This window comes from Protopterus annectens, chromosome 4.part1 (genome assembly GCF_019279795.1).
Source record: "Protopterus annectens isolate FY-2018-M chromosome 4.part1, PAN1.0, whole genome shotgun sequence".
Classification (NCBI taxonomy): Eukaryota; Metazoa; Chordata; order Ceratodontiformes; family Protopteridae; genus Protopterus; species Protopterus annectens.
This window is the reverse complement of record NC_056734.1, coordinates 1010760917-1010833005: the sequence shown is the minus strand read 5'-3', so window position 1 is coordinate 1010833005 and position 72089 is coordinate 1010760917.

Below are 72089 nucleotides of genomic sequence, written 5' to 3'. Positions count from 1 at the left end.
ACCAAGAGATCATTCATCAGCAGAGTACCCCAGGGTTCCATGATGGGCCCACTCCCATTTGGCATCTACTTCTCAGAAGTCAAGGCTAATGTCAAAGGCCTCCTGCTCATTAAGTGCACAGATAACTGTATATTGTGAGTTATCATAAAATCCCCCCATAACACCAACATCCTACAAAAGTGTCTAACACAAGCAAATGACTGGTGCAAAAGCCACACATTAAAACTCAGTGCAAAGAAATACATTATAGTGCCTTTGACGACCCACCACTGGACCATTACTCAGGCCTCAAGTCCTCACTACTGACACCAGTGGGGGATGTACACTGGGAAGGATAACAGGTACACACACAGCATTTCCAGATGCAGCTCTCTACATCAAGTACAATTTCCCTTAAGAGCACATAGAGACCACAGTCAGTCTGGGGCTGGTTTCTCCCTCTTTCTCAAGATCCACAATAAGACTCCCCATTGGTACAGCTATAGAGTTGAGATCTCAGCTAAATGACCAAGCCAAGACCTCTGGCACTCTCTCTGTCAAACCAATGCTTCGTGTCCCTGTCCAGGTAGCTAACACACACACTGTTTGAGGTTTGATTTGCACACACCTGGGAAAGGCTGGCACAGGTTTACTAGCTATGCCACCTTTCACCCAGACTATAAAGTAGTTATTGCTGCCACCAGTCAACTCCTTATCAGCTACTTTACGACCCTTAACAAAGGGTGTCCAATCTTACTGTGTAATATCAATATTAATACAAAAGGTAGTTTGACCAAGAGCAAGGCTATTAGGAGTGGCTTACACAGTGTCACCAAATAAATATGCAAGAACTCTCAAAACTTAAATATCTCTAGACAGATCAGCCACAATGAAAGGTTTAAATATATGTAATAATAAATTAACAAAAAATACTCAGTATATATTTACAGTGATATCAGAGTTCAAAATCACAGGAAATATTTAAAACATTGCAGGACAGTCTGAAATAAATAAAGAAAAATAGCTAAACTAAGCTTTGCTATATTCCTGACTATATTTAAGAGAATTATACTGTTCCATAGAAACTTACTTCATCAGATCAAGGCAGATGTGTGGTGAATGGTTCTTGTCAGGTCCCAGGCAGAATACAGAATGCTCTGTCTCTCTAAGAGACTTTTCAAATTAATATATTGAATATAACTGCTGGGATAGCTTGCAGAATGACATTATTTCTTGTCATCTGACTCTAACCCAGGTGAAACCCCCACTCCTGGAATCTGGCAGCATTTAGCATCTACCTGTGAAAATACATAGACCTCAGATCTTTGGTAGATGCTGGAACTCATAAAACAATTGCATTCTTTCACATTTCAAAATTAATAATTAGTTCACTCCAAAGACAGTACAGGAAATTTCTCAGCACAGACTGTGTGTCTAGCTGCATTGAAAACTGAAAGATACCATCTTTTATTGCGTAGCCATACAGTAATTTAATTTCAGCTAGTTTTCTGAAGTTAACCTCCTGTATTCCAATTTCCACTGTTCAAATATATATAGTTAAACAGCTACAATAATGTATATACATTTCTGTTCTCTTCCAACAGGGCACACTGTGGTTACATCTTAAGCACAAGCACTTAATAAAATACCTTTTTTAGCACACATACCAGTTTGATATACACATGACATACAGTTCTAATACAGTTGTAACACAAGCATACTATATAAATCATGTTGACATTCACAAATGACATATAATTATTTACAAAATTCCAGCTAGCTGTGCTGGCAGTATCTCCATTCATCATGGTGCCCTTTAGGAAATCGACCACCCAAGCTAATTACTTCATTGATACAACACCCCTAAGAGTTTGACCTGATAGGGATCTGGGAACATATGTAGACAGTAATCTGGCATTCGACCAACAAGTAGCCAAGACAGTAAGAAAATCATTCTATTTCGCCAATCTCACAAGCAAGGGTATGCCATCCAGGTCCAAGGAGGTAACAGAACCACTCTAGTCAGCCCTTATCAGACCCATCATTAAACACAATGCTCTCTTTAGCGTGTGTCTAACCAGGCACTTGCAACAGTCAGAACACCCTAAAGGTTCCTCATCAGGAGAATCCAGGATATGAATACTCTGTCCTACACAGATGGCCTTAAGGTCCTACCTCTGTACTCAATCTCCTACAGGTTACTGAGAGGTGATCTATGCCTAGGATATAAGGCATCCTCAGATCCAGCTCTGATGGATCTCTTGCACATTCACAAGACAAACAGCACCAGAAACATTAGATCTAAGGACCTGAACTTTGTATGAAGCATAAATAGAATCTGCTGGAGGGACTGATATGTATCTCAAAGGGTCCCTAGCTATGCAAAGCAGAGTTCATCCCTGACCTATTCAAAAGAAACTTTGATCACTGGATGGGAAATCACAAATTTACCCCTGGTCTGGCTTTCATGTCTCTGATGGACAGAGATTAACATTAAGTAAATAAATCCCCAACTAACATACCCTTCTCCTGTGGTAACCCTTAGCTATCTATTTACTAACATACCCCTCCATATAGATGTCCAAGGAACTCTGGGACAAAACTGGGTTGAGATGCACAGCTAGGCTTGTAAAGACCCTGGTTGTCATAAGAACCTTCTTAACTCAAGCCAGATATCCTGGAGGATGAAGTTAAATAGGCCCTAGAAAGCCTTGCTGACACCAAAGCTTCAGGAATTGATGGAATTCCAGCTGGATTGTTTAAAATCCTGCAAAATAATGATGTCACAGTGTTAACTGTAATTTGTCAGCAGATTTAGAAAACACAACAGTGGTTACTAGATTAGAAAAGGTCACCTTATTTTCCAGTCGCTAAAATGGGCAATGCTAAACCATGCTGACATTGTTGAACATCTTCATCTGCTTTGCATGCCAGCATGGAAATGCCCAAGGTCCTGCAAACTAGCCTCTATTAATACATGGACCAAGAACTGCTAGCAGTAGAAACTGGTTTTGGAAGGGGCAAAGGCACCACAGATCAAATGGACATCTGCTGGATAACTGAGCAAGCAAGAGAGTTCCATAAATATTTACTTCTACTTTAATGACTACTGTAAATCTTTTGACTATGTGGATCATAACAAACTAACGATTTCTTAGAGGAAATGGGAGTACCAGGACACCTCATTTGCAGATTATGGAATTTGTATGTAGACCAAGAAGCAACAGGTAAGAACTGGATGTGGAATAAGTGACTGGTTCAAGACTGGGAAAGGTGTTCGACAAGCATGTATATTGTTATCCTGCTTACTTAATTTATACATTACTGATATCGTGAAATGCTGGTTTAGAAGAATACATGCAGATCCTGTATCTCTGAAGGGTGAAACTGAAGATATTAAAGAGCAAAGGCCATCACATTGTCAACAAAGCCTGATGTAGACAACTTTTGTCCAGTAATAACATACGCATGTCAGAGATGGACTGTAAGTAGAGCTTTGTGCCAGTAATCAACATAGTTGAACTGTAGTATTGGTGAAGATGCTTGAGACTTCATGGACTGCAAGAAGATCAGATCAATTAATACTTAAGGAAATAAGGCCATGTTTGGTAGAAGGTATGATAGTAAAATTAACACTCCAATACTTTTGTCACATAATATGAAGACAGAAGTCACTAGAGAATACACTAGTGTTGGGGAAGATTGAAGGCAAAATAATGTGGTATTTTGTGGTTATTTATTTACTTATTTTTGTCACACTGTTAATTTAATAAGTTTTACAATTACCTAATTGCTTTACAATTCTTAATATACATTAGTGCTTGCCCCAAGAGTGGTGTAATTGCATTCTGCTGGAGATTAAGGACATAGGGAGCTGGATTCAGTAGACCTCCGCATTCAGTATGCCCTTTAAAAGGAGCTTTCTACAACACTTTGCTTGTGATCTTTAAGTTTTCCAGAGCTACTGAAAGTCCTGTCAATAAACTATGTCTCTAACAGACTCCTGTATAACAACTTATGCTTAACTTGCAACCAATCCTGCCAGGCCTCTTACATGTTCAAAAGTACAATAATACCACAATAGCTGCTAGAAAGAGTGGAGTCTACATCACAGTATGGGGGGGCTACATAACTCTCCTAAAATACCCTAACTGCAAAATCAGCTCCCACTCTCTAACTATCTTTAAAGCCATCCTAGTCAAGTAGATAATAATACATAAATTCACATCCGAGCTATCCACTCAGACCCTTAGAAATAGGAGAAGCAAAGAGTGGGAACTGCAGTAGATAGGCTTCTAACAGTTTGCTGGAGTGATTGACTAATACAAACCAATGAGCCTGTTAAAATAACAGGGTTTATTCTGCTCCATGTTGCAGAAATCTTCTTATGATATCAAGTGTCTTAGTGAATAATGTCAATATGAAAAAAGTATTTGTGATTTTAACCCTTTGTCTCTGCTTATTTTAGGCTGTTTCCCTGACATGACAGATAAGAGGTTAATAATGCTGCTTGAGAACTACAATACGTATCATTGTGGAGGGAAAGGAACATACAAATGTAAAACACTTGTCCTTGGTCTAAACCTGAAACCTTGCAACATGCTGGTTTTTATGCATACATTTGTTTCCTGCTGTATTATAATTCTCAATTATATACATTTGATTTCTATATTTGCTTAAAAATTGTAACTCTTAAAATGTATGTAACCCTTATGGTAACTGGACTGATGGCTCTAAATTGTCCCTAGGTGTGTCCAAATGTGTGTGTGTGTGTGTGTGTGTGTGTGTGTGTGTGTGTGTGTGTGTGTGTGTGTGTGTGAGTGTGTTTATTGATAAGATAAATTTTGTGACACAAATGAGTTGTTTTTCAAAACTCACAGAGATCTGAGATGAATGGATTGCAATAAACAATAAGAATGCATTAAACATGTATTACATAGGCTTGCGATGGTACATTTTCAGAGCCTGTCAGAATATTAGGTAAAAAAATACAGATTGAATCATTCTTACAATTTACTTTCCATTGTGCTACATAACTCTCAAGCCTTAACCTCCAGAATAAGGGATACAAATGGCAATAATTGCAAAAAAAGTCCCAAACTAGAAATGCTTTTTAAATACTAGTACTATTAACTTTGAAAAATGGTAGAAAAATATGTGAATTAAAATGTATTTCTGAGAGAAGTCTGTATTTGCCGAGTGAAATTCATCACTTTTTCTCAAGAAAATTTTCAATTTTAGGAGGAACAGAAAAAAATTTTGAGACAAAGTTAGGGATGTTCCTAAAAAGGTTCGGTTGCCCCTAATTTTTAGGAATGTCCCTAAATTTGGCTTAAAACTTTTCTCCATCTCTCCCAAAACTGGAAATTATTTTGAGAAAAGGTGGTGGAGTACAGTTAGTAAACACTAATACTCATCAGTAAATACTAATAATCATTGCAGTTCCATACTTTGTTTACTCCAAAAAGTATAAGCTAAACCATGCTGGCATTGTTGAACATCTTCATCTGCTTTGCATGCCAGTATAGAAATGCCTAAGATCCTGTAAGCTAGCATCTTTTAATACATGGACCAAGAGCTGCTAGCAGTAGAAACTAGTTTTAGAAGGGGCAAAGGCACCACAGATCAAATGGACATCTGCTGGATAACTAAGTACGCAAGCAAGAGAGCTCCATGGAGGAATAAAACCCTGACAGTGACCCATGAGAGGTGAGTTTGAGTAGCGACTTAAGGCAGGGTGCTCTCTTAGAAGTACCCATGCACCAGTTGATGTCCTAGGTGAACAGCCTGAAAACAACCATGCAGTTGGTTCTTATGGATGGACAAGGGTTCAGGTGCCTAGGCAGTGGGACATTTCCCTGGGGTATAGTAGGCTGGGGACACATGGCTGAAGTGACATTCAGCTTCAGGGAAATATGGCTGTTGCACATTTATTAGTGGCAAAGAGAAGAATGTAGCGCCATGCCCACAACTTCAAAAAACAAATGCACAGGGGGAAATAATGTCCATGGCCCCCAAGGCAACATGAGACACAGGCAGTATGGCAGGCTGGCCAGTGGGCATGTCAATGGCAGTAAAAATACAGTGGACAATGGGCAGTGCCTTTATAACTGGTGTGTGTGAACTATTATCCCTTCACAGTGTCTAGAAAATATTACCTCCAATGCATAGTGGAGCATAAATGTGACTATAGCAGCATGCAAAATTTTCACCATGCTGTAACACACCTCTACATGTTGTAGTTACATAAGCATATACTGTACAGAGAGCACAACGCTCATTGCTTCTTCTCCCTCCATGAACTTGGTTATTAAAGCTGTAGGCATGGCAATTTGTGCTTCTCTTTGCCCACAGGGAGTTTGCAACAGCTATATTTCTCTGCAGCTTAATGTCACTTCAGCCATGTGTCCCCAACCAAATGTAGAACAGGCAAATGTTTTACTGCCTAGATGCCTGTACCTGGTAGGCAGGGGTATCCTGCTGACATCAGCCTCTTGTGGAAGTGAGAAGTTTTTCAGCTCTGATCCCCATTGCATGTTCCATCCCTGGGCTGTTGCTGGGTAGATATATGGGAGTATAGCGTAACAAAAAGTCCCAAACCATCCCTGATAGCTACCTAAATGAAAGCCGACCCTCACCCATGTGATGGAAGAATGAATGAGCTCATTGGGCTGACTGGCTGGAAGAGGGGATGATGATCGGCAGGTAGCAAGGATTAAAGTGGAACAAAAGAGAGTGAAAAAGGAAATAAAAAGGAAATATGTGTTAATTCACATTCTTTTTTTATTTCAATATTCTAAATCATGAGTGCAAGTGTTTAACACTCAAGCGTACCTGTATTTCACTTCTAACAGTCAAACCCCCCACCACCACCACGGTAATCTCACTTTTGTCACAAGTATTAGAACCATAAGAAATAAAACTGCTAAACTACATACCTGGATTATCCAACAAAAGCCTAATATTCTTGCTTTAACTGAAACCTGGCTTAAACCCAATATAAACGACTCCGAAATAACATCCACCAACTACAGTATCACCCATAGTGGTCACATAAAGGGGAAAGGTGGTGGTATTGCTCTAATATTTCCCAACAGCTACTACATTTCCCCTCACAACAAACCAATACCAAAATTCAATTCTGCAGAGCATATTATTACTTTCCTTAAAATAAACAAGTATCTATTACTGTCCTTACATCCCTCCTGGTGACAATATAGCTACACTGGAAGATATCCTGCATTGGATAGCCATAAAAATTCCACAAGAAAAAGTACTATTGGCTGATGTCAATATCAGTTGGTTGGACATAAACTCTAACTACCCTATATCCAGCATGAACTCATATAGTTTCACACAGCTAATTAATAGCCCCACATGTTATAGCAAGACATCAAACTCCTTATTAGACTGGATTCTAGTATCCACAGATACAATGTCAGACACTCTCTCAGTGACCATCTCCCAATCAATACAACCAGACATCTCACATATGCATTTAAACATGTTTGTGAAACAACATGCAACCTGTCCAAATGTACCCTAGAAATATTCATCTATTAACTGGAACATCCTAAAAATCTTCTCCTTAGACAATGTTTGTCTTTCGGCTTTTCCCGGTTAGGGGTTGCCACAGTGGAACTCCGGTCCGCTAATGATTGGTAGTGGATTTTTACATACCGGGTTACCAGCCCTGACACACAACCTTCAACGAAGGCACGCCGCATTCACGTATGCCTCCACACAGAAGACGGTCTAGCTGAGAATTGAACGGGACAACGTCTTGCTATGAGGCGACAATGCTACTGCAGCACCACCACCGCAGTCTTCTCCTTAGACAATACTGTAACTGAATTCAGTACAACTATTGTAAATATCCTAAATAGCCTTGCGCATCCTAGAAAGAAGAGACTAAAACAAATAATGCAATAGGGCTATTCAAAATGAGTCAAATGCTAATGCAGGATAGAGAAATAACATGGAAAGAATGGCACAAATGTAAAACACAATATCTGGAAAACTTTAGAATAGTAAATAGAACCCTAAAAAAGTCTGATCAGCCATTAAAGAATCTTACATCCTGGCTAAAATTCAACCATAACATCTCTCCCAGTAACTCACCACTCAAAACTGCAATAGAGTTCAACTCTTACAGATAGCATAGCATCACTAACCAAGGATACCCCAGAATCTAAACCCTACCCTGCCCAGCAGCCACATCACCAAAGCCACTTTCACCTTCAAACCTGGGCCCACATCCTATATAAAACTACTCTTAAACCATGCCCTACTGCAGCTGATGACCTTCCAAGTGGGTACCTTAAAAAAGCAACCAGTATGATTGCCTATCCTGTCTCAAGCCTTATAAATAAGGTCAATCCAGGAATGTGACATTCCTGTCTCTGGAAAAAAATCACACATTATCCCTTGACATAAAGGGAGAAATTCAACAGACATCATTAACTTTAAACAACACTAGAACGATGCTGATGAGCTGAGACAGGATAAATAACTGCTCGTCCAACAAGGATATAAAAAGATGTAACCACAATTTATTGAGTACAATACCAACTCCAGGTTTAGCGCTTTCAACTGAATACCAGTCTTCCTCAGAACTCATCCTGTCTCAGCTCATCAGCATCATTAACTTTAAGCCTATAGCAATCCTATCCCTCCTCTCAAAAATACTTGAAAAATGTATTCAAAACCAACTGCAAAGCTATCTCCTGCAGGAAAAACTCCTATCACCCATTCAGCATGGCTTTCATTCCTCCCATAGTACTAACATTGCACTTGCAAACTTTATATATATTGTCAATAAAGCTGGAGACAATGGCAAACTAGTCTCCTCCTTATTTCTAGACTTATCTAAAGGCTTCAATACGGTTTGCCACAGCAAACTTCTATTTAAATGTCCTTACTAGGTCTATCTCAGCCCACCCTTCTATGGTTCAAAAGCTACTTACCCAATAGATATCAGTCAGCAAAATCCAAAAAGAATAATATGATAATGCAGGATAGAAAAAAAGCATGGAAAAGTGGCAAAATATAAAACACCACAATATTTGGAAACAGAATGCTCCACCCATACTAAAAAGCAAGTAAATGAAGACACAAAATCTGTACTAGAATAAAACTTTCTCCCCCAAATCCCTCTTTCCATAACTCACAGTCACCACCAGTGCACCACAAGGCTCTATCCTTGGTCCTCTCCTCTTTAACATTCCCACCAACACCCTCCACACATCCATACAACAGGCCTCCATAATACAATATGTAAATGACTCAACACTCATGCAGATCAGACAACCTGGCACATCTAAAAAAATACTCAGAAAGCTTTAACAGCAATTGATATATGGCTTTTTATACAAAATTCAAGCTCAACCCCCCCCCAAAAAAATGCTTTGTTTTCCCTGTCTTGAAAAAACTAAATTTAAAATCCTCTCTCTTAGTAATACAACCATTGAAGTAACTTCTTATATCAAATTATGAGGGATGATAGTGGATGATAATCTTAAATTCAACCTGCATATACAACATTGCATTAAAAAACTCACCAAAAACTAGGGATGCTTTATAGAGTCAAAAACTTCCTCACCATCACAACTAAAACTACACCTGCCACTACTTACTTTCTTTCCTCACTACTTTATGTCACTCCCATTGTTAACAGGTGTCAGAAAAAGCAAAACCTGAACAATGCTATAATGAAGTGGATCACACCATGTTGCTAAGACCTGGAACTCCTTATCTATATTCAACAGGTCAGTACGCCTCCTTCAATCCTTTAAAACCACTCTAAAAGACTTCCTAGCCAAAACGTAGCTCTGTTCTTGCTCAACCCTAGGATAAACTATATCCTGCAATCCTTAAATATGAACAAGTGCCTATTTATACTGTATACCTCATTACTTCCCCTTTTTCACTCACTTCCTAACTTCAATGATTTTCTGTCTCATGACTCTCTATCTAAATATGCCATAACCCTGTTTCAGCCCTCCTCTGAAAATGAGCACCTACCCAGCTGGACTTTCCAAGTAATCAAATGTCAAACAATAAATAAATCTAAAATGTGCCCTCATTTGTCATCTTTTTATCCTATTCTTTTTTTCTTTGTCCTTAGTTCTGATGGTAAGAGCTTGACAGCTATGGTCAATGTATGCATACTTCTTGATTTTTAGCAAAATAATCTGGGACAAAGCCAAAAATAATGTGGGAACAATTAGTCAAATTAGGGACATATTTTAAATATTGCTCTTATGTACTTAGCAAGTTGACAGAATAACAGGCTTTGCTTTACCATGCATTTTCTTAAGGATATTAAACCTGAACCTCAAATGTCTGTCTATTTTCTGACTGCAGCTCATAAAATTTTGCCAGAAAAATGCAGATTTTTATGAAAGAAACCAGAAATATAAGGCAAACTCAGGGACAGCTGATTGCTGCATTGCATACAAGCCATCACAAAACAGAAAAACAGTAGATGCTCAAATAGTTCACTGTTGCAGCAGGTGTAACTATATGGGATGAATCATGCAAAGGATTAGATGTTTCACTAGTCTTCAAAGCTTTGGGCTTCTTCCTTGTGCCCTTGACATGAGAATATGTGTTGGTATAGGAGGAATGTATAGAGAGCCGAAAAAAACAGAGCTTTCATGCCCAAAGAAGAGGTTGATGTCTGAAACTCTACAACAATTTAGTCAAACCAGTAACAATGTTCATGTTACAACAGTACAGCAAAGATAAAGTAGGACATGCTATCCTGGCCTGGAAAGAGTAAGAAAGAAAGAAAAGCTGAAAACTGAGAGGGTGGTAATATTGCAACTCTGATCTATACGGATATCTACTGTTATGGTAAGTTTACTTACTCAACTGTACTATGTTCTTCATTAGATCACTGTTGCAATAGCCATAACTATATGGGATAATTACCATGTCTTAGAGATAATGGGTGGATAGAGGGGTCCAGAGTCCAAATGTCCTTGCTTTTAGAAAATGTTGCTCAGGCTCTGGAGGTTGAATCTAGCTTGTAGTATCTAGTAAAGTTATGCAAAGACGACCAAGTAGCCACCTCTGTGATATACCTAGAGTCTACCCCTTTCCAAAATGCCTCAGAAGTAGCCGCAGCTATGGAAGACTAAGCTTTTGCTTTCTGAGGTGGGCTTATATCACAGTGAAAATAAAAAAACTGGACTGCTTGTGACACACATCTAGAAATGGCTTGTTTAGATACTAACTGTACTTTTTTCCCATCACAGGAAACAAAAAGTTGGTCACATTTCCTAAAATCTCAGTTCCTGTCAAAGTAAAATTGCAACTGTTTATGGAAAGTATGCAGGGCTCTCTCTCTCTTTGTTTTGTTTTTTGTTGGGGGGGGGTCAGTATAAAACACAGGGGCATGAATGGATTTGTTTAAAATAAACTTAAAAGCAACCTTTGGCAAAAAGGAAGAGCTGGTTCTGAGAGTCAACCTGTTATTGCAGAAAATCAGAAAAAATGTATGTAGGTATTAGGATCTGTGATTTGATACCCATATAGCTGGTAGTCAGAGCAATAAGCAAAGCAGTCTTCCAAGCGAGAAATTTCAAAGAGTTAGGTACAGGCTCAAAAGGAAAGAGAATTGGCATCCCCAAAACAAAATTAAGATCCCAAGGAGATACCACTTATTTTCTTGGTAACCTAATATGTAAACCCCACGCTTACAAAAATTGTTTAATTTGGAATATAGAAGAAATAGGCTCTGAAGACAGGCAAGCTTAAACACCTGAGAGCTGTACCTTTATAGAACTGTATGCTAGGCCTGAGTTGAGCAATTCACACAGGTATTGAAGAACCAGATAAGCCTCTGCTTGGGGATAATTTTGTTCACTTTTATGGTATAAAACAGAATATATTTTCCATGTTGGTTAAGTATGATATTTTAGTAGTAGGCTTTTTCTCTTACTTTAATAACTGCTGTAGATCCAGAGGAACAAAAAGTGACTGAATGGGGTCAAAAAGGTGACTAAATGGGTTAAACAAATCTATCATCCATACTGTTAGGAAGATATGTTGAATGTTGAGGTGGATTAGAGATCCCTTGTCCTGTATGAGCAAAGCCACTATGTAAAGTTTTTTTCTAATTGCCCTGGTCACATGCATGAGATGGGAGAATTGATGTTGTATGGGCCAAAAGCAAGTCACCAGAAGCATCTTTGGTATGTCTGTCTTAATCTTCAGAAGGCCTTTGGATAACAGAGGAGGGGGGGGGTAGAGAAACTGCATCTACGTTCCTGGCCTTTTTGTGAGGTGTCCTGAAACAGAACTGTTTTAGTTGCCTATTGATATAGAAGGCAAACAAATCTACTTAGGAGATCCCATAGGTGGAAAATCTCCCAGAATACCTCTGGGTGTAGCATTCACTTGTGATCTAGCCTGTCTAGATCTGCTCAACGTGTCTGTTGTTGTGTTCTGCTCTAATTGGTGGTGGCCTGCGGAGTGAGATTATTCTCAGGCAATCATGTCTAGCCTGCACAAGGGCTATGACTTTCATCCCCCTTGCTTTTTTTATTTTTATGCATCACATCACTGAGTGATGCTGTCTGTTATCATTAACAGGGGTTCAGGGATCAACTGATTTAGAGCTGTGATTGCTTTTATTAAAACCATCATCTCCTTAAGATTTATATGTATGCTCTTGCAGTAAGGCTTCCACATGCCCTGAACCTTAATACCATGCAAAACTACCCCCATGCAAAGTTTAAAGCATCTCTTATACTGACCTAGTAGAGGGGCAGAAAATGAGAGACATGGATATAGCGAGACCTGATTAGCCCAGCAAAGGAGTTACTTTTTGATGAAACTGAGCACTGGAATTTGAAAAGATAAGGGATAAAGATTAGTCAACATGGGGACAAATCAACAAAGTTACTTTATGCAGACAATGTGACATTACAGGCAGACTCCGAAGAAGAACTTTAGCAAAGGATAGAGGAATGGAATGCAAAATTGAAAGCATATGGGAGGAAACTGAGGACAGATAAGTCAGTTATAATGGCAGCAAATGGGGAAAAAAGAACATGCTGAGAACTGAGAAAGAAAGGAAACTAGTGGAACAGATTAACAGCTTCAAGAATCTGGGAGGGGCGGTTGACGAGAAGGAAAGTCTGAATGAGGAAGTTATAGCTAGAATCAGAGAGGCTGCGGCCAACTGGAATGGAGGGTCAGAGATAGTGAATGACAGAAGAATGCCAAAGGAGCTGAGAAGTAAGTTGTACAAAACAGTGGTGTGACCAGTACTACTGTATGGTACAAAAACTTGGGCAGTAAAGTCAGAGAAGTTGAGGAAGCTTGAGGTGATGGAGATGAAGTGTCGGAGATGGGTGGTAGGATGCACACTGTGGGACAGATGAAGAAATGAGGACATAAGAGCAGAATCCAAAGATGGCAACAGTTGACTCGACACACAGAAAATGGGAAAAAGGGGGGTGATGATGTTGACAATAATGATGATGATGATCATGATCATGATGATGAAGGGATGAAGGTGATGGACACAGATTAAAAGAAGGTACCACTGGATTTTCCTCATGTGTAGTCCACTGAATACCATTAGGATGATCAAAGCAATGTAAAAGAAGTTTGAGGAATTGTCTTGACATGGACTTGTTTTGATGGGCCAGATTCAAGAAGTAAAGCTGGAAAGGTGATACTTTGTCTGGAGGGAGGTTAAGTAGTAGATACAGAGGTATCTAGGAGACACCCTATGAACACTTACCTGTGAGAGGGGTTTAAACAAGACTTTTCTATATTTATTTATTCCTTAATTATTTATTATTTATTTGTTAACCAGGAAAGTCTGACTGGGCCATGACAAACCCCTTTTCTGTGGAATCCTGGGGAGAAAAGTTCCACAGTTTACAACTCTTACAAGATGTCATATAAAACAATGCAATATAATCTAAGGCAAGGCAAAACAGCAAATGTTAAATATCATATACAAGATACAAAAATTATTTTATAAAGAAAGAAAGCAAAAAAAAAAGGAGAGCTAGATCCTTAAAATCATTATATTCCACAACGTTTTACATTTTGGTTTTACTATAGCAATGATTAACTATTGGGTTTTCATATGAAAGCCCATAAGCTTAGATTATTTAAGAAGACCAAGAAATGGATAGTGTTATTGCAACATTTAGCCAAGAGAAAACTGGCAGGAGCATATTTTGGAATCCAAGCAGTGGGACCTAAGGTTTGCATTGAAGTGTTCTGGATTTATGATTTGTCTTAGCTCTTGTGGGAGAGTATTTCAATATTTGGATATATATGAGGAGTACATTGGTTTAACAAGTTAATTGTTCGGTCTATGGACTTGGGAAAGATGTGTCCTTAAACCTGAGAAATTCAGATGTGGAGTACCACAGCATTATTGAGTTCAGTGCTGGGTATGTGTTCGGGTAATGAAGTACACGTTGAGTCAGTTTAATTTGATTGAATTTTTGGTACAAGTGGAATTCCAACCAGCTTAGTTGAGTGCTGGGCAATAATGGGTTTTACTAGGAAGGTAAGTTGCAATTTTTTCTATTTGATTATAGCACTGTTCTAGTTTTGTTAAAATGGAGGAGATGACATTTGTTAGTAAGGAAGGAGCTTAGGAGAGAGCTGGGAACAGATATGAGAGGGCAGCTGTCTTTCTAGATTGCAAGGTGAGGTAGAGAGATTATTTGTAGAGGAGACCTAATTTCACATTGTGTTTTAGTATTTTGGATATGTAGGCCATATTTTACATCATCATCAATGAGGACTCCAAATAATTTAGCATGTGTGACAACCCCAAATTTAGTCTTTTATACAGACATTAGAGTAAAGATATTTTTCTGATCATAATTTTGCTGTAGGATGAAAAGTAGATTTTTTTTTGTTTTATTTGGGTTCAGCTGAAGATTTGATTGGTTCAAATATAATTTGATGGTGGAGTGGGAGTGTTATATAATAGACTGTAGTGATGGCATGCTTATAGCTGAATAGATTGATGTGGAGTTGTCTGCATATGGACCAGATAGCCTTATCCCACTGTAGTTTTAAGGTTGTTTATAAAAGTACTGAAGAGGAGAGAACATAGGACTGAGCCCTGAAGAACAACAATGGTTATGGGTAGGTAGGATGAATAGCATGGTTGCCATACAATACATTGTGTCCTATCCAAGAGAGAGTTTCTAAACCAACTTAGAGTAGAGATGGTGAGACCAAGGAAGAGTAATGTTTGTAACAGTTTAGTATGGAAGACTGTATCAAATATTTTAATAGATCCCGTAATGGGGACGGGACTAGTTTGCCTTAGACTGTAAGTTGATGTATTTTGTTGTAGAAGGAGAGAAGAGCTGTAGTGATGCTATGCAAAGGGTGAAAGCCATGTTGGGTGGGACCAAACAGATCATATCTAGGAGATATTTTAGCAGCTATGAATGTACACATCTTCCTAGGATTTTTGACAAGGGAGAAAGTATGGATACTGGTTGATAGGTGGATAATTTTTCTGATTCTCCTCTTTTATGTAGTAGGATAATATATGAGTTTTTTCCATAGTTTGGCTACATGTGATTCTAATATGTGCCTGTTGATTAGTATTGATATGGGGTGCGCTATGGCATCCATGGCAGATTTTATGTATTCATCAGGAATTTGTTCAACTGCTAATGTTGTAGGTAGAATATTAAAGTATTATTCTGAATAAACTGAAGGGTATCTAAGGGATCATCTGACAGATTATTTAGTGATGCAGATATTACCTGAATGAAGTGGGTGGTGAATTTCTGAACAATGCTTTGGTTCACTTCATTTGGGAGGGGATTTGATTGTGTAGTTTTTCCAAGTTTCAAAATTTTGTTTATGGCTGCCCAATAAACTTTTGGGTTAGAAGGATTTTTATTTGGAGGTGGGTAAAGAAAGTTTTTTTTTTTGTCAATTTGGACAGATCTTGTAGGAGGTTTCAGTTTTGACTTTATACCATTGGTCCCATGCTTCATCTGCTTATTTGGTGTTTATACTAAGCCAAGGGATTGGATTACATCTGACACTTTTTTTCTTAATGGAGCCTGACTATTGAGAACTGATAAAAAGTAAAAATTAAATTTTAACTGCTTCATCTAAATGCAAGGTTTGTGGTGAGGACCAATTGATTTGCCTAAAAGTGGAGGTAAAGGAGATTAAATTGAAGTTTGTGAGGTCTCATACTAGGTTGTAGAAGATGATTTTATAGCTTTTGGTGTGTTGATAGGTGTGTTGTTGGATAGCATATGTGGGATTATGATTACTTAGGGAGTCTGGAAGTAAGCATGTAGCTGATATTTTGTCAAGGGCATTGCTTAATATCCAATCAAGACCTATGTTCTTTTTAATCTTTTTACCAGATCTGGTGGAAGACTTAATCAATGGAGTAAACTTAGATGGTGTTATGGCCTTTATTTTGAGTAGTCCAATCACTGTAAAAATCACTGAAGTAGGTGACATTATCTGTGGTCCATGATAATATATCTTCAATTATGGAGGAGATGATATTTGATGGAATGTAAATTGCAATTACATACAGTAACTTCTTTGCATTTAGTTTTAGTAGGGTAAACAAAATTGCTGCTTTGTCAAATTTGGGCACTGTATGTGAGTAGATATTTAGTTCTAAGGTAGCATGTTAATAATACCTAATCTATACCAGCTCTGTTGTTTAATCTCTTAGACCAGATAATATCTCAGCCCTGTGAGAGAAATTCTTCATCTTTAATGGAGGGTTTTAGCAAGGTTTTGGTAAGGGATAAAATATCTGGTTTATACCCATGCTTGTAATTCTACTGTTTTATTGGAGACATCATGAATACTTAGATTAAAAAAGCTTGAGACCTGAGACCATAGTGGTTGAGATGACTGTTTTTTATTTATTTGGTCATAGAGGGATATGATGATGGAATGGTCTGAGGTATGGATGTACATCTCCACAGGTATAGGGGTCTGAATGGAAAGATGATAGGGGTCTGAATGCCGAGATGATAAAATCAGCAAGCAAAGTAGACTAGTATTGCTGGAATTGAATTCACCCTCAAGTCTTGGTGAGTACCTTCATGAGGTGGACCCAGTTTTAACAAAATCTCACCAAGATTACACAGATATGTAGACTGTACTTTACATAGCAAATGTCATGGACAAAAGTAGGTTAACAAATAAAAAAGATAACCGCGTGTGCAACACCCAGGATAAAAAGGGCTCAATCCTGGTAGGTGCACTGGTGCCAGGCCTGGAAAAATGACTGTGTAGAATCCGCAAAATACGGAAACATTCCTACAATGGGGCCAGGCCATGCCCAGGGGGAAAATGCTCCCCCCCCCCATTGTAGAAGGAAGTAGTAGTCCACAAAAATCACAAAAAGTGGCAAGCCAAAAAAGAGCCATAAAGATGATAGAGTGGACTACTGAGCATAAGAAAGAAATTATGTATTATTGTTATTATGCAAGATGCCTAGAATTTCTGGACAGAAGATATGCAAAAAGATTAACACAGAGAGAAATTAAAGGAAAGAAAACTACTTGCACAAGAAAAACTGTCAAACACTTCAAATGCAGATTTGTATTCATTAATACAACAGATTCATGAAAAGCTTTATATAGACCAAGCAGCATTGGGCTGTTTGGGAAAAGAAATGACTGAGGAGCTGCAAAATATAAAGAAGAAAATGTATAGATTTTTGAAAGGTATAAAAAAAGACATATGGACATGTGAAAGTAAGAAAGATCTGATACGGTGTAACATTTTTGCAAAGGAGAAAGCCAAATTAATACAAAAAAATTGCTCCAAAACTTTTGAAGAGAAATATAACCAAAGGCACCCAAATATGGTGCAATATTTATGCAAAGGAGAAAGCAAAACTAATCAATACAAAAAAGCAGCACCAAAGATATTTGTCAAGAAATACAGGCAGTGGCATCCAGATATGAAAATCTTTACAATACAAAAAATAAGAAAACAAGGGGGGAAAGTAGAAAAGAGGATTAGTAATGGAGAAGTTAAAGAAATAGAAACTAAAATTATTGATTACCTGTGAAGTGAAGACTTTGTGTAGAAAATCTAACTCTGATAACATTACAGTATGATAGAAAAATGAATCCCCAAATTAAGGAGAAACCAGTGGAGGGGGAAGCATTTGATCAGTTGCCATATAAGGATACTTTGGAGCCTTCAGTAGGAAACTAGTGCAAAAGTTCAGTTGGAGTTGCACAGCAAGGGAAGGAACAAGAAACTGTGGCAACTCTGACATGGTCAATGTTGTGGAATGAGTTCCCATATGAAAGAATAATGGATGATACAGGGTAAAGCTGAAAAGAATATGGCACAGCACAGGAAAATTTTCTGGAACTTTCTGTAGCATGCCTGCAGGAAATGGAGAGCAAAAAATGTGTCCTTAGTTTAGACTAAAATGATCTGAGGGAAGAATTCCTTGATTTAATAGAGATGGATAGACATATTAACATCAATGAAAGACATGAACTACAGAAAGTCAATGACATCCAAAATGTTAGAAGTTTGATAAAACAAATGAACACAGTAATCAAGACTATTAACAAAAATCCATGTGATATAACAGAAGTAAATAGGACATATTACTGTGCAATTAAATTAATAACAGATAAAGTCTTACCACAAAAAGACAGAGCAGTAAGGGAAAGGAAGAGGAGAAATCAAATGCCATCATGGAAGTATTGAATAGAGAAAACTATAAAGCAATTAGGACAAGAAGTGTTGCTGTTAGAAGAGTACAAAAGAGAGAACAGATCAACAAAATACTCAGAAAGAAAGATAGATGTGATAAAAGCAATGCATGGTATCAGAACAGACCAGGATCTGTAGTACACTATTACAAATAATAAAATAAAGACACCAGCACAGGCAGAAAAACTAAGATATGCAGATAAATATAAAGAAAAAATACAAAATAAGCAATTTGCTGATAACCCAAAAAGAAAACATTTTACAGAGAATTGGGAAACAAGGCAAAAGGAATAAAAACACCACCAAAAAAGAAGAAATAGACACATTTTGGAGAAATACCTATTAAAATCCTGTGAAACATAACAAAGATGCTGAATGGATGGAAAAAGTAAAACAAAGAATAAGAAGTTCAAATGTACAGGATATGAAATGGGATCAGGTAATGGCCAGAAAAAATGAAACAAAATTAAGAAAAGCTCCTAAATGGAAAACCCCAGGCCCATATGCAGTACCAGTACATCTTACGTGAAGATAAAAAAGTATCTTTACATGAAGATCTAGCCATGAGTAACAACTATTTATATGCACACCCGAACAGATGTCAACCTTGTTAACAAAAGGAAAAACAGTACTCCTCTTTAAGAGAGAACCTGCAAGATATCCTAAAAATGATAGATCAATAACTGGCTTTACAACAATGCATAAACTGTGTACTGGAATTGTTGCTGACAGAGTTTATAGTCATTTAGACAAAAACTCAATCATGGCAATAGAACGAAAGGGTAAAAAAATAAAGTCATATAAAACAAATGATCATTTGCTGTTAAAGTCATAATGAAGAATTGTAAAACGGGGAAGAATCTATGTAGGGCATGTATAGAGTACACAAAAGCATTTGACAGCATCTCACATACATGGATAAAAGATATGCACCCTACATTGATGGGTCACATTACAGTGACCATAAAACAGTGGTAAGCTACTTTGTAGTTAAGCCATGATAAAGGACAAATTATTATCCCAGGGATAAAAATTCAAAGGGGGATAATCCAGGGTGACTCTGTCACTGCTGTTCTTTTGTTCTGCCTTAACCCATTAAGTTGTCTACTTAATAGATTAGGTCGTGACTTTAATTTGAATCTTAGAAAACAACAACATATAAAGACTTCTCATCTTCTTTTTTGTGGATGATTTAAAACTGTATAGTTTATCAGATGAGGAACTGAAAGTACAACTGCAAGTGGTCAAAACGTTCTCATAGGATATAAGAATGTCATTTGATGTTGATAAATGTACAAAAGCAACCTTTAAAGCAAGAAAGCTGCAGCACCAGGAAAACAGTTTGGGACAAGAATGTGATTTAAAAGAACTTGAGCAAGAGGTAGTGTATAAATATTTGGGAACTGATGAAGGATCAACAATAAAACATGAACAAATGTGAATAAAACCTAGTAAGGAATATTTTAGAAGACTAAAATTAATACTGAAAACAGCTTTGACATCTAGAAACAAAGTCCAAGCTATAAACACATTTGCTCTTCCTATTCTAACTTACAGTTTTGGGGTGACTGACTGACCCCAAAAGGTATTGGATCAAGTTGAACAGAAAAACAAGAAAACTGCTTCACGCTTATCAAATGATATATAAAAATCAGTGTATACCAAGATTAATATATCCCCCATTCTGAAGGAGGTATGGACCTTTTGGAAATTAATTACTTATACAGATCTGCAATCATAAGACTGCATACATATCTGCTGAGCTCACCAGATCCAAGCATAGTGAAAGTTTTAAAATGTGAGGAGAAGTCGTCTAGCATGACTTCCCTGATTAGTTTAGCAGAACCATATCAGTGTCAAGTGGGAAAGGAAATCAAACCAGAAGTAGATAAAAATCAGGAAGCAACTGAATCTGAACCTGACTGATAGAATGCTATCAGACTTGTATTCAAGTAATTGATTTTCTCATGACAAACACCATGATCAAACAAAAGGATGCTTCTATGGTCCAAAGGTTAATAACTGAATTTTTGCTTTTGTCGTTAGAAATGAGGCCATATTGTGTGGGCCCTCAGGTGAAGAATGGTACTGAGCTGTGAAGTAATTATCATTTCAGGCTGAGTTGGGTCATCTGTCAGGGGTAACTGATGGACAGACCTAGGAAACCTCAGCATGCAGAAAGGGAATGCTAGGAATGTTTAGCAGATGCAACTATGCAAAATGAATTACTCTCTCAACTTTAGACTCCATAGTACATGCAGAGGTGGGGATTAGGAGTCTGAATTGATAGTGTTCAACACTTTAAAAGCTGGGTACTGGCAAGCAGTGTTGGCCTAAAATGGTCATTAATTATCATGACAGTAACCTTAAATTATGCTGGTGGCCACCTGTGTATGTGCGATTATGAAACAGTCACAAAAATAGCCTCATTAGCATAAGGACAGTGTTTCAGATTCTATATTAGCAGTGGTGGCCACATAATAGGAAACAAAGGGCATGCTTAGTAGATGCTTTTACTGACAGTCCAAATTACAGTGTGAGTGTGTGTGTGTGTGTGTGTGTGTGTGTGTGTGTGTGTGTGTGTGTGTGTGTGTATATGTTCGCGTGTGCGAGTGTGTCATGTGCATGTATATCAGTTGTTTGAAGGTGGTTTAAAGATTAAGGAAGTGTAATAGTGGAAGGGGGGAAGAATAGGATCACATCTCTGTTCTTGAATGCCCCAAGTCCACCTGTGGAAATTACTTGGAAATCTATATGTCCAGGTTTGGTGGAGTGACCACATTGGCTGGCAACACAGGCTTGGAGGATGTGTGGAAACATAGTATATATCTTAGGTCAAGCTTATATCTACAGTTGATTAGAGAATGATACAGATATATGGGTCAAGACGGACATCTATACAGGGAAACACAATGCAGAACTACCTGTGACCACAAGTCTGTATGTATACACAGCACAAGCTGAAGGTACATCATAGGCGGTATCCAGATTGCCATTGCAGAGCATGTATTTGGATTGTGGGCTCTACCATCCCTGGATGGTAGTGTTGACACTTTGCAGGAAAAGCTGCTGCATAGATGATGGACAAGTATAGGAGATGGGTGGTCCTTTGTGTCCATTCACAGAGCAAAGGTGTATATTCATGTGTAAAGGAAGTCCAATGACTCCCAAATGCCCCCTTTGGTATGTACATAGCCAGGCATATCCAACAATTGGAATGTCCACAGAGATTCCTCACTAAAAGGGCACAGGGTATAAGTAAAATGTCCTATGCAGACTGCCTCAAGGCCCTATCCCTGTATTCTGTCTCCTACAAGCTTTTGAGGAGAGATGTATGCCTGGCATACAGGGCATTGTCAGATCCCACTCTGATGTAAAAAGCGATGTGCAGTATTATAACAGGTCAGGATCCATCACGCACTACTGCAAGTAATACACTAAAAATAGCAGCACAGGCAGAAAAACGCACAAGATATGTAGATAAATATAAAGGAAAAGTGCAAAATAAGCAATTTGTTGTTGACCCAAAAAAGTTTTTTAGAGAATTAGGAAACAAGGTAAAAGGATACATTTTGGAGAAGTATCTATGAAGATCCTGTGGAACCTAAAGATAAAATGGGCAGAAAAAGTAAAAGAAAGAATAAGAATTTCAAATGTACAGGATATGAAATGGGATGAATTAACGGCCACAGAGCGTGAAACAAAGTTAAGGAATGTCTCTAACTGGAAAACTCCGGGCCCGAATGCAGTATTTAACTTCTGGCTAAAAGTATTAACATCTTTACCAGAAGATTTAGCCATGAGTAAGAACTATTTATATGTGTACCCCAAACAGACACCAGTCTTGCTAATAACAGGAAAATCAATGCTCCTACTTAAGAATGAACCTGCAAGCTACCCTAAAAGCTATAGACAAATAATTTGCCTTCTGATGTATAAACTATGCACCAGAATTGATGCTGACAGAGTTTATAGTCCTTTAGAAGAAAACTTAATTATGGCAGTAGAACAAAAGGGTAATAAAAGAAAGTCATATGGAACAAAGGCTCATTTGTTGTTAAATAAAGTCATAGTGGAGAACTCCAGAAAGGGAAGACTCTAAGTATGGCATGGATAGACTACAAAAAAAAATTGACAGTATCCCACATTTGTGGATAAAAGAGTGCTTAAAATGTATAACATACACCCTACACTAATAAACTACATCACAGCAACCATGAAACAGTGGCAAACCACTTTGCAGTTAAGCCATGATAAAGGACAAATTATTATTCCAGGGATAAAAATTCAAAGGGGGATATTTCAGGGTGACTGTCACCACTGCCCTTTTGCCTTGCCCTTGACCCATTAAGCTGTTTGCTTAAAAGATTAGGTCATGGCTATAATTTGGCTCCCAGAAAGCAACAAAGTGTAAAGACTTCTCATCTTCTCTTTGTAGATGATTTAAAACTGTATAGCTCATCAGATGAGGAACTGAAAGCACAATTGCAAGTAGTCAAAACTTTTTCAGATGAAATAAGAATGTCATTTCGTCTTGATAAATGTACAAATGCAATTTTAAAGCAGGAAAGCTGCAGCACCAAGAAAACATCAGCTGGGACAAGAATACTATATAAAAGAACTTTCGCAAGAGGGGGTGTATAAATATTTTGGAAGTGATGAAGGATCAACAATAAAACATGAACATGTGAATAAAACTTAGTAAGGAATGTTTTAGAATACTTAATCCTGAAAACAACATTGACATCTAAGAACAAAGTTCAAACTATAAACCAATTTGCTATTCCTGTCCTAACATACAGTTTTGGAGTGATTGACTGGCCCCAAATGGTGTTGGATAGATTAGACAAGAAAACAAAAAGGATGCTTCTTGCTCATCAAATGATTTATAAAAATATACCAAGATTATATATTCCTCATTCCAAAGGAGGTATGGGCCTCCTTGAAATGTATTACATGTATAGATCTGCAATCGTGGAACTGCATACGTATCTGCTGACCTTAGAAGATCCAAACATAGTGAACGTTTTGAAACATGAGGACAATAAAGCTAAGATAACTTCTCTGCTTAGTCTAGTAGAAGCATATCGGCATCAAGCGGGAATGGAAATCAAACCAGAAGTAGATAAAAATCAGGCAGCAACTGAATGTGCCAAAAAACAAAAGAAAGAATATAAGGTGAAGGATCAGAAGAAAAGGCAAGAAATGTGAAAATGCATAAATATAGTTGCAAGTATAGAAAACTCCTGGAACAACCCCATGTTGATCAGGGTTGAATGCAGGAATGGTTAAGGAGAGGCGAATTCAAACCAAAACAAGAAATCTTAATACTGGCGGCCCAAGATAGTGGACTACATACATGTTGGTTTACAAAGTCCATTGAACATGTGGGAGAAACAGACAAATGTAGGTTTGTAAAACATTATTGGAAACAGTTGTATATCCTGTTGCTGGTTGTGACATACTAATGTCAGAAGGTCAGTATATTGAAAGGCATAATAATGTGGCAAGACTATTGCACTGGGGATTGTGCAAATATTATAATATTGAAGTAGCTGCAAAACACTGAAAATATGAGCCACAAAGCATCATAGAAAATGATGAAGCCTACATCACATGGGATCACCCGTTACTGACAGTTTAAAATATTGATGCAAAAAACACAGATATAGTGACCCATGCAAAGAAGACAAAAGTAGCAATGATCATTGAAACTGCTACACCCTGTACTACAGTGTCTTGCATACAAAGTCATAAAATATCAGGATTTGGAGGCAGAAATGAGAGCAATGTGGAAGAAAGATACCCATGCAATTCCAGTGGTACTAGGAGCAACAGATCTAATAAAAAAGAATCTACAATCATATTTAGATATGATACTGATATGTGTAACTCCATACGAATTGCAGAAGGAGTCATTACTGAGCACATTGCAGGTGCTGCAAAGCGCACTTCTGGCTAACATCAAAGATTGAAACAATACTAATTTTTTAATCGTACTTTGAATTAGGAATGGGGTCCATTCTAGTCATGGTATTAGAAACCAAAAAGACTTGGAGAAATTAAAAAATAGACATTCCATGTATGCTGCATGATTCCAAATGAGGAATGAATGTGTCTATAAGCTCTCCTCCAGTGTTTCAGTTGACATTGTAGCAGCTGACTGCCCTTTCATGGAGATGATAGTAGGTTAGCCATGGAAGAATTGCTCTGTGATAAAGTAGATAACTAGGCAAAATTCTGTGGTCACTGCCTGCAGGTGAGGCCACTAATATATACTGTTCACTTATAGTTGATGCTACTTCCTAGCCCTGAAGCATTGTCAGTATGTGTGGTCACTCTGAAATGACAGCATACAGAATCATTGATCTCTGTGGTTCAACCAAGACGTATACATTTCTGAAACACTCTGCTATGTTAGTGTCCCATATTTGCATTTGCGGGTGGGCTCATTTTCATAATAGCTTTCATTTGCATGAATGTTGTAAGACCATTAGCATATGCTGCTGACCAAACAAATTTTCATGTTACTGTGAGTGCCCTGTGGGCGTCTCAGTATCACCTATGCCTTCTCTGTCACTTATTACTGTACACTTAAGAATTAGACAGTGTGCTTTGTTTCTGAACACCCACTCTGTTCTTTATGCCATATAAGAGTACTAATATAATATATATATATATATATATATATATATATATATATATATATATATATATATATATATATATATAAAAACATGCAGGGCTTTTTGGGGGATGGTACACTCCAGTACAGCACACTGGCACCTCTGCTGCCCTGTTTCTTTAAAAAAAATAAACAAAAATGTTTTTTAAGGGCATTCTTCTTTAAGAATAAGAACTAATACATTAGGTTCAACATTTCATAGGTTGTTACTAGGCTAACAACTCTTAGGGTCCTTACAAGCCTAGCCGCACACACCAGTTAATTTGGGTCTTGAGTATCACGCAAGGGAGCATGTTAGTAGGGGGGGGTAACTAAGGATTTGTGGAGGGGTGTTAGTTAGGATAATACTTTTCTTATTGATGGTCTCTGTCCATAAGGAACATGGGTGCCAAATCAGGGGTAAATTTACAATTTCCCATCCAATTGTCAAGGTTTCATTTGACTAAAGTCAGGGATGATTTTTGTTTTACCTGGATGGGGAGCCTATTTCATAGTGTGGGGATCCTTTGGGACACATATCTGTCTCTTCAGCATGTTCTGTTTATATCAGAGGCAACGTTCAGATCCCTGGATCTAGTTTTTCTGGTGCCATTTGTTTTGCACGTTTACAACATATGCATTAGAGCTAGGTCTGAGGAAGCTCTGTAAACCAGCCAAAGTCCCCTCTCAGCAGTCTGTAGGAGAATGAATATGAGACAGAGCCTTTATACTAATTTATCACGAGTGGTCTAAACAATTTTTCTATTTTTCAGCAACGCAATAGTTAAAAGACAACTTTCCTCACAGTTAGGCCTCAGAGATGGGCATAATAGCTTGTGTTGGGCGAGTGCACTGTCCAGGAGCAACAAGATGGAACATATTACTGTGCTCATTTCGTTTTCACTTTCTTTGCAATCGAACATCACATGTGTATGTAACTGGATATCTTTGGGAGATGTAAGAAGGCAAACTGCATACACATATGACAGCAAAAGGTTAAAATACATTACCAACTTCTATTTGTCCTTTCAATTTTTGTCAGAGTCTGACATTAGAAGGATGCAGAGAGGGTGTCTGTCATTTGGCTGTAGAGTTGATGAAGCACACTGTGTAGATGTAAACGATACAGAAAAAGCTGTCATTCTAAATTCTTATGTATGTATAGTATCAGCTTCTATTCATCAATGCAATTTTTTGTACTAATTTATAATGTATAATGTTATAAACTATACATCAGTCTACAGTGCTAACACAAGGTGTTCATCTTTTTGCGCCAGTTTTGTTTTTAATCTTTGTTCAATACTGTTGAAAGGTGTAACATTTCTCTGTAAATGTAATTTCTTGTCTATTTGGGCCAGGTCTTGCCTGAAAAGTATCAATGGAACAGAGTACTTACCCAGCTAACGGATGTAAAATACAAACAAAACTTTAAATATATGACTGTGGCCATTTTTTTTTTATTTTCTTCCAAATCTAACACAAGCAGGGTACAAAGAAGAAGGCTATATTTTCTTTTTGGAGTGCATGGATGGAGGAAGTATTCCCAGATATGATTTATGTGTCCTTAAAAGCATTTCTTTTTCGGTCTATTTATAACTACTACTCTGATAGCTTTGAACATTGAACATTAGACAGACCATATTTCTTCTTTGAATGAAAAATGAAGAATTAATTTTATTACTAATGATTTTTTCAGGCTATCATTGGATCAAAAGGTTTGAAAAACTCTAAAAATGCACTTCAGAGTATCTAGAATCCCATAGATTTGGCTTTCTTTCCACCATGGTTATTAAAGTTTAGTTTTGCCAGTTAGGGTAAGCTGAAAGGATGCATATAAAAAAGATGAAAATTAAGACAAATGTGAGAAAGCGAGAAACAAGTAATCTGGATGTTGTGGTTAGACCATGACAGGGAAAAGAGGGCTGCATCGGGCTCGATTTCACCTACATCCAGCCCAGGTGGAGCGTTTGCAGTGCAGGACCTGTACAAGTTGTTGTTGTTGTTGTATCTTTCGGCTTTTCCCAGTTAGGGGTCGCCACAGCGGAACTTCGGTCCGCTAATGATTGCAGGAGCTGTACAAGTACAAACCCGAAAATCCTGTCTACACCCCTAAATTGTACTCTTCCCTCATTTGCATTTTCAGAATTACTGTTCAAACCTTCCATTCAGAAGTGAAACAGTGTGTTAATCATTGCAACCCAACAACTACATCCTTCTCACAGTGAAAATGTACTATGACTGCATGTTCATTTACTCGGATAACATAAGTTGCTAGACTGATTTCCTTTTAATGGTTTTGATTTTTGATCCACAAGCCCATTTGGAGTATCTTAAATTTAAATGGAGCTACCCTTCAATAGCTACCTATTCAATAGTATTGCTGCATTCTGTAGCTTCAATGTATATACATTGTTTCTACTATTCAAAATTTTACCATGCTTTAAAGTCTGTACCATATGTCTGTTTACTCTGTATAATTATTATTTATTTAACATTTGTTTACCAGGATGGTCCAGCTGGACAGCTAGTGTCCGTTTTCAGCGGAGTCTTTGGGAAAAAAGCTCCAAAAACAGTTACAGAGTATGAACAACTTATAACAAACAATCAAGTTACACATGTAGAAAGGTTAACAAGCTAATAATGCAGAGATAAAGTACAGTCATGTGTTAACACACATTGTCGACATGTAGAGTTTTAGTATAGTCTAGGCATGCAAACGATATTTACAATATGTACAAAGAGAAAGAGGAAGAGTGTAATACAGTGTCCTGTGTTTGACTAAAGCATAGGGCATACCTTCTTTCAGCAGGATGGGAGTTCAGGGAGGTCCATTGCAGATGCATAAATGGTTAGTATATGGATAGGATTTTAGTTGGATTTTGAAGGTGGATGTACATTTTTGTAGTCTGAGGTCTGGGGCAGGGTATTCCATATTTTTGCAACTCCATGAGTGAAGAGACATTTGCCAGAGCTGTTTTTACACTAGATATTTTCTATTAGATTATGTTTGTTGGAGCTTTACTCCATAAGTCTCTGTTGAAAATGGGGTTTTGTTCAGCTGGACTTTCTTTCCAAACAAATGCCAATAAATAAATAAGTAAAGAAATACAATTTTTATGAGCCCAATGATTAATATGCACTTCCCAATCCTTAAAACATTATCTAGTTTGCATTTTTTTATCAAAATTAACAAATATATCATGCACTAATCAAACAATAATATCGTTGTTATAAAGCTATTTGCTTTTATCAGTTGAAATTATTTAGGCATTTAGCTTGAGGCCATGATTTTGACACCAGGTATCCGTCTCAGTGAGACCCTTTTGGAGGATGTCTGTGTCAGCTGGAGAGTCAATTATAGCCCCTATTTTTCAGTCTGTGAACTTGGTCAGCCATAGTCCTCCTGTGCTTGCCTGTACCTCTGAGAAGTATATGCCGAACAGGAGGGATCCTAGGACTGAGCCCTGGGGAATGCCACTTGTAACCAGTTTAGAGTTGGACCTAGCTCCCACAACTCTCACCATGTGGGTTCTGTTTGTGAGCCAGTTGGCAGCCCATCTTGTGATGTAGGGGTTTAAGTTCAGGATTATGAGCTGTGCCACGCAACCAATCAATGCCTCTACTGCTCTTCCATTGCTATTTCCGCCTGAAATAGCCTCGGGCGAAACAAGTAGCTCCTCCATAGTAATAAAATATCAAAGTGAAGCACAAACTACGGACCAAGTGCCAAACAGTCACAATTCAAAGGTAAAAAGCACCTGCTGCTGCTCATCCACAAACTTCTTTAATAACACAGCACAGCACACCCAGTAGAAAATAATGCTGAACACAATTCTCAGTACGTTTTCATCCAAGACTTCATCAGAATGGTTACAAACACAACTCCTTCCCATTTTATACCAAAACCACTTCATCAGTTAGACAATTAGAATAATTAAAACAATTCATTACGCTTTTTAACCTAATTAACATAACCAAGAACTTGCTTGTGAATATAGTGCTTAAACTGCAAAAAGTTACAATAAAAACATTCCTGTATATTATTTCATACCTTTAAAATCTAATAATCCCTATTTATATAACAATCATTACAACATAAACATTTAATAAAATATCTATATTAAAATGTGAATATATATTAAAACATATTGAATTAAAACATATTAAAGTGAATGCATATAAAAAACAATGCTTTGCTACCATCTAGTGACCTAAAAGTTCATTACATTAACCAATTTATAACATCAAAAATCAATGACAAACTGTCTAAAACCATGGAATAGCCAATACCTGTGTATTAAAAATCTGACTTATAAAAACATTAAAAACTATCTGAGCGATATGTAGGGTTTACATACTTGTGTACAAAAATGAATAAATAAATAAATAAGGTGCTTGGTCACCCCATAATTTGGCCGCTCTTAATTTCAATACAGGTACAAGGGAGACAATCTCATTAAGCCCTGGCCATTTATTCACCTCAAGGACTAAGAGCTCTTGGAGCCAATTTGTCATTCGATGAAGCCCGTGCCCCCAATGTGATATCATCGGGTCGGCTGGAGACAGGAGCAGCTAAGGAAGGCTGCAATGGTGGAAATAATGGTCAGCATTCGGATGAGGAGACTGGAACTATTACTATTAGCAGTTTTGACGAAAGAAGGACACCAGAGCTTCTGAAAATGAACGGAACTGGTTCCAGTAAAGACTGTGGCCATGGGAAGGAGCAGCAAGCTAATTCTAAAGTATGAGGTGACTGTTTACCATTTAACAGTAGTTTCAATAATGCAGAGCAGCAGGACATTAATTTGGAAACATGGCTTAAACAAAATGTTAAATTTGATAAGTATGTACATACTGTGGTTGCTGATGATGCTGATACCTATGCTAATTACTCAAGTAAACTAAATGATTTATTGTTAAAGTTTAAAACTTTAAATGTGGATAATTTATATTTAAGAGAATGCATTAATTCTAGAGTTGTACCAAAAGGTTTAAAGGTGCATAGATTCCCTAACAATGTAGAAGAAGGGTCAGACTTTCACGTGGAACTGTTGGATATTTTTGACAACTGTGGTTTTGAAATTCTTAGAGCTATAATAAAACAAAATGAAAAAGTGATGGAGGTTTTAAATGAAAGGATTATTAAAGTGAACAATTGTTTGGTCAATGACATTATTTAGTGTTGAGGAAGAGAAAAGAAAATATTTTGAACTGAGGAAACAGGTGGATGATAAGATTAATAATATAGTTTATAGGAAAAAAAGAATGTTGGCTAGAGATATCAATGAATATGCACAGAGGATCTGCTGCCCTAAACCCAGGAGCTTCAATAACATGTCTAGAATAGAGAAAGGGACTTACAGGACAGGGGGGGGGGTTAATAATGGAAGAACAGAAGACAGATACAGTGCTAATAATGAAATGTATAATGAAAGTGTGGATGGCCCAGGAGATATGAATGACCCTTTAGGATATTCTCCCCCTCTGAAGGTCCAAAAGATTGAAAAACAAAGGAAATGTGGACTACTATCACAGCAATTGGAGGGGGTGGCACAACAAGGGCATGAACCATGGTTACTGAATCAGATGTCTGATATAGGGACTGAAGGGATGGATCTGACTACAGACCAGATAACTAGTAACAGCAATATTTTAACCTTTCAGGGGTATAAAATCTTTAATTATAGTAATTTGGAAGTGAATGAAGATTTTTTTTAGGTTATTTGCGAAAGGATTTAAGTTTGTTCCTAAGAAGAAGAGTGAGATCAGTGGTTTGCTTATTGATTTAAAAATGTTCTTAAGAAAGAAAAATTTAGAATTATTGCTGGTGCAAACAAAAAGAAAAAGTAGAAACTTTGAAGAGAAAAACTGTATGGAACCCACCCCTTCACCCACAATTTAAAAATTTTGAGAAAATGGTTGAAAGCAGCCTAAGGGAAAACGTTGTGAAGAATAGGGTTTGGTCAAATTAAACTAAAGAAGAAAGGGAGATTTTAAACACACTTTGTAATAACAAATATGTTAGGGTCATGAAACCGGACAAGGGTGGGAGTACAGTCCTTATGGACTCAGTTATATACGAAAGTAAAATGATGAAGCTTTTAAATGATGGTATTAAATATTCGAAGGTCTCACTTAATGAAATTAACATTGCCTATAGAAAGATTTATGCAGCTTTGAATGACTTAGTGATGAAGGGGTGACGGACACTGAGACTTTTAAATTTCTGCATAATAAAGAGCCCAGGCAACCCACAATATTCGGTATCCCAAAAGTTCACAAGGATTCATTTTTCCCACCCATGAGATAAGTGGTAGCAGCTAGCCAGTCTGTCACAGCCCCTATTGCAAAGTTCATGGATGTTAAATTGAAAAATATTTCTATAAACGCAACTAATGTTATCAAAGATTCCTGGGATTTACTCAGAAATGTGAAAAATAATTTATTTAGGAACAGTATGTTATTTATTACAATTGATGTTGTTGACCTCTTCACTTCCATCCCACATAAAGAAGGCTTGGAATTTTTAGAAGAAATTTTATGGGACAACAAAGGTTTTAGTGAGCATGATATTTATTTGATTTTAACCTTAATGGAACTGGTTTTACAACATAATTGTATTTATTTTGAGGGAGAATTCTTTCTCCAGTTGATTGGAGTGTCAATGGGTGCCATGTGTGCCCCAACCTTAGCAAATTTGGTGCTAGCCTGGTGGGAGAAGAAATTTATCTTTAATTCTGTGTATAAGGACTGTTGGGTCCTTTATCAATGATTTTTGGATGACATCTGCCTTTTCTAGATAGATAGTGAGGAAAAATGTGGTGAATTCTTGAACTATATTACAAACAGTACAGAATTTTTAAGGTTCACCTATAAAGTAGGACAGGGTTCAATAGATTACCTGGATGTGAATATAGGGATGGACTATGACAGTAATAGGTTCACTTCAACGGTGCACAGAAAAGCTACCTACTGCAATTCCTTTCTACATTTCCAGAGCTCCCACCCATTGACACAAAAAGGAGCTTTGTGAAAGGTCAATGTGTCAGGGGTAGTAGAATGACATCAGAAGATGAGGATTTTATACAAGAAGGTGAACTGTTGAAGAGTATCTTCCTTGATAGGGGATACCCAGAAAAATTATTAATGGAATTTTTACTGAAGTCCTAGAAAATAGAAGTCATAGGTTTGCACCTATTTTAGGAACGGAGAATAATGGGATAGGTGGCAACCAACAGGTGAATGATAGTAATGACAGGGTGGAAAATATTTTTGTAATGGATTATAGTGGAGATGCAGGAACCATTACTATGATTTTGAAGGAGGAGTGGGATAAGTTTAGTAAGTTATCGGAATTGAATATTGAACTGAACTACCCCCTAAAATTTGTTTTCAGGAAGGGTAAAAGTATGAAAAATATTTTGGAGAATGGCATAGAAAAAAGATCTAGAAGAGTAGGGATATATAAATGTGGTGCTTGTCCACAATGCCCCTTTATTATTAACAAATCAGATGTTTATATCCTTAGAAGGAACAGATGTATTTGTGCAAAATGCTATTCTAACTGTGACTCTAAAGGGCTAGTGTATTTGGTCCTATGTGGAAAATGTGGAGGTTTTTATGTAGGAAAGACCAAACGGTGTTAAAAAGAAGAATATATGAGCATAGTTATGATATTAAAAAGGGCAATAATAGGAATGCCGTATATAAACATACTTTGACATGCAAAGAGGCTACTTTTGCATTTTTTGTGCTAGAAGAAGTCCAGATGGATATTCGTGGGGGACCATGGGAGACACAAACTGAATATCGAGAAGTGTACTGGCAGCTAGTCCTTAAGGCGAATAAATGGCCAGGGCTTAATGAAATGGTCTCCCTTGCACCTGTATTGAAATTAAGAACAGCTAAACTATAGGGTAACCAAGCACCTTATTTATTTATTTATTTATTCAGTTTTGTACACAAGTATTTAAACCCTACATAACCCTCAGATAGTTTTCAATGTTTTTATAAGTCAAATTTTAATACACGGGTATTGACTATTCCATGGTTTTAGACAGTTTGACACTGATTTTTGATGTTATAAATTGGTTAATGTAATGAACGTTTAGGTCACTAAATGGCAGCAGAGCATTGTTTTTATATGCATTCACTTTAATATGTTTTAGTTCAATATGTTTTAATGGATTCACTACAGAAGCTCGAAATACTGAAATCTCGAATTTCAGTATCTCGAGCCTAAGAAGTTGAATCCACACAACAAAGAAAACACACACACACACACACACACACACACACACACACACCATTCTCCACACAAACACGCACAATCTGTCTACTACATTAAAGCAGGGGGGCAAGCACCCCTGCATCCCGCCACCCCCCTACTTAAATATTCTCACTCTGAGGTCGCACTACATACAAACACACACAAAACACCACCACACAAGCTACATTCTCCTCGCACACACACACACATCACAGCAACAAAACACACTGACACACCACAGCCCCTACTCAAACCCCTTAACACACACACACATACTTACCTGAAGACATGACCGCAGCGGAAGTTTAGTAGTGCGAAATTCAAAACCTCCGGTATTCCACGTTTTGAATTTCGCACTTCTGAACTTTCGTTGTTCTGTGGATTTGGCTTCTTAGGCTCGAGATACTGAAATTCAAGATTTCAGTATTTCGAGCTTCTGAATGGAACCCGTTTTAATATATACTCACATTTTAACATAGATATTTTATTAAATGTTTGAAATTCAAGCGTGGAAATTCATTTCGATTGAATCTAAAACTAATTGGTCATGTCTTCAGGTGAAGGTATGTGTGTGTGTTAAGGTGGTTTGAGTAGAGTAGGTGTGGTGTATTGTTGTTAGTTGGTGTGATGTTGTAATGATTGTTGTATAAATAGGGATTATTAGATTATAAAGGTATGAAATAATATACAGGAATGTTTTTATAGTAACTTTATGCAGTTTAAGTACTATATTCACAAGCAAGTTCTTGGTTATGTTAATTAGGTTAAAAAGATTAATGAATTGTTTTAATTGTTCTAATTGCCTAATTGATGAAGTGGTTTTTCTATAAAATGGGAGGGAGTTGTGTTTGTAACCATTCTGATGAACTCTTTGACGAAAACGTACAGAGAACTTTGTTCAGCGTTATTTTCTACTGGGTGTGCTGTGCTGTGTTAGTAAAGAAGTTTGTGGGCGAGCAGCAGCTGTGTGAGTGCTATTTACCTTTGAATTTTCATAAAATAGTGTTTCTAGCATAACAGTTGTGGAGCAGATTGAAAACATTAGACATTCAAATACTTCTCACAGCAGTTGCAAGGAACGGCAATTGTTACAATATTTTAAAACCCGTGAAAGGTATTACTGCAGCTAACAGTTACTAAATGGCAGGATACATACACATTCTTAATGCTCCTCTCACTACAAGTATTTTGGGCAAAAAAAAAGACAGTATAAAGAGCAGCAAAGGTCCGCAACTAACAGTTGTTATTTAGTTTATATTAAATACCTCCTTGTTACAGACAAGCAATTCACTATGCCGAAAGCACGCTTCAAAGAGGGCATAGTCATTTGGTTAGTTCTGATATTTGTATGTAGTACGCTATCAGGCAAAGGATCAAAATGCGAATTATCTAGGCTATGTTTTTAGGAATATATAAAAAAAAACACAATTCAGATATATCAATTTACATTAGTCCATATATCTAGTTGCAGCTTGACATTCAGTAAATGCAGTAATGGCAACAGTATCAATTACTTACAAGCAAGTACGCTTCAAACAGAGATGCACAGCAGCAGGAAATAATGCCAAGATTCAAAGATGGCGCTCTGATAGACAAGGGGCCAAAAACACCTCCAATCTGGAAGTCAGGTAAGGGGAGGAGAGACAGGACAGGAATCTAGCAGGTACAGAAATGTATAACACCAGTCCCAGGTCTTGATCTGCTATGGAACGTGAATCAGTTTGTTTCAGTACAAAAAAGACAGAGTGAGAGCAGGGTAGAAGCTGCAGTTAATAAAGAGTAGGAGTGACACAGGGAAGAAAAAAAGAGTAGAGAAACCCTCAGGACTATTACAGAGAGTAAAGTAATAATACAGAGGTTCATAGGTTCATAGTTAGGTAGGTACTAGGCTATTGGTCCTAGGGACTATATAAGCCTAACCAAACGGTACTCTGGTTTTGCCACCCAAGAAAATTATTTTCCTGTGCCCCTGTCAAGCAGAGCCCCAGAGGTGATCCCCGGGGTGAATTTCCTATCTCCCATCCAATCATCAAGATTTTTCTTGAAGAGTGCTAATGAGGAGCTTTGTTTTATATAGATAGGCAGTTTGTTCCAGAGTATGGGAAGTCTCTGGGACAGGAATCTATCCCTCCAGCATGTTCTGTTTATTGTGGTGACAAGGTTTAGGTCCCTAGAGCATGTAGCTCAGAGGGATTCGGATTTCTTTATGTGGAGCATGTCCAACAGCTCTGGGTTTGACATAGCTTTGTATGTTAGGCAGAGATCACCTCTGAGATATGCGACGGAGTAAAGCTCGAGTTTTTTGAGACAGTCTGCATAGGGTATCTGTTTGAGGCCAGTAATCCTCTTTGTGAGGTATTTCTGTGGCCTTTCCAGTTGTTGTAGATGTCTTGTGAGGTACATACCAAAAGAGGCATTGTACTCTATAATGGGTCTAATGAGTGATGAGTAGAGGGGAACAATGACCTCTTTTTTTCCTGGATGAAAAACCTTTTGTGATGAGGTGTGCCACTTAGAAGGATTTCCTGACTACTGTGGCGATATGATTATCAAAGGAGAGACTACTGTCCACCTGTGTCCCAAGGTCTCATCACACGTTTGGTGTTAAGTAGACTACCACCTATGTGGTAGTTCATGGGTACAGAGTTTTTACCAAAAGGGATGACAATGCACTTTTTGGCATTGAGCTTGAGGCCGTGGCTTTGACACCAGGCATCTGTCTCCGCAAGGCCCTTTTGTAGATGTCCACATCTTTAGGAGTTTTGATTATGGCTCCTAGTTTGCAGTCATCTGTGAACTTTGTTAGCCAAAGACCTTCTGTGTTAGCCTGTACTTCAAAGAAGTAGATACTAAACAGGAGAGGACTTAGGACTGAACCCTGTGGTACTCCACTTGTCACTGGTCTGAAGTTGGATTTAGAGTCTGCTACTTTCACAGTGTGGGTTCTGTCAGTGAGCCAGTTGGCAACCCATCTTGTGACATAGGGATTTATAATTCCAGAGTGGGGGATGGTGTCAAAAGCCTTGGCGAGATCTAGATAGGCTGTGTGAACCACCTTACCCTCATCTACGGCTTTGGTGACCACTTAAAAGAAGTCTATCAGGTTTAGGAGACATGATCTGCCTTTTACAAACCTGAACTGGGTAAGGTCCAGAGTTTGGAGATTACCAATGTCATTGTTTATAAGTACCATGATGATACGTTCAATATCCTTGCAGATCAGGCTCGTCAGGCTAATGGGGCGGTAGTTCACGGGGTCTGTGGTGGCTCCCCCTTTGTGGAGTGGGATAACCATTGCTGTGCGCCATTCAGTGGGCACAAAGCCTGATGTGAGGCTATGATTGAACATGGTACTTAGGTGGGGTGCCAGTTCGTTCTGTAGTTCATGTAGAACTCAGCCTGGGATGTTGTCAGGTCCCATGGATGCTGTGTTCTTGGCTTTGGAGAATGTGTTTTTTACCTGTGCAGCCGTGATTACAGGAACTTTGCGTTCTTCCGGTATAGTGATGGGCCCTTTAGGGGATGAGAGAGGGGTAAAGTTAGCACTGAACCTATCTGCCAGGATGTTGGCAATATCAGTTGGTTCTGTATATTTAGTGCCATTGCACTGTAACTCAGAGCAGATCTGAGTGTTGCCATTGAGATTCTTGACATAGCTATAGAATGCTTTGTGGTTGTCTTTATAATCAGTGGCAATTTTGTTTTCATAACTAGCTTTGGAGGATTTTATGAGGGATCTCAGATTCCTACTGTAGCTGACCAATCATGGGATTTTAATCTTTTTTGCAGCAGTTTCTTTCTTCTGTTGTAGAGTTTGTTTATAGCAGGGGACCACCAGATTGGCTTCCTATTTTTGGAGGATAGCATCTTGGTTCTGTTAGGGATTGCATGATCCACGCACTCTTGTAAGTGCTTATAAAGTGCAACTGTATAGGATTCAGCAGTCATACCTCTATTGTCCGTCAGCATAGGTGTTGTGAAGTTTGCCACTTGTGTCGTAAGAAGCATAATGTTGGCTTGGGAGAATTTTTTTACGGTGGTGGGATGTGGATGTCTAAGGTGATTTGCTTGTGGTCGGATCTGACCAACGAGGAATTGACCTCTGGTGTGGAACACTGGTTGACCATGTTGGTAATGACCAGGTCTAGGATATTGCTGCTCCTGATGGGGGTGTGGATAAGTTGATCCAAGGCGTTGAAATTTATGAATTCCAGAAAACGTTGAGCACAAGAGTTGGTACATGAGTAGTTTTCCCAGTTAATGGTGGGGTAGCTGAAATCACCCATTATTAGGGTGTTTGGTTGTACCCTAATATTTTCCAGTGTATCAAGAAATGAGGAGTGGGAATCCTGGGACATGGTGGGGGATCTGTAGCAAGCTACAATTTCGATTGCGGTCTTGCCCAGAGTTAGTTGCACTTGGTTAATCTAGGATGCATTATGATGAGCAGCTAGCCTGGAGATGTGAATATCCTTAATGAATATGGACACACCTCCACCTTTAGTGCTTTGGTCCAGCTTAGGTGGCTGAAAGGTGTGGTATGAATTACAGCCTAGTAATGCAGGGGTGCTCTCTGGAGCATTGAACCAGGTCTCTGTCACTGCACAGATGTCGATGTTCTCCATTTTAAGGAGTGCCTCGAGTAAGTGCATTTTGAGGTTTAGCCTTCTAGCATTAAGTAGCATTACCCTCAGATTTTGCTTGCTTGTACCTGTTACGGTGGTGAATTTGGAAGGGAGGGAGGAAAGAAGTTCTGTGGCACGTCCCCAAAAAGCTTGGGAAGGTCAGACAAAAGACCTTATAACTAAGTAGTGGTAGAGAAGGGGATAGATATGGGGGTTCGAGAAAGAACAAAAAGTAGGGGTTTTGCTGCTGGCGACCCTGGTTAGGGAGCGAACTTGAACTAATTTAACTAGGATAAGGCACAGTACTCTGTTATAGGGCTCAGCATCAGATGTACATACTTTGTTTCCTTCCTTATTTTTTAAATAAGTAAGCGCAATAGGTTTTTATCCAGGTCTGTGCTGGAGCTGAGGTACAGGATTTATTTAAACGTCCAGCAGGGTTGATAAAATATATATGTACATTATAGCAGAACTGCATGCTTACATTGAATTAAACTGTAGAAATTGCCAAAGAACAACTTCTTCCTATACAGTGATGCAATGAAAATATGACTTTTTGTATTTTATTTTTTTCTAATTGCATTAAAAACTATGCCAACAGGAATAATTAGTACACTTTGGATGTCCACATAAATCTTTGACTGTGTTAACATAAAACATAAATTCCCATATCCCAGTACCCTGAAATTTCCTTTTCATGAGCACACAGCAACACAAACAAAATATCTGAGCCATGCTTCCACTAAACAAACAAAAAGAAAAAATATATACCTCCGTTTAATATTAGAACTGAAACAAAAGCAGTTCACAGACTCCACTGGCAGCAAACTAGGTTAAAGAACAAACCTAGAAGGTTGAATTGTCACATAAAATCCTTTATTTACTGAAAACAGAAAAGCAGGTTAGCACTTTCATTTAAACCATATGTTAAACCACATCAGACAGTTGGTAATTTTGAAATCACTTCCTATATAGTTCCTTCCTATACTTCCAGGACTCTTTGTAAGCTTCTGAGCCCCCCAAGTTTTTTGTGTTGTGGGGAATCCTCCTAGCTTATCAGTGGGAGTGGTAAGCATTAGGTAGCCTATCTACCACAAGAGGAGTGGTTCCTGGCCCAGAAATTGTAGCTATTGGCTGTTTGGGTAGTTTTTTTTTTCCCATCTCTTTCAACGTTCTGATTTAAAAGCCACACTTGCACTTGTTTCTCACCTTTCCTGTAACTAGCCTAGTCCAGATACAGAGTTGCTGTATCCAGGACTATTGGTAGCTTCTGAGCCCCACAAGCCTTTCTGTGTTGGAGGAAAGCCTTCTAGCTTATCAGTGGGGGTGGTAAGCACTAAGTAGCCAGTCTACCACGAGAGGAGAGGTTCTTTGCCCAGAAATTGTAGTTTATTGACCATTTGGACAGTTTGTCCATCTCTTTCAACATTCTGGTTTAAAAGACCACATCTGCACTTGTTTCCCATCTTTCCTGTAACTAACCTACTGGGTAGCACCAGAAAGCCGTAAACTGATACAAGCCTTCTAGCTTAGGAGAGAGATTTTGGAGTGATTAAGTATCAGTTTTCTGTAATTTCCTGCTGTACTTAACTGTGTTCCACCTAAACACAGATTTCCCAGCATTTATTGTGATTTAAAAGCTTGTTTTTTTCACATATTGTACTTATTTGACTGCCTGCACTTTTAAAAAGTTGTTTTTTGTTTAAATAATTTGTTTAACTGTTGTAGGCTACACACTAAAGTGTGATAGCCTTTTCTGATCGTTTGTAGTCGTTTAAAGCTGTTTTAAGTGTATTTTTTACTGTTTTTGCCTTATCTTTTCAAAAAAACAAAAAAAAACAAAAAAAATTCCTTGTTTCCCACCTTTTTAAGCTAGTATAGTCCAGTTTTCAGGCCAGTGCTGAATTCAGGACTGTGATACTAGTTTCTGAGTTGCCCATACCTTACTTGGATAGAAGGAAGTTTCTCTGTTCACCTGTGAGAGAGAGGAGATTTGAGCAACCTATCTGTCCCTGGAGGAGTGGTTCCAGCCAGGAAGTTAGGAGTTTATTGGCCATTTTGGGCTAATTTCTATCTCTTTCATTTCCCTACTATAAAAACCACGTTTGCACGGTTTTGCGCACCGGGCAGTGCCGGTTAGCTACGGTTAAATTATTCCCGGCTCCACTAAGTCTCCTCTTCAGTTTTTCCCTTGAAACTAGTCTAACGCTCAACCTAAGCACTCAAAAAGCATCTTACAGCCCAGCATGTGCTCAGACCTAATAGCAAGCACTAATATACCCTGACATTGATTGCCCAGCAGGGAAAGGCTCTTTATTCACCCCTCACCAACAAAGCAACTAAGCAGCTCACCCTACTATTCAGGCATGACCAAAGGGCAACTACAGGTGCACTCTCCAGTCCAGCTGGTGAATCTGGGTATCATGAGGCAATGTTTCAACTGCTTCATGTACACAGATAACCCTCTCCTCCTACCACAAAACACTAACATATGCGAGAGATGCAATTATACAGCCAAACTGGAAGCTAAGCTGTCTCCACCCAAGACTGAAACAGACAGTCAAGAGGAGAAGGTTAGCACTTGCACCACAACTTCAGCCACACACAGACATACTAAAACAGCACTGGCAAAAAATACACATAAATACACAAAATCATACTCGGAGGCTCTAAATAAAAACCTGCAAAAGCATCAGAGACCTCCAAAGCAAACACCCAAACAACCTGCACTTCCCATCACAAACCAGACAACACATGAAAGACAAAATCAGTGTGCCGCACAATCACAGCCCTTAAGGTGAAATGACATGCCTAACACACTAGTAATAGGTGACTCTATAGTCAGGCACACTGACGTCCCACTCACTAGGCTGGACAAGCAGGTTACTGTTAGCTGCCTGTCAGGAGCCAGAATCCTCCACATAACACAAGCACTCAGGTCACTCCAGAACAAGTACAAATATGACTCTGTCATTGTTCGTGTTGGTGTGAATGACCTGAGACGTACCTCCCTGGACTACATGAAAAGAGACATGGAAGAGCTCTCTGATCATGTAGCCCAGGCTGGTATGACCCTGACCCTGAGTAACATCCTGCCCTCACCAAGAATGATACCTCAGTATAAAGAAAAAGTTATCAATTTCAACAACTGGCTATGCTTCTGGAGTCATTCAAAGGGGATCCAGTGTCTGTCAGCCTGGGACGACATGCTCGACAAGCTGCATTGCTTCACAAGAGATGGCTTGCACCTGTCATCACTAGGCTTTCGAATACTGGCCAAGGCTCTTGCTGCCCCCATAGTGCCTTTTTAGGCAAGGCTCAAAAGTCAAACCCACCTCCATAAAAAGCACAATTAACAAAAAACTGAGGGTTATGCTACTCAGCGCCAGGAGTTTAAATCTCAAAATGCATGCGCTCTAAGCACTCCTCAGTATGGAGAACGTCGACATCTGTGCAGTAACTGAAACCTGGTTCAAGGCTCCAGAGAGCACCCCAGCACTACCAGGCTACAATTCATACCACAAGTTTCTGCCACAGAACACGGACCGAAACACAAAAGTGGGGGTGTATCCATATTCACCAAGGATACCTACACCTCCAGGTTAGTGGCGCAGCATGATACCTCTGAGATCATCCATGTGCAACTAACATCGGGCAAATCTGCAGTGCAAATTGTGGCCTACTACAGATCACCCTCCATGACCCAGGACCACCACTCCACCTTTCTGGAGACACTGGAAAACATTAAGATCCTACTAAACATCCTGATATTGGGCAATTTCAATTACCCTACCATTCACTGGGAAAACAGCTTGAGTACAAATTCTCAGGCCCAGCGCTTCCTGGAATTCATCAACTCAAACGTCCTGGATCAGCTGGTAAACTTCCCTACCAGAGGTGAAAACATATTGGACCTGGTCATCACCAACATGGGCGACAGGTGTTCCACACCGGAGGTCAACCCATCACTGGTTAGATCAGACCATAAACTAATCACTCTGGATGTCCACACCCCACCACCACCCCCAACTAAGGAAACCACAGTAAAAAACTTATCTAAAGCAAACTTCACCTTACTTAAGACAGAGGTGGTAAGTTTCACAGCCCCCACGCTAAAGGATAATGCTGCCCAAGATGCAGAAACCTTTACAAATGCACTCTATGAGCACCTACAAGGATGCATGGATAGTGCCATCCCTAGCAAAACCAAGACTCACTCCTCTAAGAGAAGGAAACCAGTTTGGTGGACCCCTGCAATAAACAGGCTATACAATAGAGGGAGGAAACTAGTTCAGGAAAAAAAGCAAATCCAAAGAAGGAAAGACATCCCTGATCAGTATCAGTAAGAAACTGAGGTGTCTCATGAAATTATCCAAGGCTAACTTCAAAAGAAAAATAGCCAAGGATTCAAAAGATAACCACAAAGCCTTCTTTAGCTATGTTAAGAATCTAAGTGGCGACTCACAGATATGCACTGAACTAGTGCAAAATAGCACAAAAATATACTGAACCTGCTGATATTGTCAACATCCTGGCAGATAGATTCAGTGCAAATGTCACCCCCTCTCTCCTCCAAAAGGGCCCACAACAATACTGGAAAAGTGTAGTGTCCCAAAAATCACAGACGCACAGGTGAAAACAGCCCTTTCAAAAGCCAAAAACACAGCATCAATGGGACCTCATGGCGTCCCAGGCTGCGTCTTGCACGAACTACAGAATGAACTAACCCCCCACCTAAATACACTGTTCAACCTCAGCCTCTCCACAGGCTACATGCCCATAGAATGGCGCACAGCAATGGTTATTCCTCTCCACAAAGGAGGGGCCACAACTGACCATTGTAACTATCGCCCCATAAGCCTGACTAGCCTGGTCTGCAAGGCTATGGAGAGCATCATCATGGAACTCATTAACAAAGACATTGGGATCCTCCAAACACTTGACCCGACCCAGTTCGGCTTTGTTAAGGGTAGATCATGCCTACTAAACCTGGTTGACTTCTTCGAGACAGTCACCAAGGCCATAGATGAGAGAAAGGTGGTTCACACAGCCTACCTTGACCTTGCCAAGGCTTTTGACACCATTCCCCACTCGGGTATTATAGAAAAACTCACCAGCCTGAACATAAACCTCTACATCATGTAATGGGTTGCCAACTGGCTTACAGACAGAACTCTCACGGTAAGAATAGCGGGTTCCAGGTCCGACTCTAAACAGTCACAAGTAGTGTCCTGCAAGGCTCAGTCCTGGGACCCCCTTCTGTTCAGCATATACTTCTCAGAAGTACAGACAAACACAGGAGGACTATGGCTAACCAAGTTCACCGATGACTACAAACTGGGAGCCATAATTGACTCTCCGGCTGACATGGACATCCTCCAAAAGGGCCTTACCGAGACGGACACCTGGTGTCAAAGTCATGGCCTCAAGCTAAATGCCAAATAATGTATAGTCATCCCATTTGGGAAAAACAAAACACCCTTAATACAGAAGCCCCCTTAATACAGAAGAGGTAATAAGAGATCTGGGGACCCGGGTAGATAGTAATCTCTCCTTTGACAATCATATTGCCAAAGTAGTTAGGAAATTCTTCTATATGGCCCATCAAATTACTAAAGGGTTCGCATCTAGAAATAAAGAGGTTATAGTGCCCCTCTACTCATCACTCATTAGACCCATCAGAGAGTACAATGCCGCATTTGGGATGTACCTCACAAGACACTTCCAACAGCTGGAAAGATCACAAAAGTACCTCACCAAGAGGATTACTGGTCTCAAACATATGTCCTATGCAACCCAATTGAAAAAACTCCGGCTGTACTCAGTGGCATATCACTTACTCAGAGGTGATCTCTGCCTGACTTACAAAGCCATGTCCAACTCAGAATTGATGGACATGCTCCACCTAAAGAAATCCAAGTCACTGTGAGCCACACGCTCTAGTGAGCTAAACCTTGCCACAACAATAACTAGAACATGCTGGTGGGATAAATTCCTGTCACGGAGACTCCCCATGCTTTGGAACAAAATTCCAAATTACATCAGGCAGAGCCCCTCACTAACACTCTTCAAGAGAAACCTTGATGAGTGGATGGGTAACAGAAAATACACCCCTGGGATCACTTCATTGGCTTTGCTTGACAGAGGATCAGTTAATTAATCAATGGGGCGGCGAAAGCTGACATACTCTGGCTAGGCTTATAAATGCCCTCAGGCAGATAGCCTAGTACCTACCTATGAACCTATATAGACTTCCTGTAACATTGACTGGTGAATCAACTCATGAATATTAATAACATTTAAATACTTCATCTCATGAATATAAAGCACACATTCTAAAAAGCACCTGCCTGCCACTCTAATGCTATCAAGCTAATAGTGAACTGTAAATAGAATTCTTAACTTATTATATATATGCACAGTAAAAGACCACTACTAGAACATTTTTATATAATAACATACTTCTAAAAAGTATATGTTCTATACTCAATAAAAACAAACTATACATAGTTCTGAACGACTTCATGTCTGATTAAAGAAGTGTTGCTTAGGTCACACCACCAATATCAAACGTACACTCTTTTTTATATGTAAAAAATAAATGCATATAAATATATATTAAATAAGCTAAATATTGAATAAATATGTAAAAGTGTAAAAAATAAATATATGTATAAAACATATCATATATATGTAAAATATAGGCGCAGTGGTGCAGTGGTAGCATTGTTGCCTCACAACAAGAGGTTCTCCGGTTAGATTCTTGGCTGGGGTGCCTTCTGTGTGGAGTCTGCATGTCCACCCTGTGTTTGTGTGAGTTTCCTCTGGGTGCTCCGGTTTCCTCCCACATCACAAAGATGTGCATCTGGAGTGTTTCTCCCCAGGCCTGCGCTGAAAATTGGCTTCATTCTAAGTCGGAATTTCCTGGTTAACAAATGTTAAATAAAACTATGTAGGTGAAAAATGTGTTTGTTATAATATATATATCAAAATGTGGATAAAAGGCAATACATTTTATTTATTTAGATGTTGCTATCTTAACTTTTTTCCTTTCAAGAGCTTTCAACTTTAACATTGGGGCAGTGGAGCTCCGCTCATTCAATCCTGGCCAACTATCCGCCTGTAGGCGGATTTGCCAATTTAGTTATTTGATTTCTAAAAGGAGTCCCCATGAAAGTTGCAAATAAGCCAGCAGGGAGACTAAATACTAACCACAATGCCGGAGGGGTTGGTTTTACTTCCAGGAAAGAAGTTCCTGGGCTTAATGACTGGTTGGATGCTTCTTTTCATTTTCGGCAGACCGCAGGCAAGCTGCAACTACAATTGATGGTAAGCTAAACGAATATGATCAAACATTAATGAAATGTAAAAATCTCCAACAAGAAAATGCATATCTTAGAGAATGTATCAAACTGAAAATTATTCCAAAAGGCTTAAGGCTATGAAAGTATCCAACAGGCTTAGTCCCCGACTCGCCTTTACATACTGACTTACTCAAATTGTTTGATAGATTTGGGTTTCAGTTGCTGGAGTTGATGAAATATAATGATCAAGAAATCAATAGTCTGAGCAATGCTTTGAGACTTTACTGGATAAAAGCATATGAGATGATGTTTCATATGAGAATTTAAATATGAATATCTAGGTATTTTAACAGTACTGACCACTACGTAGACAACCTTAAGAAAGGAAAGACTAAAACTAAATAGAGATCTGAATGATTATGCTAATGAGTTGGCATACTCAAAACCACCTAGTTCTCAGTTCAAAAGGAAAAATTTCAAATTTGTTCAAAAATAAAACATCCCTTTGACAATTTAAGACAAGACACTGAGTGTGCACTGAATATTGACTGATGGTGGTGGTGAGCCTCCAAATTTTGACTCAGAATATGCTGGTCCAAGATAGTCTGAGAGACTTAGAAATAAATATGACTCTCAATCAAGACAGGGTACACAAGGTGGTTACCAAGAGATGGTTTTTCAGGGGGCCAGGCCCAAGAGGAAGAACTGGAGGACATAAGTGGGTTATTGGACTTGCACTCCAGTGAGATTTGTCTCCCTTATTTTCACCAAGAGGGAGAAACTCTGTTTCAAGAACTTACAAATAATGACTACACCACTGTTTGTAACAATGAGAAAGATTTTAAAGTGTATAACTACTCAGATATGAATATTGATATGGAAATTGCAAATGTATTAGCTAGAGGCATGACTTTCGTGCCGAGTAGATCTTTTGATTTCACTACTACTCTCATAGATATGAAATTGTTTTTGAGGAAGTTGAATTTTTCTCTTTTATACCATGACAACTTGCATAGAGTCAGTGATAATCTATGGAATATAAGATCAATCCATAATCCCCCCCCTCCACCCCAAACTTGTCTTGTATGAGAAACCATGTGAATTAGACCTTAAGAGCTTGCAGAAACACAGAAATGGACATCTCACGAATAATTTGAAAGAAAGTGAGTTAGCCATTCTAGAATCACTGCAAAGAGAGAGAATAAGGGTCATGAAGCCTGACAAGGGGGTGGGCTGGTAATTATGGATGTAGACATGTACCAGAAAAAGATGTAGAAGATCTTGAATGCTGACACATACAAAAACTTCTCATTAAATGAATTGAATGGTGCATATAGGAAGATTCACTCACAATTGAACGACATTTTCATGAAAAGAAGAATTGACATTCACCTTTATAATTATTTAAATATTATTACACCTAGAGTACCTGTGTTCTTCGGCATCCCAAAAATCCACAAGGGCCTCTCTAACCCTCCCATGAGACCTCTTGTTGATGGTAGGGATTCCATCACTTCATCCTGTGCACAATATTTAGATTACAAACTAAAGAAAATTATAGAGAAGGAACAACAGATATGCAAGGATTCATGGAGCTTTTTAGCACACGTTAATGAAATTCCCTATGATGCCAATGACACTCTAGTAACTACTGATGTTAAAGATCTTTATACCGTCATCCCACAAGACATTGGCTTGGAGTAGGTGAACGAGATGCTTAGAGCACAAGGCAGCTCATGACACTATCACTTTAATTTTAGAACTCATAGAATTGGTTCTCATTAACAACTTTATCTCTTTTGATGCAACTACTACCTGCAGAGTAGAGAGGTGGCCATGGGATTGCCATGTGGTGGAGCTTTCGCCAATATTGTAATGGCGTATTGGGAGAAAAAGTTTGTGTTCCAGTCTAGGTATTACCCAAACATCAGATTATATCTCCGATTCCAAGATGATATATGTGTAATTTGGAAAGGTACAAACAGTGAATTGGAGAATTTTTTGAAACACATTAATGAAACCACCACCTTCCTACAATTTACATGGAAATATAGCACTCAATCTATTGATTATCTGGATGTTTCTTTATGTAAAGATCATGTTAACAACAGGTACAGGGCTAGAATATTTAGGAAGGAAACCTATTCTAATTCCTTCCTTCATTTCAGTAGCTCACATCCTTTTCACCAAAAGAGGTCAGTCGTCAAGGGGCAACTGGTTCGAGTAGCCCGGATGACCACCACTTTTAAGGATTTTTTTAGATGAGTGCGATTTCTTAAGTTCCATGATTCTTAGAAGGGCTACACAGGCCAACTTGTTGATGAATTAGCAGAAGTTAAAACAAAGAGACAGAATGGCCATTTCAAACCAATATTGGACAAGCAGCATACAATTTTAGAACTGACTGATTCCCAGAGAGAGGTAGGTGTTGGTGAGACTAACCTCCAGAACATCTGTCCGAGTGGAACAAAAGAGGTTTCATCGGACTTCTCTAAGGCACTTGTTATTACTTATAGCAAGGAAGCTCATGCCTTAAGATCCATCTTTGAGAAAAATTGGCCTATATTGCTAGAAGATTCTTACATGAGACAACACGTGGGAGATAAACCAATGATTATATATAGGGAAGGACTTAACCTTAAAGATTTACTTGAAATAAGTAACCGAAATACAAAATAGACAGGGAATGACTAAGTTGTGGGGCATGTTCATGGTGTCATAAAGTCCACGTAGCCAACAGCTTTACAGTGAGAAATACCACATATTATGTGAACAGTAAATATTCTTGTTCTTCTAAAGCAGTGGTTTACATGGCATTTTGCACTTCCTGCCCATGCTTCTACATTGGTAAAACGAAGAGAAAATTCTGGCAGAGGATTTATGAACACGATTATGCTGTAAAGAAACAAAACTTAAATAATGATTTGGCTAGGCACATTAATTGAAATACTAATCACAAATTCAGTTTTATGGCCATAGATTCAGTGTGTGTACAAGACAACAAGCCATAAGAGCTCCTTTTAGAAATAAATGAACTAAAAAAAAAAATAATTCTAAGCTTGTTTCCTGCCTTTCCTGTGGGTAGTCTAGTCTGGATACAGACTTGCTGTGTCCAGGACTGTTTGTGGGCTTCTAAGCCCCCAAGCCTTTCTGTGTTGGAGGGAAGCCTTCTAGCTTATTTTGTTTCTTAGAACTAGCCAGTTTTTTTGTTTCAGCACTCAAGTCTGTTTCTTTGAGCTCAGCACTTGTTCAGAACTTATTGTAAGCGCTAAATAATCTACAAATTACTACAGCACTCAACTTTCCTCACTGTCTAGAGGAAAACAGTTTCTAGTACTTAACAAATAAGCACCTATCCAGGCATGTCTAAGGGTCAGCTCCCGGTGTTTTCTCCTGTCTACCTGATGAATCTAGGCATCTTGGGGCAATGCAGTAATTGCCTCATGTACACAGACAACCCTCTCCTCCTACCACCCAACACTACAACCTGTGAGAGATGCAGTTATAGAGCCAAACTGGAAAAAAAGCTCTCTTCACCTAAGACTGGACTAGACAGTCAACAGGAGAGGGTAAATACTTGCACCACACCACACTCATCATATAGTCCCTCAAAACCTACCCCACCAAAACACATGACTAGAAACACAAAACACACACCTACATTCGCGGAGGATCTCAGTAAAAACCTGCCCAAGCAACAGTGACCTCCAAAGCAGAAACAGAAGCAACCTCCACCCCCCCCCCAACACAACCCAAATGACACATAGCCCACAAAATCAGTGTGCCACTCAACCACAGCCCATAAGGCATAACAACGTACCCAACACTCTAGTCATAGGTGACTCTATAGTCAGGCACACTGATGTTCCACTCACCAGGCTAAACAAGGAGAAAGTTATTATCAGCTGCCTGTTGGGTGCCAGGATCTTCCACATAACACATGCACTCAGGTCACTCCACAACAAGTACAAATATGACTCTGTCATTGTCCATGTTGGTGTGAATAACCTGAGACATACCTCCCTGGACTACATGAAAAGAGACTTGGAAGAGCTCTCCGATCTTGTAGCCCAGGCAGGTATGACCCTAGCCCTGAGTAGCATCCTGCCATCACCCAGAATGATACCACAGTACAAGGACAAAATGATTGACTTCAACAATTGGCTAAGCTTCTGGAATCATTCTAAGGGGATCCAGTATCTGTCTGCCTAGAATGACATGATCGACAAACCACGATGTTTTGCCAGAGATGGCCTGCACCTGTCGCCCCTGGGATTCCGGATACTGGCTAAGGCTCTAACCACCCTATATTGACTTTTTTAGGCAAGGTTCAAATGACAAATTCACCACTGTAACAGGTACAGGCAAGAAGAATCTGAGGATATTGCTACTCAATGCTAGAAGTCTAAACCTCAAAATGCACTCACTCGAGGCACTCCTTAAAATGGAGAACATCAACATCTGTGCAGTGACAGAGACCTGGTTCAAGGCTCCAGAGAGCACCCCTACATTACCAGGCTATAATTCATACAACTCCTTTCAGCCACCTAACCTGGACCGAAACACTAAAGGCGGAGGTGTGTCCATATTCATTAAGGATATCCACACCTCTAGGCTAGTTGCTCAGCATAATGCAGTCGAGATTATCCAAGTGCAACTAGGTCTGGGCAAGACCGCAATCCAAATTGTAGCTTGCTACAGATCCCCCACCATGCCCCAGGATTCCCACTCCTCATTACTTGATACACTGGAAAATATTAGGGTACAACCTAACACGCTAATAATGGGCAATTTCAACTACCCTAACATTAACTGGGAAAACTACTCGTACCAACTCTTGTGCTCAGTGTTTTCTAGAATTCATAAATTCCAATGCCTTGGATCAACTTATCCACATCCCCACCAGGGGCAGCAATATCCTAGACCTGGTTATTACCAACATGGGCAACCGGTGCTCCCCACCAGAGGTCAATTCCTCATTGGTCAGATCTGACCACAAGCTAATCACCCTAGACATCCACATTCCTCCCCACCCCCCATTAGGGAAACCACAGTAAAAAATTTCTCTAAAGCCAACTTCATGCTTCTTAAGACAGAACTTGCAAACTTCACGATACCCATGCTGACGGACAATAGAGGTATGACTGCTGAATCCTACACAAATGCACTTTATAAGCACTTACACGAGTGCATGGATTGTTCAATCCTTAACAAAGCCAAGATGCTATCCTCCAAAAAAAGGAAGCCAATCTGGCGGTCCCTTGCCATAAACAAACTCTACAACAGAAGAAAGAAACTGTTGCAAAATAGAGTAAAATCCCATGATTGGAGAAACTCCCTGGTCAGCCTCAGTAAGAAGCTGAGATCCCTCATAAAATCCTCCAAAGCTAGTTATGAAAACAAAATTGCCACTGACTCTAAAGACAACCACAAAGCATTTTAAGCTATGTCAAGAATCTCAATGGCAAAACTCAGATCTGCTCTGAGTTACAGCACAATGGCACTAAATACACAGAACCAACTGATATTGCCAACATCCTGGCAGATAGGTTCAATGCTAACTTTACCACCCTGTCATCCCCTAAAGGGCCCATCTCTATACCAGAAGAATGCAAAGTTCCTGTAATCATGGCTGCACAGGTAAAAAACACACTATCCAAAGCCAAGAACACAGCATCCATGGGACCTGACAACATCCCAGGCTGTGTTCTACATGAACTACAGAACGAACTGGCACCCCACCAAAGTACCATGCTCAATCATAGCCTCACCTCAGGCTATGTACCCACTGAATGGTGCACAGCGATGGTTATCCCACTCCACAAAGGGGAAGCCACCACAGACCCCGGAAACTACCGCCCCATTAGCCTAACGAGCCTGGTCTGCAAGGCTATGGAATGTATCATCATGGAATTTATAAACAATGACATTGGTAATTTCCAAACTCAGGACCCCACCCAGTTCAGGTTTGTAAAAGGCAGATCATGTCTCCTAAACCTGATAGTCTTCTTTGAAGCAGTCACCAAAGCCGTAGATGAGGGTAAGGTGGTTCACACAGCCTATCTGGATCTTGCCAAGGCTTTTGACACCATCCCCCACTCTGGAATTATAGATAAATTTACTAAACTAGGTATAAATCCCTATGTCACAGGATGGGTTGCCAAATGGCTCACTGACAGAACCCACACTGTGAATGTAGCAGACTCCAAATCCAACTTCAGACCAGTGACAAGTGGAGTACCACAGGGTCCAGTCCTGGGTCCTCTCCTGTTTGGTATCTACTGCTCTGAAGTACAGGCCAACACAGAAGGTCTTCAGCTAATGAAGTTTGCAGATGACTGCAAACTAGGAGCCATAATCAAAACTCCAAAAGATGTGGACATCCTACAAAAGGGCCTCGCTGAGACAGATGCTGGTGTCAAAGCCATGGCCTCAAGCTCAATGCCAAAAAGTGCATTGTCATCCCTTTTGGTAAAAACTCTGTACCCATGAACTACCACATAGGCGGTAGTCTACTTAACACTGAAAGTGTGATAAGAGACCTTGGAACACAGGTGGACAGTAGTCTCTCCTTTGATAATCACATCACCACAGTAGTCAGGAAATCCTTCTATGTGGCACACCCCATCACAAAAGGTTTCTCATCCAGGAAAAAAGAGGTCATTGTTCCCCTCTACTCATCACTCATTAGACTTATTATAGAGTACAATGCCCCTTTTGGTATGTACCTCACAAGACATCTACAACAACTGGAAAGGCCACAGAAATACCTCACAAAGAGGATTACCAGCCTCAAACAGATGCCCTACGCAGACCGTCTAAAAAAACTGCAGTTTACTCCATCGCATATCGCCTACTCAGAGGCGATCTCTGCCTAACACACAAAGCTATGTCAAACCCAGAGCTTTTAGACATGCTCCACTTAAAGAAATCCCAATCCCTACGAGCTACACGCTCTAGGGACCTAAACCTTGTCACTACAATAAACAGAACATGCTGGAGGGATAGATTCCTGTCCCAGAGACTTCCCATAATCTGGAACAAGCTACCTATCTATATCAAACAAAGCTCCTCATTAGCACTCTTCAAGAAAAATTTTGATGATTGGATGGTAGATAGGAAATTCACCCCGGGGATCACTTCTGTGGCTCTGCTTGATTTAATTTTCTTGGGTGGCGAAAACCAGGGTACCTTTTGGCTAGGTTTATATAGGCCCTAGGGTAAAAAGCCTAATACCTACCTATGAACCTATAAAGTGGCAAATCCACCTACAGATGGATAGTTGGCCAGGACTGAATGAGCGGAGCTCCATTGCCCCAATGTTGAAGTTGAAATCGCTTGAAAGGAAAAAAGTTAAGATAGCAACATCTAAATAAATAAAATTTATTGCATTTTATCCCCATTTTGATATATTCAAATATATATATATATATATATATATATATATATTTTTTTTTTTTCTTTTTTTAACAAACACATTTTTCAACTACATATTTTACACACACATATATATATATATATATACATATATATATATATATATATATATTTTAAACATATATTTATTTTTTACACTTTTACATATTTATTCAATATTTAGCTTATTTAATATATATTTATATGCATTTATTTTTTACATATAAAAAAGAGTGCATGTTTGATATTGGTGTAGTGAACTAAGCAACACTTCTTTAATCAAACATGAAGTCGTTCAGAACTATATATAGTTTGTTTTTATTGAGTATAGACCATATACTTTTTAGAAGTAAGTTATTATATAAAAATGTTCTAACAGTGGTCTTTTACTGTGCATATATATATAAGAAGTTAAGAATTATATTTACAGTTCACTATTAACTTGATAGCAATCGAGTGGCAGGCAGGCGCTTTTTAGAATGTGTGTTTTATATTCATGAGATGAAGTATTTAAATGTTATTAATATTCAAGAGTTGATTCACCAATCAATGTTACAGGAAGTCTATATAGGAAGTGATTTCAAAATTACCAACTGTCTGATGAAGTTTAACATATGGTTTAAACGAAAGTGCTAACCTGATTTTTTATTTTCAGCAAATAAAGGATTTTATGTGACAATTCAACCTTCTAGGTTTGTTCCTTAACCTAGTTTGCTGCCAGTGGAGTCTGTGAACTGCTTTTGTTTCAGTTCTGAGTTTACAGTGTGTTTTTTTGCATTTTTCAGTTTAATATTAATTTGCCACACAAAAGATAGTAAAATCTAATATGATGCAGAGTTTTGAAAGATCGAGACTTGCGTTAAAGTATATCCCCTGGATTCAATAAACTCAATGCAGGAATAGTACTATTCCTGCACGGAGTGGTTCTTGTCCATGTAGCCTCAGCAGCACACCTTGCATATTCATGAAGATGCGCTGCTGTTAAGGCTAATTGGACAAGAAGCATGAACGAGTGGAGGGGGCGTGTTTAAGTAGTGCACAGACTACGAACACACCCCATGCACTCAGAAAGTGCCATATGGCACTTTCTAAACCTGATTCAGCATAATATTAAAAAATGTCTCTAATATTATGCCAGCATTTCAGTGTCCACGGACACTAAAATACATACTGGAGCAGGCAAGGAATGCAGGGGGTGTGTGACAGATTCTGTGACACATACCCTGCATTGTAAAAATGTCGTACGACACCTCACAACCTGCAAAAGCAGGAAATGTGAACAAAGGCACAAATAATGGGGGGACAAAGCCCTAGAAAGGGACACTTCTTAAATATTGCCCTCACAAACTTAGAAAGTTGATAGAAAATAGGTCATGCATTAACATAAATGTCTGAAGGATAACTGTCTGAAAGTCAGATGTATGCTATTATTCCCTGATAGCAGTCCATGTGGACAAAGGCACAAATAATGGGGGGACAAAGCACCAAAAAGGGACAGTGCAAAAATATTGCCCTCACTAACTTAGAAAGTTGATAGAAAACAGGTCATGCATTAGCACGAATTTCCGAAGGATAGAAGCCTGAAAGTGAAATGTATGCCATTATGTCCTGACTGTAGTCCTCAATAACTTGTCAGAAAACCACAATACTCACTATATAACCTAATAAAATAATAATAATATAATAAATCCTTTTTTTACATGCTAAGGAATGTTTAAGCGCAGTTAAGCAGGTGTATGCATTATGGCCCTCTGCTTAGCATTGCTTAAACATTCTGTAGGAGATAAATAAAAATATACAGCTAACATTCCTAAACTGTGATAGTGTAGTGGTTAGACTCCTGGATTTGTATGCAGGAATTCATGGTTCAAGTACCAAGACAGGCAAGTTATTTTTATATGGGAAAGCAGTGTTAAAATTATTTTTTTAAACTTAAAGTATGTAGTAACTGTTTTTTGTCAACCAGGGTAGTGTAGCTGGTGTCAAATGGAAGTGTGAGTGCATGTAACATGAAATCACCCATGTATACACAAGTGTCCCATACAGTATAGTCACACCCCTTGCTAATGTAATGAAAGCACATAGAGGAATGTCATGTAAAATAAATCATATACAGCTAATAAATAAAGCCATTATCTTAACATTTTTTAAAATGAAAAGTGAGCAATGGTCAGCAATGCTCAGCTATGCTTACCAGGTTTAAGCATTGCATCGCTTATACGTGATTGCTAAGCAGCAGGTAGCTCAGCTAAGCAGATTTGTGCACTGTTAAGCAGTGCTCAGCAAATACCCCTTTAAGTATTATTCAACCCAGCTCAGCAGGTTTACTCATTGCTAAGCTGTGCTCAGCATTTTCAAAATGGTCTAATGATGGCAAAGGGTGGGAATATGGCCTTATTTAAAGTGTGCAGGTGGGAATACAGCCATAACCTGTTTAGTTTGATCTCTGCAAGAACATGTCTGGCATTGGAGAGGGACCGAGCTTTCAGGCGCAGTGTGCTGGACCATTCAGGAGTCCAGGGTTATGGCTGGACTCCTTGTCGAAAACCATGATGACAGACTGCTGCAGGGCCAGTACTAAGGCTCACAATACAAAACAGAGGCCTGGGATAATCTTGCACATGATCTCACCAGTGCTACTGGCATCCCCTGGACTGGTGACCAGGTATGGCACCACTATGCTGACCGAAAGTGTAGGAAGGGGGTGCTCTTTGCCCAGTGGATCCAAGATGTATGGGGGCACAGAATGCTCCAGTAGGTAGTAAGTATCACTATCAAGTAGTTTGTAGCAAATACTAGCCTGAAAATGTGATGGACAGGTATGCATAATGATTGTTTCTCTCCCCTACAGCTGCAGCAGAGAGGGCTATGAATATCAAAGCCCATGGTGACAGACTGCTGAGGCTGCACCTACAGGCTGGTGAATACAAATCTATTTTGCAGTATATTGTTCAAATAGCTAAGGAGTACATTGCTTACTACTAGTAGGTATACTGTTAACTGTGTGAAGTGAATAAATAAAAATGTTTGACAGACTAATATTGATGTGCAATAAAACTACCTACAAAAAGCTGCCGTTTATTCTGATATGTTGTTGTAGACATTTAGAATGTATACAGATTCTTCACAGCAAATGTGGCTGTGACAGCATACATTAAATGAGCTTCTTCTGTGAACCAGCTGTAAGAAAAACTGTAGATGGTGGAGATGTAAAACAAAATATAATTGAAATGTGAAATATGTACTGCACTATGCGCAGAACCATTAATAGTAATGTGTAAAGTTTCAAACTGTGTTCCGTCCAGCATTGTCTTGTGTTAACCTTTGCTTTCCAGATTGTAGTAATCCAAAGGATTAATGCACAGTACAATAACTATCTGTCATGCATGCATCAGAGGATTACAAGTTCAGACTGTCTAACCAAGAGACTATTAGGTAGAAACCAGTGAAACTAGAAACAGCAGTTCCCCAGTAGCTCAGTGTAATGAGAAATATCTTAGTTGTTAATTTTGCACACACAGACATGGTTCAAATCCACGGAGTGGTACTAAGATGTGTGCATATCTACACACAAGGAATCAGGAATAAATGTAAAAACAGTCAGGTAGTGTAACGGATATTTTCTCCACATATTGTACAGGTAAGGAAATGTTGGTAGTAGCTGTATGAAGGGTATACTAATAAACTATGAACAACTGTTCAACTGTCCCACCACATGCCTGCAAATGAAAGCAGGATAGGTACATACAACATGCACTCTTCCTAATACATGTCTTTCAAGTGTCACACTGTCATGGCTAGTGGTCACTGCTGACAATAACCCAGGACACAGATAGGAAACCAGTTGAAATATGCCAGTAGCACACTCACATAATAGTTCAGGGTACCCCTCCTGTGCCAGATATGTAACCCTGACATGTACAAGTCCTCTCTAGTCATTTATGCAGAGTTGTCACAGTTTGCCCCATACCATTGCAGGCTGACAATTTAATAGGTATGTTTGTGCTACAGAAGCTATGGGCCATAGGCAGATGTAAAATGAGGGCAGACCAACAGAGTATTGAGCAGTACTGTTGTGGAAAATAGAAACATAAATAGTTGCTAATGGACTTTTTGTCCCTCCTCATCTGGATCAGTACAATAATTCATATACTATGGTCTATGTTATACTCCAAACCTAATGTTGGGACTTCTGTTCTATTATTTTTCATATATTTGATTGGTTGCATGTTAACATACCTTGTTCAAATACCATTGTTAGTGGCCTGTTGCTGTCAGTGTTACTGGCATGCTTGTATGATGCATGCTGTTGTTCCATTTATGCACGTGCTTGTTTTGCTATGCAACTGTTCTAAATATGTTTTATGAGGTTAATTGAGACACCCATGCATGCTGTTATAACTGATCTGGTGTTGTTCATGACTAACCAACATATTTTTAAAACCTCAACACCATAGCATGTTTGAGAAGGCAGATCCTGGTGGATCCACTTGTCCCAACTCATCTGGCAATGGCACCAGGCCTCAGCATGTCTGGGACCTAACCGGGGACTTCCTCATCCGCAGGTCCTGCACTATCTTCAGGTGGAACCATCTCAGGGGATGGGGCCTGACCCCCTGGGTGTAGGTGTGGACAGGAGCCTGTCACCCACAGTCAGTTCCGGGGTTTGGTACACAGCACCATCCAAGCCGAATTGGCTGGGCGGCTGCACCAGATTGAGGGCTGTCTGGTGAACTTCAAGGGGCAGAAAGCCCTCATGTTCAGGCCCCAGCACAACCACCTTTTGGGCTGTGAAGGAACAGCGGTGACTGCCCATGGATGGGGACCTCAGTCCCACTGCATCCATTTGTGAGGTCATGGGCTTCTGATTCCCAACCACCCTCCCCGTCAAAGGTGTTTACCCCCCATGTGTCATATACTACCCCTGTCTGCTGTCTTGTCTGTCTTGTCTGTCTGCAAATGCAACCTATCCCACCCAAACTATCTCCCCAAACATACCTGCAGCCCTTCCCCAACATCTCACTCTCACCTTAAAAAAAGGGCATCTGTCCCGCAAAAAACATTGCCCCATACATAGCTCTACATTTCACCACCATGTCCAATTATGTAAATCAATCTACAACCAAATTATTCTACAAATATATGTTGCCAGCATCCCTGTCTGTGGGGTGTCTGTGGGGTGTGAGGCTGTAAATTACAAATTTGCCACATCAGGCACAGCTGTTGCTGCCAAAGAAATGTAGAGCTATGGTCCTTTCTTACACTCGTCCTGCACATCCCTAGCTGCTTTTCATAATGTTTTACCCCCTGTTTGCACCCATTTCACCACTTTCCTGTCACCCTTTTTTATTTTCTTTAAAGAAAATTAGTGTGTGTGTAAGCAGGAGTAAGTGGTGCTAAGTGAAACTAAGAAGGTTTATTTAACCATCTCTTAGCAATGCTTAGCACAGCACAAAACCATGCAAACCCACTTACAACTGCTTAAAAGTACCTTAATCGCTCTGTCTCCATCAGCCATTGTTCTGCCTGGCAACAAAATAATCAACCCTGTCAAATCTCAAACCGGGGACAGCGTGCACTACAATCACAGCAAAGTACCACTACACCATCTGAGCTGTGGGAATCTGTAATGCTTTTACAAACATATCATTCATTCTAGTCATTTAACATTAATGAAAATAAGTACTCGCTTCATACTCTAGAACTCAGGAGCCTGTGCACAACATTCACAGCAACATACCTGTACACCATCTGAGCTGTAGGAATTTGTAATGATTTTACAAACATATGATGCACAACGGTCATTCAATATAAGGGGGAATTATATATCCATAATACTGTTATATACATACATATGTGTATATACATTATATATATATATATATATATATATATATATATATATATATATATATATATATATATATATACACACACACACACACACACACATATATATATATATATATATATATATATATATATATATATATATATATATATAAGAAGGTGCACGTGATCGTACAAAACTGGTGCATGAAGTAAATCCACATAAATCACCAACAAAATCTCCAGCACTCAGCTAAAAAAGAAATAGACAGCTGCTGTTTAGAGAAGTTTATTGCAGCACAGTCTGCATCCACATCCACAGACCAGTGACTGGTTTCGCCAAAAGTGTCATCAGTGTGCGCCATAATGGACAGAAATCCAGATTTAAATACAAAAACAATAGGCAGCAAATTTTAAAGTTGTAAACACCTCATTTCAAACTCAAAAATACAAATCAAATTACAATAATTGAATATCATAGTTTGAAATAGGTGCTCTCTATTCCCACCACCAAAACCAAATAAATATATAGACCTGATACCTAATTTAAATAGTAATACATGTATTCCTAACTGGTCAGTATCCTGAATCAGTGCTGATACTAATGCATACATATATGCATACCAATATTATGTTATATACAAATATGATTATATACTTTCATGCCACACCCCCCCATATATATACACATATATACATGTATATATATGTATATGTACATATGTATATACTCATATGAACATATTACTAAATGCATAACTACTTGTGCTTGCCTACATATATCAATATCTAATTATCTAGTACATCAGTATAATCAAAACTACATGCACTAGGATGTATACTCCAATAGATGTAGACTCCCACATATGCCTTTCTGTGTGACACACCATAAGTGTGCCTCTTGTTAACCCCCAAAACACCCATCCAAATTTACTAATTATAGAAGATACTATTAAGGACAAAATCATACCTAAGTAGATAAAATACCTTAACTAACTACACCATCCCTGCTAGCTGCCATTGGTCATTTAGGCCTGGTTTAAAGAGGGCGCCTAAACTGACTATCCAACAATGTTCTTTTTCAGTCAATATTTTGTGTTTAAGCGTGATATTATCTTCTGATATTGTTACCATATCTAGGCCTACAAACAAAAATGAGCCATAGTATGAATTAACTTGTGTTTGTATAAGGCACTACGAACACTCTGACACTTGATATCGCTAATATGGAGGGCTATCCTCTGTTTTAATGCACATGAGGTCTGGCCTATATAAAATACCCCACATTGGCATATAGCCATATAGACCACCCATGTGCTAGTACACTTTATTAAGTATTTGATATCAAACACCCTCCTAGTATTGACAGATGTAAAAGACTTAGTCTTGGACATCAATTTACAATATTTACAAAAACCACAATATGTGCTCCCCACTATATTTCCAGGCTCTTTGGAAAATACATGGTTGCCTTTTTTGAAAGTAGAAAAATGTTGCCCTAAAGATTTTCCTTTTCGATATCCAAAACTACACTCTTCATGAACTACTTGTGTGAAAAAAAATCAGAATGCAAAATATTATGGATATAATAATAATATATAATAATAATGGATATTAACTGACTATTTGACATTTGTTACTCTGACTACAATCCTCACATTATCCTACTGCTTCCACAAAAACAGACATTGTCTGAGGAACAGATCAAACATAACAGGTGAACCCTTGGCAGTCTGTGGACATCAGGACAATTGAGAGGTATGTCAGAGACATATCACTGTCAGACATCAAGCCACACAGAAAATGCATGTCCAGATGAACCCTGTTAAACTAGCAACTCTCTATGTCTATAACAGCACTACTGACTTACAATCTATACCCCAATTCTGGAGCTTTGTTCACCATGTTGCTGGGCTGTCTCCATATGACCTCTCCTGAGAGGTATTCCCAACTACTGTCTGTGAAGCTGTAGCCCCCACACCTCCGTAATGTCCTCCACACAGGGAAGGAAAAAGGGCAAGGCACACATGAAGGCTGTAAATTATAGCACTGTGTTGCTATGGCATTGGCAAATGAAAAGACAACACAGCTGCTCTGGATGAAAGTAGCAAGTGGGAGACACCAATTGGTGCACAGGCCATTACCTGCTCATGAGCAGTACCTACAAAAGGCAAGCTGCTACCTATGCAACACAGGTGTCAACCCATCTATACAAAGACAGACTGTGACTACACAAACCTAAGCATTTGCATTGTTGTGAGGGAACTCCTGAGCACTATAACAGGTATGTCAATCATGTAAGCAGGTAATGGAATGCAGAAGGGGGATGCAATGATGTCAAATGGGATATTAAACAGTAGGCTGCAACAAGACCTACTGGACTCACATGCTGCTGTCTAGCACCTATGGCCATTACTGCTTGCCCTGCCTGCATTGACATGGAGCACATCTCTGGCCCCTGAGTCACCCCAGCAAAGGTCAGCTCATGTATGACTACTAATGGAGTCTATGTTGTCCAATACTGAGTGCATCACTGGTAGGCCAGCTACCTAAGATGTTGGAATTACTCATATGTCACCTGTGAATGGTACTCTGATACATATGCTTGTCTCACAAATGTAAGAGATGTACATAGGGTATGGGCATACTACACGACAGGCGCAGATGTATGTGCTGAACTGTATGTGACATACTGAGCCCATACCTGGCAACTGTCCAGAGTTTTGCAGACTAGCCACATGTCTGCCTCATATTTGTAGTCAATGCCTCAGACAGTTGTGCATTGTCTGGCACATCACTGGCAACCCATTAAAGACTGAAGTCATAACAAATTAGCATACATTTCATTGTCAGATGTCATATCCTGCAGAGTTCACCTGTGAATGTGACATCGTCTTTGCTGGTAGATAAGTGTGTTTCAGATAGATTCATAAAGTGACACTATTTACTGGCCTTTGCCCACCACTGATGTGTGCCTTTGTACAGATGTCTTGCTCTAACAGGAGCAAGGTGTCTTACCATGACACCCATGTCAATGCAAGTTTACCTTCTCCTGTAGGATGCTGACATTTGTGCAGTCACTGACACCTGCTTTCTAGCTGTGGAGAGCACACCAACCTTGCCAGGTCACTCATCCCATTATACATTCTGACACCAAATGGAGGCCTGCAAAGGCACAGGAGGTGGAGTGTTGAACATTCACATACACGTACACACCTCCAGGCTGGCCAAACAGTATGTCGCATGTGTGACATCCTGAAAGCAGTTAACAGTTGACAAAACCCCTATTCAAATCATACAGGCCAACAACCATGACTATGGACACCCACCACACCTATTGGGACCTGCTGGAATTTGTCAGGATTCAGTCGTCTACCCTGCTCCTGGGTGATTTCAAATACCCAGTCATAGTCTGCCTGATCTATGCCACCTGAACATGAATGCACATAGATTCCTTGGCTTTGTCAATGGCAATGCAGTGGATCAGCCAATCAACAATCCTACAGCAGGTGGGAATCTCATGTACCTGGTCCTAGCCAATATGAGTAGTCACTGTAGCACTCCTACAGTGCCATCTCCCTTGGTAATATCTGACTACATAGCCATCACTCTTCAGGTCACCATCTCCCTGCTCCCCACCCCCCTTTACAATGTCAAACAGAATGAACTGTACACAAATTACTATAAATCCCCTCAAAGTAGGTAGATGTAGCTGTACAGCCAACGTCCCATTTCTTGGAACTAGCAGCAGTGTCCAGGCCCACATGACAATACTATGTGGGCATCCACATAGCTGTATGGACTCAGCAGTACCTGACAGGACAACATCATCTCCCTCAAGGTAGGGTAAATGCCTGTGGTGGATGGCAGCAATACACAAATATCATAATAGATGGAAACAATTTCTGGATGGGCCAATAATGAACAGGTGCCTCATCGTAAGCAATGTCACCTTGGTCTGTACAAGCAAATAATGGCACAGGTGATGTACCCTAAGGCTGTCCTTGAGTGCAAATCAGACACATCCACCAAGGAAAATCACTAGGCCTTCCACAAATGTGTGTGCAATTCCAGAGGAAACACAAAATCACTTTGTAGTGGTGGTCAATAACACCACATGCACATATGGCATAGATATAGGCAACCAGCTCCAGACAGGTGAAGTGTAAACACCACTCCCCTGTCCCCTCCAGTGGTACACATGTGCATGTACAGCACCTGCCCCCTTCCCCTCATCATCAGGAAGCATTTCCATAATTCCCTCTCAAAGGCAACACACAGAGGTCCCCATAGTCATGATACCATCCCTGGCTGCATCCCACATGAACACAGGCATGGGCTGTCAGATCCATTCTGCACTGTAGTCAACCACAGCCTGAGCATCGGTGTCATCCCACCAGCACAGTGATCAGCCACTATCATCCCTATACACAAAGGTGGAGCAATCCACCAACCCAGACATTATGAGGCACATCAGCCTAACTAGTCTGCTCTGTAAGGGCATGGGAGGCAATATCAAGGATTTTATGAACAGGGACATCGGCAACATCAAAATACCTGGGCCCACACACCATGGTATTGTCAAGGGGAGATCAGGCCTGTGAAACCTGATTGACCTCTCTGCAGTGGTCAACAAACACAGGGATGAGGGGAAGATGGTGAACAATGCCTACCTTCACCTAGCCCAATCCTCTCACACTAATCCCCAGGTGGGCAGGATACATAAGCCTACACAGCTAGGTACCAACCTGTACATTACCAGATGGGTAGCTAACTGGCCCAATGATAGTAGACACTCAGTAAAAGTAGTAGAACCCACCTCTAATAGTAGATTCATCCACAACAATGTACCCCAAGGATCAGTCTGGGAGCCACTACTGTTTGAGATACATGCAACTGAGGCACAGGACAATAGCCCCATCACGGCTGTGAAGGTGCAGTCGGGACTGCCTGCAGGTGGGGATGCCAGTCCCACTGTATCCATATGGGGGCTCATGGGCCTCTGATTCCCAAACACCCTCCCTGTCTAAGGTGTTTACCCCCCACGTGTCATAGACTGCCCCTGTCTGCTGTCCTGTCTGTCTTGTCTGTCTTGTCTGTCTCCCTACCCAACCTACCTCCCCAGACCTACCGACAATCCTTCCCCAACATCCCACTCTCACCTTAATGAAGAAAAAAGGGCATCTGTTCCCAAAAAGTTATTGCCCCATACATAGCTGTCCATTTTGCAGAGGTGTCCACTGGACACATTTAATCCAGTCCGATTGGCTTGACAACACATCTGTTGTCCTCACCCCTCTCTCTGGGGTTTGAGTGTCCAAATTCACCTCCAAATTATGTACAAATGCACAGCTGTTACTGTATATGAAATGGACAGCTACACCCATCCTGCACATCTCTAGCTACCTTTCATATTGGTTTTCCTTCTGCGTGCCCCTTTCCCACCACTTTCCTATCACCCCTTTTTCTTTTCTTTTAAATAAAATAGTGTGTGTGTAAGCAGGAGTAGGTGGGAGTAAGTGAGTTTGCATGATGCTAAGTGAAGCCAAAATGGAGTAAGTATCTGTATGGCTAACCATATGTTGGCATTGCTTAGTGTCACGCAAACCCGCACAAACCTGCTTAAAGCCACTTAAAACTGCTTAAAACTGTTTTAACCACTCTGTCTCCATCAGCCACTGTTCTGCCTAGCAACAAAATAATCAGCCCTGCCAAGTCCTGAACCCAGGACCCTGTACACTATAGTCAGAGCAATGTACCACTACACCATTTGAGATATAGGAATTGCTGATGCTTTTTCAAACATATCTTGCAGTAGAATCATTCAACAGTAGGGAAAAATCTCTGTGGAATCTCTCAGGTTTTATACATCTACATATACAGATATACATGTATGGAGATACATATAGATGAAAAATATGTTAAAATACATACATATACATATATATATATATATATATATATATGTATATATATATATATATATATATATATATATATATATATATATATATATATATATATATACATGCTCATAACATGTAGTGCACTCATATCTCAAACCATACCTCTTAACCTGTTAGTGCAAGAAATCTGGGCAAAGGCTGTAAAAATGGGGGGACAATGGACCACAGCTAGGGACGTATTTCAAATATTGCTCTTACAGATATAAAAATGTGCTAGAGTAACAGGCTTTATTTCAGCATAACATGTTCTGAAGGATATGAGGTCTGGAACTGACATGATGTCATCATTTACTGACAGAAATCCACAGATCATCACAGTGATTTACCAGAGAAATTAGAATAATTTGTGAAACAGCGACAAAATATGAGCAATCAACCTGGATGTTCTGCAACAATCTGGCCAGTTGAGAGGTATGCTCAGAACCCCCTAGAGGAATTAATCTAGATCAAGCCTGACAAAGTGGGGGGAGAAAGCCATGAAAATAGGGACATATCTGAAATACTTGACTAGATAAGCTGAGACAGTTGCTACAGTAATACCATCTGTTCTAACATATATTGACTGAAATAGCACAACTCCAAGACTCATTATGAGCCAGACAACTGGACATCCTACGAATATCTGGACATAACATGACATTAGGGAAAGTACACTAAGCTGCTTAGCATGTCACCAAGCACCGTCCAAACTACAGACTGACACAACACTCCCCCAAGTCAGCTATGGGGAATTACAGATTCATTTACAAATATATCAGGCACTACAGGGATGTAACAGTAGTGAAAAACAGTCACCGGTGTGATCCTGCATACCCACAATCAGTTTCAACACAGTCACATACTGGTAAGCCAAATGAACACTAGAATATAATGATTGTGTCAGCATAAAAAATATCAGGTATGACACTCACACACTACTCCTACATATACTGCCCCAAGTCACAGTGTAGTCTGACTCCTGTGGTGGTACGGAACATGTCTCAGTCTGCCCCTACAAACATATACAGCTGACAGACCACCAAAAACTGGAGCAGCATGCACAGTCACATAGAAAAGGAGCCATGACACTTAAATGTACCCCCTCCCTACACAGAGCAACAAACATTTACACACTACACTGCTGCACAATCCTGACAGTCTGTTAACTGCTACACATACACAGACCCCTCAACTGTACAGATTCCCACAGAATGTCCAGGCTTTGTCCTCATATATATGGCCTCTTCCTTATAACATGTCTGGCATTCTGCTACATCACTAGGATGATATCAGGAAGGAAGGTACTAACTAATGATATACCATACCTATCAACCTCTTACTGCATGGCATCTGGACAAAGCCTGACATAATTGGGGGACAGATGCCCAAGCAAATGGGCACAATTGAAATATTCTGTTATAAACTGAAAAAGTTGCTGGTGTGACACAGTTTGTCATAACATATCTTAACTGGGGGATATGAAGTCAGAAACACAAATGGAAGTTAGCATTTACTGACTGCAATACCAAGGGTATTCTGATTTGCCAAGGGCAACAACTGTTGGAGGAACAGACCAGACATAAGAGTCAAACCTCTGGCCATTCTGCAGATAGCTCTACAGTTGAGTGTTATGTCAACCACATAACACTGTCAGACTGAGACCCACGTAGAATATTCATGTCCACTCAAACCCTGTTAAACTAGCATGAAAACAAATGTATAACAGCAATGCTCACATTTTGTACCTATGTCTGGACCTTCACCCCCATTTTGTTGGACTGTCTCCACATGCTGCTGTAAGAGGTATTTCCAACTACCCTCTGTGATGCTGTTGTTCACACACCTCCATGATGTCCTTCTCACAGGCAAGGAAAAGGGGCAATGTCCACATGATGTACTAAATTATAGGAGTGTGTTGCCATGCCATTGATTATAGGAATAACAACACAGCTGTTCTGCATGCAATTAGCAAGTGGGTGACACCAATTGGTGCACAGGCCATCACCTGCTCATGAGCATTACCTACAACAGGCAAGCTGCTGCCTATGCAAAACAGGTCTATATCTCTACATGGGTAGACAGAAAGACACACACGCACGCGTGCACACACACACACACACACACACACACACACACACACACACACACACACACACACACACACACACAGACTGAAAAAGAAACAGGAATTGGAATCCAAACCAACAATACTTGGGAAAAAAAGGTATGTCAAACAAGTAAGCATGTAATAGAATGCAGTAGGGGGTATGCAGTAATGGGATATAGTATGTTAAACAAATATGTCTCAACAAGACTTGCTGTACTGATATATTGCTGATCAGCACCTATGTCCATAGCATCTGGGTCTGTCTGCAGTGACATAGATCACAGCTCAGGCCCCTGAGTCACCCTAGGAAGGAATGGCTCACATATGTCTACTACTGGAATGTCTGTTGAACAATATTGACTGAGACACTGCTAGGCCAGCTACTGAGATGTTGTAGATATCCATATGTTACTTGTGAATACAACTATGATATACATGTTTGTCTCACAAATCTGAGAGACCTATACAGGGTATTTGCATAGTAAACTACTGTTGGAGGCGTGTGTGTTGAACTGCATGTGATATACTGAGCTTATACCATTCATCTGTCCAGAGTTATGCACACTGACCATATATGTGCCTCACATTTGTAGTCATTTATTCATACAGTTCTGTTTTGTCTGGCGAATCATTGGCAAATCTGTGAAGACTGACATTAGAACATACTAGCATACATATGAGTGTCAGACATCCTCCAGGGTATTTATGTGAATGCAAAGGCTACTGTGCTATCATCTTGCTATGATTTAAGTGTGTTGCAGCAATATTAAGAAAGTGTCACTAATTTTGGGCCATTGCTCCCATGTATGTGTGGCATCCTCCAGATATCCTGCTCTAACAGGTTGAGAGGTATGACTGAGCAGCAAGAGTGTAACTACAGTGTGCTATACTGACATAGAACAGAAATGTATTTCATGTATGACCTATGCACATGTATGTACAGTATGAGTAGTTGTACCTGGAAGCCTCAAAACAACAGACATGAGATGCAAAAATGTCAGGTAAATAAGCTGTACATATTGTATATATGTGTAATTTTAGTTTCCATGCATCCAACACACACATATTTCTAAGGCTACTGGTTGTTGCATTGCCCTAACATAGACATGGGTACTAGTATAAGCATGATTATCAGGTTGAAATTGGAGAGGTGTCCAACTGTGTTATGAACTTGTGTCCATGCCTACTACAAATAGCTATATGAGCACCTACATAGCTGTATGAACTCAGCAAGACCTCACTCGTAAAACCTGCCTCTACCAAGGTAGAGTAATCCCCTTTTCTGGACAGCAGCAATACACAAACCACATAATTGATCACTATATTGGCTGTGCAGGGCCAAGTAGGAGCAGGCACCAACTTGGAAGCAAGTCAACCTGTGTCTGAATGAGCATATAAGGTCACAGGTGAATTACTGTAAGGCTAACTATGAGTACAAATTGGACACATCCATCAAGGCCAGTCACAAGGCTGTCTTCACATATGTCTTCAGTGTCAGAGGAAACAACCCACCCCACCCTGTAATGGTGGTCAATCACACCACATACACACACACCATAGCTATAGCCAAACCGCTGCAGACATGTTAAGGGCAAACATCATCCCCCTGTCCCACCATCAGTATAGGTGGATATCCACAGTACCCACACCACTCCCCTCATCATCAGGGAGCAGGTGCATAATGCCTATTCAAAGTCAACAAAAGTAAGTCTCCATAGGACCTGATAACATTCCTGTCTGCATCCTACATGAACTCAGGCATATGCTCCCAGCTCCATTAAACGCTGTATGCAAGCAAAGCCTGAGTACCATTGACATCCCATCTACAAGGAAGGTGGCCACTGTCATCCCTCTACACAAAGGTGAATGATGAATGGTAGGTTATGCAATGTACTGGTCCTCAGTGGAAGAACATGACACATCAGAACCAGGAATGCAATACAGGTTCATATTGTACTGATACATGACAGGGGTATGATGTGGTTGTAAGTGGTGGCTAATGATAGTCAATGTTGATGTGCAGGTTCTGTAAATAACTTTGACCAATGTATGAGGTCCTGTGAAGTGTTTCCATGTTTATGTCTTCCAGGTGATATGCAGCGGCAAAGACAACCAGCATATACTGCAGCCAAAAATGCAGCCATCACGGATGCCATCATCCAGCACCATGGGGTGATGTTTAACCATGGCCAACACAATCTGTGAAAGTGGACCACCCTGTGGGATGACCTTGTCTACAGCGGTAACAACTTGGAGGCACATACGATCAGGTCAGGCATCAGGCAACTGACCTGATAAATTGTGCCAGGCAAAGGGCTGCTGCCATGTCCAGGGACAATACAGCTACACAGACCCCACTTAAGGCAGCAGAGGAGCTCCTTGCCAAGTTTTGGGCAGCCCCCACACACCAGCCAACACAAGAAACACAAGTCATGGAGGTGGATAGTACCCAGGCAACAAGCGAGGAGCGTCCAGGTAAGGCCCCAGTGCACATCACTTGAACACTGTAGCAGTCAGACTGGATTCTGTAGAGTATCTAGATGCATATATCAGGTCAAACTGCATTTGTGGGTGGGGTTTTCTAATGCACACAAGTGAACATCTATGGTGAAGGACGGCAAAGTGTGTACTATAAGAGCTTGTACTGTACATGTGCAGAAAAGTAGCATTCATCTTGTACCAAGGCCAGATGTGAGTCTGCTGACAATACCTCTCCCTCACAATTACATAGGTCTTTCTGGTCTGGACATGAGACAGCGGCCTGAAGCCAGTGAGTATGGGATTGTCCTGTTGTGGCTCACCAGTTCCCCAGGCATGTTAGTGTCATGCATGTTACCATGCACACAACTGTTACTCTCAGCCATATTGCGATATGTGCATGTTCACTTGTGGTGGGGTTAACTGCATTGCATCACAGTGGTCATCACAGGGGCCTATTTGCAGAAGATGTAACATATATATAGCATACCTCCAAACCTGTCATTGCAAGAAATCTGGAGTACGACTGACAAAATGGGAGGAACAAAGGCCCAAAACTAGGGACATGTTTTAAAATTAATCTTATACAGTACATATAAAGGTGTACACACCCCTGTTAATATGCCAGGTATTTGTGATATACAAAAATGAGATCACTATAAAACATTTCTAAACTCTTCCAACTTTAATGTGACCTATAGCCTGTACAATTCAATTGTAAAACAAACAGATCTGTTAGGCAAACAATTATGATAAATAAAAAATGTACAATAAGCTAGATGCATAAGTGTGCATGGGCTGAAGCTAATACTGTGTTGTAGCAGCATTTGGTATAATTACAGCATTACATCTTCTTGGGTACACACCTGCCATCAATTACAGAGACTTCTTGATTACCACCAAATAATGGTCAACTGTCCTACTAGGATTTTCCTGACATTTACCCAGTTGTCTGCTACAGCAACAGACATGGTTTGCACAGAGCTTACAAAGCATCAAAGGGATGTCATTGTTGAAAGGTATCAGCCTGGAGAAGGGTACAAAAACATCTCCACAGCATTGCATATACCATGGAACACAGTGATGACAGTCACCAAAAAGTGGTGAAAAAATGGGGCATAAGTGACATTACAAAGAAGTGGACATCCCTCAAAATGTGTTGAAAGACAAGACTCAAACTGGTCAGGGAGGCTGCCAGGAGACCTACATCAACAATAAAGGAGTTTCAGGAATCTCTGACAGGTACTGGTTGTGTACTACATGTAACAACAATCTCCCGTATTCTCCACATGTCTGGCCTATGGGGTAGGGTTGGAAAATGGAAGCCTTTTCTCACACAGAACAACATCCAGGTTTGGCTGAATTCTCAAGAACAATACATCAGGTTTCCCAAAGCATGTGGGAAAATGTGTTATGTTGTAGTGAGACCAAGGTTGCACTGTTTGACCACCCCATGTCAACATCTGAAGAAGCAGCAGGAGCTGTGAAAGCACTTATGTTGTTTTAAAATCAAAGATTGTTCATCTTATGCTGAGACCCTGGTGTTCTCTCATCAGTCTACTTTTTTGGACTACATTAATTTACATATGTTGTCTTCCACTCACAGGTGGACATGGTGGTCGTGGTCTCTCCCGCTCAGAATCTGATGTCAGTGTCTCTGCAGAGTCTGACAATGATGGTGGTCATAGTGGGGCACAGGTGGGGTTGTCAGGGGCTCAATCTGTGCCATCGGTTGGCATCCCACAGTCATCCACAATGTCCCCACACACAGTCACAATGCCCACACATACCCCATCTCCAGAAGCCAAAGATAATGGACAGCTGGCAGGTGGTGGCATGGAACAGGCTAGTGTGGTGACTATGGCAAGTGTGAGTGCAACCACTAGCTACAGCCAGAGTGCAGGTGAGGTCCCACACAGGCAGATGGACAAGGGTGCTCAAAGGAGGACTGCTGCCTGTCAAGCCACTGTCACAAGTGCCATAGCAGGTGTCACCAGACGCATGTCTTGGGTTGTCATGGATGCACAGACACGTAGTGAATGCAACACCAGACAACTCAGCGTCTTAGATGCAACTCTTCCTGGCTTACATGGTGACATACATGACCTTGTTGAGGCCACATGTTAAAATACTGAGGTCATGAATAGATGGTGGGGTAAGTCCTTGGTAATCCTCAACTGTGGCATGTCTGTGCTAGAGCGTGTGGTGGGAGCTGGGCATCGGCCACATAGACATAGGTCAGCACCAGCATCAGCTGAGAGTTTAAGGGGCCATGCACCTTCACACTCCTGTAGTGGCAGTACCACCAGCACTACTGAAAGGGGGGTGCTGCCCACACCACAATGGAGCAGACCATGGGCATGTGGTCCTGACTGGTCCCATCAAGGACATGGATCCAGCAGTCAGCAGTCACCTTCAGGAAGCAGTACTGCATCTAGCCGTAGGTCTGGTGGTGTCAGTGAGACCCCTGGCAGGACCAGTTTCCGTGTCCGTGGCCAGAGATAGTGAACTTTACACCCTGCCATGTATGGGCCACAGCTGTCCAACATACCTCTGTGAAGGGCAGCCACATGGCATGACTGTGAGGTTGAGGTCTCTGGGGCATGTGGTGTGGATGGATTGGTTTCTTCAGATGTAGCATTTGTGACAGAGCTGGGTCAAACATGGCTGTGTAAGTCAGGCAGAGATCCCCTCTAAGTAGCCAATATGTGATAGAGAATAGTTGGAGTTATTTGGGG